We start from the raw sequence: 72,089 nt of genomic DNA, 5'->3' as shown, positions 1-72,089 counted from the left end.
TTGTCTCTGTCTCTCACACACACGCGATTTCTCTCTCACAGACACATGCATTCTGTCTCTCATATATGCATTCTCTCTCTCACATACACATATCCATGCTTTCTCTCTCTCACACACACAAATGGTTTCTCTCTCTCACACAGATGCATTATTTCTGTTTCACACACATGCATTGTCTCTCTCATACACACGCATTCTGTCTCACAAACACATGCATTCTATCTCACACACACATGCATTCTCTCTCACACACACGTGTTCTCTCTCACCCACATTAGCATTCTCTCTCTCACACACACATGCATTCACTCTCTCACACACACATGCATTCTCTCTCTCACACACACATGCATTCTCTCTCACACACACATGCATTGTCTCTCTGACACACATGCATTGTCTCTCTCTCTCACACAACCATTCTCTCTCTCACAGACACGCATTCTCTCTCACACACACATACATACTCACTCTCTCTCAAATGCATTCTCTCTAACATGCACATGCATGTTTTCTCTCTCACACACATGCATTCTGTCTTTCAGACACACATTCTCTCTCTCACAGATGCAATGTCTCTCTCTCACAGACGTATTTTCTCAGACTCACACATGCATTCTCTGTCTCTCTCACACATGCATTCTCACACACATACAGACATACATACATTCTCTCTCACACACACATTCATTCTCTCTCACACACGCATATACATACTTTCTCTGTCTCACACACACGTGTATTCTCTCACACACACACTCAAATGCATTCTCTCTGTCACACAGATGCATTATTTCTCTCTCACACGCATGCATTCTCTCTCCCTCACACACATGCATTCTCTCTTTCAGATACGCACATTCTCTCTCACACACAGATGCATTATTTCTCTCTCTAACACATGCATACACTCTCTTACACATACAAATGGTTTCTCTCTCACACACAGATGCATTCTTTCTCTCTCACACACATGCATTGTATCTCTCACACACACGTAATCTCTCTCTCTCTCACACACGCATTCTCTCTCTCACACACACATGCATTCTCTCTCTTACACACACACATGATTTCTCTCTCACACACAGATGCATTCTTTCTCACACACACGCCTTCTCTCTCACGCACATGCATTGTCTCTCTCTCACCCACGCATTCTCTCTCACATACACATGCATTCTCTCTCCACACACACATGGATTCACTGTTTCACACACATTCATTCTCTCTCACACACACGTAGTCGCTGTCCCACACACACACGCTTTCTCTCTCACACACATACGTGCATTCTCTCCCTTACACACAGAAATGATTTCTCTCTCACACACAGATGCATTCTTTCTCACGCACAAGCATTCTCTCACACACACACATGCATTCTCTCTCACACGCACATGCATTCTCACTCTCTCACACACGCCTTCTCTCTCACACACATGCATTGACTCTCTGTCACACTCACGCATTCCCTCTCACACACACATGCATTCTCTCTCTCACACACACATGCATTCACTCTCTCACACACATGCATTTTTCCTTGAGGCACACACATTCTCTCTCTCATAGATGCAATGTCTCTCTCACACAGACGTATTTTCTCTCACACACACATGTCTCTGTCTCCCCCACACATGCATTCTCATACACAAACAGACATACTTTATCTGTCTCACACACACATGTATTCTCTCACACACTCAAAAGCATTCTCTCTGTCACGCAGATACATTATTTCTCTCTCACACGTATGCATTCTCTCTGTCACACACACATGCTTTCTCACTTTCAGATACGCACATTCTCTCTCACACACAGATGCATTCTTTCTCTCTCACACACATGCATTGTATCTCTCACACACACGTAATCTCTCTCTCACACACACACGCATTCTCCCTCACACACACACATGCATTCAATCTCTCACACGCATGCATTCTCTCTCACACACACATGCAGTCTCTCTCTCACACACACATGCATTCTCTCTCTTACATACACACATGATTTCTCTCTCACACACAGATGCATCCTTTCTCACACACACGCCTTCTCTCTCACACTCATGCATTCTGTCTTTCAGGCACACACATTCTCTCTCTCATAGATGCAATGTCTGTCTCTCACAGACGTATTTTCTCACACACACACATGTCTCTGTCTCCCCCACACATGCATTCTCATACACAAACACATTCTTTCTCACACACACATGCATTCTCTCTCTCACACATGCATTCTCTCGCACACACACATATACATACATTCTCTCACACACAGATGCATTACTGCTCTGTCTAACACGTGCATTCTCTCTCTCACACATGTAATCCTTCTCTCACGCACACCCGTATTCTCTCTCTCACACGCATTCTCTCTTTCAGATACGCACATTCACTCTCACACATAGATGCATTATTTCTCTCTCTAACACATGCATACTCTCTCTTACACATACAAATGATTTCTCTCTCACACACAGATGCATTCTTTCTCTCTCACACACATGCATTGTATCTGTCACATACACGTAATCTCTCTCTCACACACACACATGCATTCTCTCTCACACGCACATGCATTCTCACTCTCTCACACACGCCTTCTCTCTCACACACATGCATTGTCTCTCTCTCACCCACGCATTCTCTCTCACATACACGTGCATTCTCTCTCCACACACACATGGATTCACTGTCTCACTCACATTCAATCTCTCTCACACACACGTAGTCGCTGTCTCATACACACACGCTTTCTCTCTCACACACATACGTGCATTCTCTCCATTACACAGAGAAATGATATCTCTCTCACACACAGATGCATTCTTTCTCACACACAAGCATTCTCTCTCACACACACATGCATTCTCGCTCACACGCACATGCATTCTCACTCTCTCACACACGCCTTCTCTCTCAAACACATGCATTGTCTCTCTCTCACACACACATTCTCTCTCACACACACATGCAGTCTCTCTCTCACACACACGCATTCTCTCTCACACACACCTGCATTCTCTCTCTTACACACACACATGATTTCTCTCTCACACAGATGCATTCTTTCTCACACACACGCCTTCTCTATCACACACATGCATTGTCTCTCTCTCACACACACACGCATTCTCTCTCTCACACACACATGCATTCTCTCTCTTACACACACACATGATTTCTCTCTCACACACAGATGCATTCTTTCTCACACACATTCATTCTCTCTCACACACACATATACATACTTTCTCTGTCTCACACACACGTGTATTCTCTCTCTGACACACACTCAAATCCATTCTCTCTGTCACACAGATGCATTATTTCTCTCTCACACGCATACATTCTCTCTCTCTCACACACGTGCATTCTCTCGTTCAGATACGCACATTCTCTCTCACACACAGATGCATTATTTCTCTCTCTAACACATGAATTGTATCTCTCACACACAGACAATCTCTCTCTCTCACACACACGCATTCTCTCTCACACACACACATGCATTCAATCTCTCACACGCATGCATTCTCTCTCTCACACACATGCAGTCTCTCTCTCACACACACACATGCATTATCTGTCTTACACACAAACATGATTTCTCTCTCACACACAGATGCATGCTTTCTCACACACACGCCTTCTCTCTCACACACATGCATTGTCTCTCTCTCACCCACGCATTCTCTCTCACACAGATACGTGCATTCCCTCCCTTACACACAGAAATGATTTCTCTCTCACACACAGATGCATTCTTTCTCACGCACAAGCATTCTCTCTCACACACACATGCAGTCTCTCTCACACGGACATGCATTCTCACTCTCTCACACACGCCTTCTCTCTCACACACATGCATTTTTTCTATCTCACACACGCATTCTCTCTCAGACACACATGCAGTCTCTCTCTCACACACACACGCATTCTCTCTCTCATACACACATGCATTCTCTCTCTTACACACACACATGATTTCTCTCTCACACACAGATGCATTCTTTCTCACACACACGCCTTCTCTCTCACACACATGCATTGTCTCTCTCTCTCACCCACGCATTCTCTCTCTCTCTCACCCACGCATTCTCTCTCACATACACATGCATTCTCTCTCCACACACACATGGATTCACTGTCTCACACACATTCATTCTCTCTCTCACACACGTAGTCTCTGTCTCACACAAACACGCTGTCTCTCTCACACACATACGTGCATTCTCTCCCTTACACACAGAAATGATTTCTCTCTCACACACAGATGCATTCTTTCTCACGCACAAGCATTCTCTCTCACACACACATGCATTCTCTCTCACACACAGATGCTTTACTTCTCTCTCTAACACATGAACTCTCTCTCACACTCACGCATTCTCTCTCACACACATGCATTCTTCCTCTCTTTGACACACACACATGCATTCTCTCTCTCTTTGACACACACACATGCATTCTCTCTCTCACACATGTAATCCCTCTTCACGCACATGCGTATTCTCTCTCTCACACATGCATTCTGTCTCACACGCACATGCATTCTCTCGCTCACACACGCATTCTCTCTCACAAACATGCATTGTCTCTGTGTCTCACACACACAATTTCTCTCTCACACACATGCATTCTCCCTCTCTTTCACACACGCACATGCATTCTCTCTCTCTTTGACACACACACATGCATTCTCTCTCCCACACATGTAATCCCTCTTCACACACACGCGTATTCTCTCTCTCAGACATGCATTCTCTCTCACACGCACATGCATTCTCTCACACACGCATTCTCTCTCACAAACATGCATTGTCTCTGTCTCTCACACACACGCAATTTCTCTCTCACAGACACATGCATTCTGTCTCTCATATATGCATTTTCTCTCTCACATACACATATCCATGCTTTCTCTCTCTCTCACACACAAATGGTTTCTCTCTCTCTCATAGATGCATTATTTCTGTTTCACACACATGCATTGTCTCTCTCATACACATGCATTCTGTCTCACAAACACATGCATTCTATCTCACACACACATGCATTCTCTCTCTCACACACGTGTTCTCTCTCACCCACATTAGCATTCTCTCTCTCACACACACATGCATTCTCTCTCTCACACACACATGCATTCTCTCTCACGCACACATGCATTGTCTCTCTGACACACACATATACATGCTTTCTCTCTCTCTCTCATATCACAAATGGTTTCTCTCTCACACACATGCATTTTCTATCTCTCACACACACATGCATTATCTCTTCCAGACACAGGCGTTCTCTCTCACACGCACATGCAGTCTCTCACTCAGACACACACATTCTCTCTCACACACACACATATACATGCATTCTCTCTCACACACAGACGCATTCTGTCTCTTACACACACAAATGATTTCTCTCTCTCACACAGATGCATTATTTCTCTCTCACACACATGCATTGTCTCTCTCACACACACAAATGCTTTCTCTCTCACACACATATGTATTCTTTCTCTCACACACACATGCATTGTATCTCTCACATGCACACGCATTCTCTCTCTCACACACACATGCAGTCTCTCTCTCACACACACACGCATTCTCTCTCACACACACATGCATTCTCTCTCTTACACACACACATGATTTCTCTCTCACACACAGATGCATTCTTTCTCTCTCACACACATGCATTGTATCTCTCACACACACGTAATCTCTCTCTCACACACACACGCATTAGATTAGATTACTTACAGTGTGGAAACAGGCCCTTCGGCCCAACAAGTCCACACCGAAGCGTAACCCACCCATACCCCTACATCTACATCTACCGCTTACCTAACACTATGGGCAATTTAGCATGGCCAATTCACCTGGCCTGCACATCTTTGGACTGTGGGAGGAAACCGGAGAACCCGGAGGAAACCCATGCAGACACGGGGAGAACGTGCAAACTCCACACAGTCAGTCGCCTGAGGCGGGAATTGAACCCGGGTCTCAGGCGCTGTGAGGCAGCAGTGCTAACCACTGTGCCACCGTGCCGCCCACATTCTCTCTCTCACACACAAATGCATTCAATCTCTAACACGCATGCATTCTCTCTCACACACACATGCAGTCTCTCTCTCACACACACACGCATTCTCTCTCTCACACACACATGCATTCTCTCTCTTACACACACACATGATTTCTCTCTCACACACAGATGCATTCTTTCTCACACACATTCATTCTCTCTCACACACATATACATACTTTCTCTGTCTCACACACACGTGTATTCTCTCTCTGACACACACTCAAATCCATTCTCTCTGTCACACAGATGCATTATTTCTCTCTCGCATACATTCTCTCTCTCTCACACACGTGCATTCTCTCTTTCAGATACGCACATTCTCTCTCACACACAGATGCATTATTTCTCTCTCTAACACATGCATACTCTCTCTTACACATACAAATGATTTCTCTCACATACACACATGCATTCTCTGTCTCTCTCACACATGCATTCTCACACACATACAGTCATGCATACATTCTCTCTCTCACACGCATGCATTCTCTCTGTCACACACACAGGCATTCTCTCTTTCAGATACGCGCATTCTCTCTCGCACACACACATATACATACATTCTCTCTCACACACACAAATGCATCCCCTCTCACAGACAGATGCATTACATCTCTCTCAAACACATGCATTCTCTCTCTCACACACACCTATTCTCTCTCTCACACACGCATTCTCTCTCTCTTTCACACACACACACATGCATTCTCTCTCTCTTTCACACACACACATGCATTCTCTCTCACACACATGTAATCCCTCTCACACACACGCGTATTCTCTCTCACACACATACATTCTCTCTCTAACACGTAATCCGTCTCTCACTCACACGCGTATTCTCTCTCACACATGCATTCTCTCTCTCACATACACATGCATTCTCTCTCCACACACACACATGGATTCACTGTCTCACACACATTCATTCTCTCTCACACACACGTAGTCGCTGTCTCACACACACACGCTTTCTCTCTCACACACACACGTGCATTCTCTCCCTTACACACAGAAATGATTTCTCTCTCACACACGGATGCATTCCTTCTCACGCACAAGCATTCTCTCTCACACACACATGCATTCTCTCTCACACGCACATGCATTCTCACTCTCTCACACACGCCTTCTCTCTCACACACATGCATTGTCTCTCTCTCACACACGCATTCTCTCTCACACACACATGCACTCTCTCTCTCACACACACATGCATTCACTCTCTCACACACATGCATTCTGTCTTTCAGGCACACACATTCTCTCTCTCATAGATGCAATGTCTCTCTCTCTCTCACAGACGTATTTTCTCACACACACACATGTCTCTGTCTCCCCCACACATGCATTCTCATACACAAACAGATATACATACATTCTTTCTCACACACATGCATTCTCTCTCACACACACATATACATACTTTCTCTGTCTGACACACACATGTATTCTCTCTCACACAACACTCAAATGCATTCTCTCTGTCACACAGATGCATTATTTCTCTCTCACACGTATGCATTCTCTCTGTCACACACACATGCTTTCTCACTTTCAGATATGCGCATTCTCTCTCGCACACACACAGATGCATTTCTTCTCTGTCTAACAGATGCATTCTCTCTCTCACACATGTAATCCCTCTCTCACGCGCACGCGTATTCTCTCTCTCACACATGCATTCTCTCTCACACGCACATGCATTCTCTCTCACACACACAGATGCAGTCTCTCTCTCTCATACACACATTCTCTCTCACACACATGCATTCTGTCTTTCAGACACACATTCTCTCTCTCACACATGCATTCTCTCTCACACACACATATACATACTTTCTCTGTCTCACACACACATGTATTCTCTCTCACACACACACTCAAATGCATTCTCTCTGTCACACAGATGCATTATTTCTCTCTCATACGCATGCATTCTCTCTCTCACACACATGCATTCTCTCTTTCAGATACGCACATTGTCTCTCACACACAGATGCATTATTTCTCTCTCTAACACATGCATACTCTCTCTTACACATACAAATGATTTCTCTCTCACACACAGATGCATTCTATCTCTCTCACACACATGCATTGTATCTCTCACACACACGTAATCTCTCTCTCACACACACAAATGCATTCAATCTCTCATACGCATGCATTCTCTCTCACACACACATGCAGTCTCTCTCTCACACACACACGCATTCTCTCTCTCACACACACATGCATTCTCTCTCTTACACACACACATGATTTCTCTCTCACACACAGATGCATTCTTTCTCACACACATTCATTCTCTCTCACACACACATATACATACTTTCTCTGTCTCACACACACGTGTATTCTCTCTCTGACACACACTCAAATCCATTCTCTCTGTCACACAGATGCATTATTTCTCTCTCACACGCATACATTCTCTCTCTCTCACACACGTGCATTCTCTCGTTCAGATACGCACATTCTCTCTCACACACAGATGCATTATTTCTCTCTCTAACACATGCATACTCTCTCTTACACATACAAATGATTTCTCTCTCACACACAGATGCATTCTCTCTCTCACACATGTAATCCCTCTTCACGCACACGCGTATTCTCTCTCTCAGACATGCATTCTCTCTCACACGCACATGCATTCTCTCACACACGCATTCTCTCTCACAAACATGCATTGTCTCTGTCTCTCACACACACACGCAATTTCTCTCTCACAGACACATGCATTCTGTCTCTCATTTATGCATTCTCTCTCTCACATACACATATCCATGCTTTCTCTCTCTCACACACACAAATGGTTTCTCTCTCTCACACAGATGCATTATTTCTGTTTCACACACATGCATTGTCTCTCTCATACACACGCATTCTGTCTCACAAACACATGCATTCTATCTCACACACACATGCATTCTCTCTCACACACACGTGTTCTCTCTCACCCACATTAGCATTCTCTCTCTCACACACACATGCATTCACTCTCTCACACACACATGCATTCTCTCTCTCACACACACATGCATTCTCTCTCACGCACACATGCATTGTCTCTCTGACACACACATATACATGCTTTCTCACATCACAAATGGTTTCTCTCTCTCACACACATGCATATTTCTCTCACACACATGCATTTTCTCTCTCTCACACACATGCATTATCTCTTCCAGACACAGGCGTTCTCTGTCACACGCACATGCAGTCTCTCATTCAGACACACACATTCTCTCTCACACACACACATATACATGCATTCTCTCTCACACACAGACGCATTCTGTCTCTTACACACACAAATGATTTCTCTCTCTCACACAGATGCATTATTTCTCTCTCACACACATGCATTGTCTCTCTCACACACACAAATGCTTTCTCTCTCACACACTGATGTATTCTTTCTCTCACACACACATGCATTGTATCTCTCACACACACACGCATTCTCTCTCTCACACACACATGCAATCACTCTCTCACACACATGCATTCTCTCTCTCACACACACATATACTTGCATTCTCTCTCACACACATGCATTCTCTCTCTTACACACACAAATAATTTCTCTCTCACACACAGATGCATTATTTCTCTCTCACACACATGCATTGTCTCTCTCATACACACGTATTGTGTCTCACAAACACATGCATTCTCTCTCACACATACATGCAGTCTCTCTCTCTCTCACACACACATGCATACTCACTCTCTCTCAATTGCATTCTCTCTCACATGCACATGCATGTTTTCTCTCTCACACACATTACTTCTGTCTTTCAGGCACACACATTCTCTCTCTCACAAATGAAATATCTCTCCCTAAGAGACGTATTTTCTCACACACACACATGCATTCTCTGTCTCTCTCACACATGCATTCTCACACACATACAGTCATGCATACATTCTCTCTCTCACACGCATGCATTCTCTCTGTCACACACACATGCATTCTCTCTTTCAGATACGCGCATTCCCTCTCGCACACACACATATACATACATTCTCTCTCACACACACAAATGCATCCCCTCTCACAGACAGATGCATTTCTTCTCTCTCAAACACACGCATTCTCTCTCTCTTTCACACACACACACATGCATTCTCTCTCTCTTTCACACACACACATGCATTCTCTCTCACACACATGTAATCCCTCTCACACACACGCGTATTCTCTCTCACACACATACATTCTCTCTCTAACACGTAATCCGTCTCTCACTCACACGCGTATTCTCTCTCACACATGCATTCTCTCTCACACATACACACGCATTCTCTCTCACAAACATGCATTGTCTCTGTGTCTCACACACACAATTTCTCTCTCACACACATGCATTCTCCCTCTCTTTCACACACACACATGCATTCTCTCTCTCTTTGACACACACACATGCATTCTCTCTCTCACACATGTAATCCCTCTTCACGCACACGCGTATTCTCTCTCTCAGACATGCATTCTCTCTCACACGCACATGCATTCTCTCACACACGCATTCTCTCTCACAAACATGCATTGTCTCTGTCTCTCACACACACACGCAATTTCTCTCTCACAGACACATGCATTCTGTCTCTCATATATGCATTCTCTCTCTCACATACACATATCCATGCTTTCTCTCTCTCACACATACAAATGGTTTCTCTCTCTCACACAGATGCATTATTTCTGTTTCACACACATGCATTGTCTCTCTCATACACACGCATTCTGTCTCACAAACACATGCATTCTATCTCACACACACATGCATTCTCTCTCTCACACACGTGTTCTCTCTCACCCACATTAGCATTCTCTCTCTCACACACACATGCATTCACTCTCTCACACACACATGCATTCTCTCTCTCACACACACATGCATTCTCTCTCACACACACATGCATTGTCTCTCTGACACACATGCATTGTCTCTCTCTCTCACACAACCATTCTCTCTCTCACACACACATACATACTCACTCTCTCTCAAATGCATTCTCTCTAACATGCACATGCATGTTTTCTCTCTCACACACATGCATTCTGTCTTTCAGACACACATTCTCTCTCTCACAGATGCAATGTCTCTCTCTCACAGACGTATTTTCTCAGACTCACACATGCATTCTCTGTCTCTCTCACACATGCATTCTCACACACATACAGACATACATACATTCTCTCTCACACACACATTCATTCTCTCTCACACACGCATATACATACTTTCTCTGTCTCACACACACGTGTATTCTCTCACACACACACTCAAATGCATTCTCTCTGTCACACAGATGCATTATTTCTCTCTCACACGCATGCATTCTCTCTCCCTCACACACATGCATTCTCTGTATTAGATACTCACATTCTCTCTCACACACAGATGCATTCTTTCTCTCTCACACACATGCATACACTCTCTTACACATACAAATGGTTTCACTCTCACACACAGATGCATTCTCTCTCACACACACACATGCATTCAATCTCTCACACGCATGCATTCTCTCTCACACACACATGCAGTCTTTCTCTCACACACACACGCATTCTCTCTCTCACACACACATGCATTCTCTCTCTGACACACACACATGATTTCTCTCTCACACACAGATGCATTCTTTCTCACACACACGCCTTCTCTCTCAATCACATGCATTGTCTCTCTCTCACCCACACATTCTCTCTCACATACACATGCATTCTCTCTCCACACACACATGGATTCACTGTTTCACACACATTCATTCTCTCTCACACACACGTAGTCGCTGTCCCACACACACACGCTTTCTCTCTCACACACATACGTGCATTCTCTCCCTTACACACAGAAATGATTTCTCTCTCACACACAGATGCATTCTTTCTCACGCACAAGCATTCTCTCACACACACACATGCATTCTCTCTCACACGCACATGCATTCTCACTCTCTCACACAGGCCTTCTCTCTCACACACATGCATTGACTCTCTCACACACATGCATTTTTCCTTGAGGCACACACATTCTCTCTCTCATAGATGCAATGTCTCTCTCTCACAGACGTATTTTCTCACACACACACATGTCTCTGTCTCCCGCACACATGCATTCTCATACACAAACAGACATACATACATTCGTTCTCACACACACATGCATTCTCTCTCTCACACATGCATTCTCTCTCACACACACATAGACATACTTTATCTGTCTCACACACACATGTATTCTCTCACACACACACTCAAATGCATTCTCTCTGTCACACAGATACATTGTTTCTCTCTCACACGTATGCATTCTCTCTGTCACACACACATGCTTTCTCACTTTCAAATACGCACATTCTCTCTCACACACATGCATTGTATCTCTCACACACACGTAATCTCTCTCTCACACACACACGCATTCTCTCTCACACACACACATGCATTCAATCTCTCACACGCATGCATTCTCTCTCACACACACATGCAGTCTCTCTCTCACACACACATGCATTCTCTCTCTTACACACACACATGATTTCTCTCTCACACACAGATGCATTCTTTCTCCCACACACGCCTTCTCTCTCACACTCATGCATTCTGTCTTTCAGGCACACACATTCTCTCTCTCATAGATGCAATGTCTCTCTCTCACAGACGTATTTTCTCACACACACACATGTCTCTGTCTCCCCCACACATGCATTCTCATACACAAACACATTCTTTCTCACACACACATGCATTCTCTCTCTCACACATGCATTCTCTCGCACACACACATATACATACATTCTCTCACACACAGATGCATTACTGCTCTGTCTAACACGTGCATTCTCTCTCTCACACATGTAATCCTTCTCTCACGCACACCCGTATTCTCTCTCTCACACGCATTCTCTCTTTCAGATACGCACATTCACTCTCTCACATAGATGCATTATTTCTCTCTCTAACACATGCATACTCTCTCTTACACATACAAATGATTTCTCTCTCACACACAGATGCATTCTTTCTCTCTCACACACATGCATTGTATCTCTCACATACACGTAATCTCTCTCTCACACACACACATGCATTCTCTCTCACACACACATGCTTTCTCACTTTCAGATATGCGCATTCTCTCTTGCAGACACACAGATGCATTTCTTCTCTGTCTAACAGATGCATTCTCTCTCTCACACATGTAATCCCTCTCTCACGCACACGCGTATTCTCTCTCTCACACATGCATTCTCTCTCACACGCACATGCATTCTCTCTCACACACACAGATGCAGTCTCTCACTCTCATACACACATTTTCTCTCACACACATGCATTCTGTCATTCAGACACACATTCTCTCTCTCACACATGCATTCTCTCTCACACACACATATACATACTTCCTCTGTCTCACACACACATGTATTCTCTCTCACACACACACTCAAATGCATTCTCTCCGTCACACAGATGCATTATATCTCTCTCATACGCATGCATTCTCTCTCTCACACACATGCATTCTCTCTTTCAGATACGCACATTCTCTCTCACACACAGATGCATTATTTCTCTCTCTAACACATGCATACTCTCTCTTACACATACAAATGATTTCTCTCTCACACACAGATGCATTCTATCTCTCTCACACACATGCATTGTATCTCTCACACACACGTAATCTCTCTCTCTCACACACAAATGCATTCAATCTCTCACACGCATGCATTCTCTCTCACACACACATGCAGTCTCTCTCTCACACACACACGCATTCTCTCTCTCACACACACATGCATTCTCTCTCTTACGCACACACATGATTTCTCTCTCACACACAGATGCATTCTTTCTCTCTCACACACATGCATTGTATCTCTCACACACACGCAATCTCTCTCTCGCACACACACGCATTCTCTCTCTCACACACACACACATGCATTCAATCTCTCACACGCATGCATTCTCTCTCACACACACACGTAATCTCTCTCTCACACACACACGCATTCTCTCTCACACACACAAATGCATTCAATCTCTAACACGCATGCATTCTCTCTCACACACACATGCAGTCTCTCTCTCACACACACACGCATTCTCTCTCTCACACACACATGCATTCTCTCTCTTACACACACACATGATTTCTCTCTCACACACAGATGCATTCTTTCTCACACACATTCATTCTCTCTCACACACACATATACATACTTTCTCTGTCTCACACACAGGTGTATTCTCTCTCTGACACACACTCAAATCCATTCTCTCTGTCACACAGATGCATTATTTCTCTCTCACATGCATACATTCTCTCTCTCTCACACACGTGCATTCTCTCTTTCAGATACGCACATTCTCTCTCACACACAGATGCATTATTTCTCTCTCTAACACATGCATACTCTCTCTTACACATACAAATGATTTCTCTCTCACACACAGATGCATTCTTTCTCTCTCACACACATGCATTGTATCTCTCACACACAGGCAATCTCTCTCTCTCACACACACGCATTCTCTCTCACACACACACATGCATTCTATCTCTGACACGCATGCATTCTCTCTCTCACACACATGAACTCTCTCTCACACTCACGCATTCTCTCTCACACACATGCATTCTTCCTCTCTTTGACACACACACATGCATTCTCTCTCTCTTTGACACACACACATGCATCTGTGTAATCCCTCTTCACGCACACGCGTATTCTCTCTCTCACACATGCATTCTCTCTCACACGCACATGCATTCTCTCGCTCACACACGAATTCTCTCTCACAAACATGCATTGTCTCTGTGTCTCACCCACACAATTTCTCTCTCACACACATGCATTCTCCCTCTCTTTCACACACACACATGCATTCTCTCTCTCTTGGACACACACACATGCATTCTCTCTCTCACACATGTAATCCCTCTTCACGCACACGCGTATTCTCTCTCTCAGACATGCATTCTCTCTCACACGCACATGCATTCTCTCACACACGCATTCTCTCTCACAAACATGCATTGTCTCTGTCTCTCACACACACGCGATTTCTCTCTCACAGACACATGCATTCTGTCTCTCATATATGCATTCTCTCTCTCACATACACATATCCATGCTTTCTCTCTCTCACACACACAAATGGTTTCTCTCTCTCACACAGATGCATTATTTCTGTTTCACACACATGCATTGTCTCTCTCATACACACGCATTCTGTCTCACAAACACATGCATTCTATCTCACACACACATGCATTCTCTCTCACACACACGTGTTCTCTCTCACCCACATTAGCATTCTCTCTCTCACACACACATGCATTCACTCTCTCACACACACATGCATTCTCTCTCTCACACACACATGCATTCTCTCTCACACACACATGCATTGTCTCTCTGACACACATGCATTGTCTCTCTCTCTCACACAACCATTCTCTCTCTCACAGACACGCATTCTCTCTCACACACACATACATACTCACTCTCTCTCAAATGCATTCTCTCTAACATGCACATGCATGTTTTCTCTCTCACACACATGCATTCTGTCTTTCAGACACACATTCTCTCTCTCACAGATGCAATGTCTCTCTCTCACAGACGTATTTTCTCAGACTCACACATGCATTCTCTGTCTCTCTCACACATGCATTCTCACACACATACAGACATACATACATTCTCTCTCACACACACATTCATTCTCTCTCACACACGCATATACATACTTTCTCTGTCTCACACACACGTGTATTCTCTCACACACACACTCAAATGCATTCTCTCTGTCACACAGATGCATTATTTCTCTCTCACACGCATGCATTCTCTCTCCCTCACACACATGCATTCTCTCTTTCAGATACGCACATTCTCTCTCACACACAGATGCATTATTTCTCTCTCTAACACATGCATACACTCTCTTACACATACAAATGGTTTCTCTCTCACACACAGATGCATTCTTTCTCTCTCACACACATGCATTGTATCTCTCACACACACGTAATCTCTCTCTCTCTCACACACGCATTCTCTCTCTCACACACACATGCATTCTCTCTCTTACACACACACATGATTTCTCTCTCACACACAGATGCATTCTTTCTCACACACACGCCTTCTCTCTCACGCACATGCATTGTCTCTCTCTCACCCACGCATTCTCTCTCACATACACATGCATTCTCTCTCCACACACACATGGATTCACTGTTTCACACACATTCATTCTCTCTCACACACACGTAGTCGCTGTCCCACACACACACGCTTTCTCTCTCACACACATACGTGCATTCTCTCCCTTACACACAGAAATGATTTCTCTCTCACACACAGATGCATTCTTTCTCACGCACAAGCATTCTCTCACACACACACATGCATTCTCTCTCACACGCACATGCATTCTCACTCTCTCACACACGCCTTCTCTCTCACACACATGCATTGACTCTCTGTCACACTCACGCATTCCCTCTCACACACACATGCATTCTCTCTCTCACACACACATGCATTCACTCTCTCACACACATGCATTTTTCCTTGAGGCACACACATTCTCTCTCTCATAGATGCAATGTCTCTCTCACACAGACGTATTTTCTCTCACACACACATGTCTCTGTCTCCCCCACACATGCATTCTCATACACAAACAGACATACTTTATCTGTCTCACACACACATGTATTCTCTCACACACTCAAAAGCATTCTCTCTGTCACGCAGATACATTATTTCTCTCTCACACGTATGCATTCTCTCTGTCACACACACATGCTTTCTCACTTTCAGATACGCACATTCTCTCTCACACACAGATGCATTCTTTCTCTCTCACACACATGCATTGTATCTCTCACACACACGTAATCTCTCTCTCACACACACACGCATTCTCCCTCACACACACACATGCATTCAATCTCTCACACGCATGCATTCTCTCTCACACACACATGCAGTCTCTCTCTCACACACACATGCATTCTCTCTCTTACATACACACATGATTTCTCTCTCACACACAGATGCATCCTTTCTCACACACACGCCTTCTCTCTCACACTCATGCATTCTGTCTTTCAGGCACACACATTCTCTCTCTCATAGATGCAATGTCTGTCTCTCACAGACGTATTTTCTCACACACACACATGTCTCTGTCTCCCCCACACATGCATTCTCATACACAAACACATTCTTTCTCACACACACATGCATTCTCTCTCTCACACATGCATTCTCTCGCACACACACATATACATACATTCTCTCACACACAGATGCATTACTGCTCTGTCTAACACGTGCATTCTCTCTCTCACACATGTAATCCTTCTCTCACGCACACCCGTATTCTCTCTCTCACACGCATTCTCTCTTTCAGATACGCACATTCACTCTCACACATAGATGCATTATTTCTCTCTCTAACACATGCATACTCTCTCTTACACATACAAATGATTTCTCTCTCACACACAGATGCATTCTTTCTCTCTCACACACATGCATTGTATCTGTCACATACACGTAATCTCTCTCTCACACACACACATGCATTCTCTCTCACACGCACATGCATTCTCACTCTCTCACACACGCCTTCTCTCTCACACACATGCATTGTCTCTCTCTCACCCACGCATTCTCTCTCACATACACGTGCATTCTCTCTCCACACACACATGGATTCACTGTCTCACTCACATTCAATCTCTCTCACACACACGTAGTCGCTGTCTCATACACACACGCTTTCTCTCTCACACACATACGTGCATTCTCTCCATTACACAGAGAAATGATATCTCTCTCACACACAGATGCATTCTTTCTCACACACAAGCATTCTCTCTCACACACACATGCATTCTCGCTCACACGCACATGCATTCTCACTCTCTCACACACGCCTTCTCTCTCAAACACATGCATTGTCTCTCTCTCACACACACATTCTCTCTCACACACACATGCAGTCTCTCTCTCACACACACGCATTCTCTCTCACACACACCTGCATTCTCTCTCTTACACACACACATGATTTCTCTCTCACACAGATGCATTCTTTCTCACACACACGCCTTCTCTATCACACACATGCATTGTCTCTCTCTCACCCACGCATTCTCTCTCACATACACATGCATTCTCTCTCCACACACACATGGATTCACTGTCTCACACACATTCATTCTCTCTCACACACACGTAGTCTCTGTCTCACACAAACACGCTTTCGCTTACACACACATACGTGCATTCTCTCCCTTACACACAGAAATGATTTCTCTCTCACACACAGATGCATTTTTCTCACGCACAAGCATTCTCTCTCACACACACATGCAATCTCTCTCATACGCACATGCATTCTCTCTTACACGCACATGCATTCTCACTCTCTCACACATGCCTTCTCTCTCACACACATGCATTGTCTCTCTCACACACGCATTCTCTCTCACACACACATGTATTCTCTCTATCACACACACATGCATTCACTCTCTCACACACACGCCTTCTCTCTCACACACATGCATTGTCTCTCTCTCACCCACGCATTCTCTCTCACATACACACGCATTCTCTCTCCACACACACATGGATTCACTGTCTCACACACATTCATTCTCTCTCACACACACGTAGTCTCTGTCTCACACAAACACGCTTTCTCTCACACACACACATAGGTGCATTCTCTCCCTTACACACAGAAATGATTTCTCTCTCACACACAGATGCATTCTTTCTCACACACGCATGCATTCTCTCTCACACACACATGCAGTCTCTCTCTCACACACACACGCATTCTCTCTCTCACACACACATGCATTCTCTCTCTTACACACACACATGATTTCTCTCTCACACACAGATGCATTCTTTCTCACACACATTCATTCTCTCTCACACACACATATACATACTTTCTCTGTCTCACACACAGGTGTATTCTCTCTCTGACACACACTCAAATCCATTCTCTCTGTCACACAGATGCATTATTTCTCTCTCACATGCATACATTCTCTCTCTCTCACACACGTGCATTCTCTCTTTCAGATACGCACATTCTCTCTCACACACAGATGCATTATTTCTCTCTCTAACACATGCATACTCTCTCTTACACATACAAATGATTTCTCTCTCACACACAGATGCATTCTTTCTCTCTCACACACATGCATTGTATCTCTCACACACAGGCAATCTCTCTCTCTCACACACACGCATTCTCTCTCACACACACACATGCATTCTATCTCTGACACGCATGCATTCTCTCTCTCACACACATGAACTCTCTCTCACACTCACGCATTCTCTCTCACACACATGCATTCTTCCTCTCTTTGACACACACACATGCATTCTCTCTCTCTTTGACACACACACATGCATCTGTGTAATCCCTCTTCACGCACACGCGTATTCTCTCTCTCACACATGCATTCTCTCTCACACGCACATGCATTCTCTCGCTCACACACGAATTCTCTCTCACAAACATGCATTGTCTCTGTGTCTCACCCACACAATTTCTCTCTCACACACATGCATTCTCCCTCTCTTTCACACACACACATGCATTCTCTCTCTCTTGGACACACACACATGCATTCTCTCTCTCACACATGTAATCCCTCTTCACGCACACGCGTATTCTCTCTCTCAGACATGCATTCTCTCTCACACGCACATGCATTCTCTCACACACGCATTCTCTCTCACAAACATGCATTGTCTCTGTCTCTCACACACACGCGATTTCTCTCTCACAGACACATGCATTCTGTCTCTCATATATGCATTCTCTCTCTCACATACACATATCCATGCTTTCTCTCTCTCACACACACAAATGGTTTCTCTCTCTCACACAGATGCATTATTTCTGTTTCACACACATGCATTGTCTCTCTCATACACACGCATTCTGTCTCACAAACACATGCATTCTATCTCACACACACATGCATTCTCTCTCACACACACGTGTTCTCTCTCACCCACATTAGCATTCTCTCTCTCACACACACATGCATTCACTCTCTCACACACACATGCATTCTCTCTCTCACACACACATGCATTCTCTCTCACACACACATGCATTGTCTCTCTGACACACATGCATTGTCTCTCTCTCTCACACAACCATTCTCTCTCTCACAGACACGCATTCTCTCTCACACACACATACATACTCACTCTCTCTCAAATGCATTCTCTCTAACATGCACATGCATGTTTTCTCTCTCACACACATGCATTCTGTCTTTCAGACACACATTCTCTCTCTCACAGATGCAATGTCTCTCTCTCACAGACGTATTTTCTCAGACTCACACATGCATTCTCTGTCTCTCTCACACATGCATTCTCACACACATACAGACATACATACATTCTCTCTCACACACACATTCATTCTCTCTCACACACGCATATACATACTTTCTCTGTCTCACACACACGTGTATTCTCTCACACACACACTCAAATGCATTCTCTCTGTCACACAGATGCATTATTTCTCTCTCACACGCATGCATTCTCTCTCCCTCACACACATGCATTCTCTCTTTCAGATACGCACATTCTCTCTCACACACAGATGCATTATTTCTCTCTCTAACACATGCATACACTCTCTTACACATACAAATGGTTTCTCTCTCACACACAGATGCATTCTTTCTCTCTCACACACATGCATTGTATCTCTCACACACACGTAATCTCTCTCTCTCTCACACACGCATTCTCTCTCTCACACACACATGCATTCTCTCTCTTACACACACACATGATTTCTCTCTCACACACAGATGCATTCTTTCTCACACACACGCCTTCTCTCTCACGCACATGCATTGTCTCTCTCTCACCCACGCATTCTCTCTCACATACACATGCATTCTCTCTCCACACACACATGGATTCACTGTTTCACACACATTCATTCTCTCTCACACACACGTAGTCGCTGTCCCACACACACACGCTTTCTCTCTCACACACATACGTGCATTCTCTCCCTTACACACAGAAATGATTTCTCTCTCACACACAGATGCATTCTTTCTCACGCACAAGCATTCTCTCACACACACACATGCATTCTCTCTCACACGCACATGCATTCTCACTCTCTCACACACGCCTTCTCTCTCACACACATGCATTGACTCTCTGTCACACTCACGCATTCCCTCTCACACACACATGCATTCTCTCTCTCACACACACATGCATTCACTCTCTCACACACATGCATTTTTCCTTGAGGCACACACATTCTCTCTCTCATAGATGCAATGTCTCTCTCACACAGACGTATTTTCTCTCACACACACATGTCTCTGTCTCCCCCACACATGCATTCTCATACACAAACAGACATACTTTATCTGTCTCACACACACATGTATTCTCTCACACACTCAAAAGCATTCTCTCTGTCACGCAGATACATTATTTCTCTCTCACACGTATGCATTCTCTCTGTCACACACACATGCTTTCTCACTTTCAGATACGCACATTCTCTCTCACACACAGATGCATTCTTTCTCTCTCACACACATGCATTGTATCTCTCACACACACGTAATCTCTCTCTCACACACACACGCATTCTCCCTCACACACACACATGCATTCAATCTCTCACACGCATGCATTCTCTCTCACACACACATGCAGTCTCTCTCTCACACACACATGCATTCTCTCTCTTACATACACACATGATTTCTCTCTCACACACAGATGCATCCTTTCTCACACACACGCCTTCTCTCTCACACTCATGCATTCTGTCTTTCAGGCACACACATTCTCTCTCTCATAGATGCAATGTCTGTCTCTCACAGACGTATTTTCTCACACACACACATGTCTCTGTCTCCCCCACACATGCATTCTCATACACAAACACATTCTTTCTCACACACACATGCATTCTCTCTCTCACACATGCATTCTCTCGCACACACACATATACATACATTCTCTCACACACAGATGCATTACTGCTCTGTCTAACACGTGCATTCTCTCTCTCACACATGTAATCCTTCTCTCACGCACACCCGTATTCTCTCTCTCACACGCATTCTCTCTTTCAGATACGCACATTCACTCTCACACATAGATGCATTATTTCTCTCTCTAACACATGCATACTCTCTCTTACACATACAAATGATTTCTCTCTCACACACAGATGCATTCTTTCTCTCTCACACACATGCATTGTATCTGTCACATACACGTAATCTCTCTCTCACACACACACATGCATTCTCTCTCACACGCACATGCATTCTCACTCTCTCACACACGCCTTCTCTCTCACACACATGCATTGTCTCTCTCTCACCCACGCATTCTCTCTCACATACACGTGCATTCTCTCTCCACACACACATGGATTCACTGTCTCACTCACATTCAATCTCTCTCACACACACGTAGTCGCTGTCTCATACACACACGCTTTCTCTCTCACACACATACGTGCATTCTCTCCATTACACAGAGAAATGATATCTCTCTCACACACAGATGCATTCTTTCTCACACACAAGCATTCTCTCTCACACACACATGCATTCTCGCTCACACGCACATGCATTCTCACTCTCTCACACACGCCTTCTCTCTCAAACACATGCATTGTCTCTCTCTCACACACACATTCTCTCTCACACACACATGCAGTCTCTCTCTCACACACACGCATTCTCTCTCACACACACCTGCATTCTCTCTCTTACACACACACATGATTTCTCTCTCACACAGATGCATTCTTTCTCACACACACGCCTTCTCTATCACACACATGCATTGTCTCTCTCTCACCCACGCATTCTCTCTCACATACACATGCATTCTCTCTCCACACACACATGGATTCACTGTCTCACACACATTCATTCTCTCTCACACACACGTAGTCTCTGTCTCACACAAACACGCTTTCGCTTACACACACATACGTGCATTCTCTCCCTTACACACAGAAATGATTTCTCTCTCACACACAGATGCATTTTTCTCACGCACAAGCATTCTCTCTCACACACACATGCAATCTCTCTCATACGCACATGCATTCTCTCTTACACGCACATGCATTCTCACTCTCTCACACATGCCTTCTCTCTCACACACATGCATTGTCTCTCTCACACACGCATTCTCTCTCACACACACATGTATTCTCTCTATCACACACACATGCATTCACTCTCTCACACACACGCCTTCTCTCTCACACACATGCATTGTTTCTCTCTCACCCACGCATTCTCTCTCACATACACACGCATTCTCTCTCCACACACACATGGATTCACTGTCTCACACACATTCATTCTCTCTCACACACACGTAGTCTCTGTCTCACACAAACACGCTTTCTCTCACACACACACATAGGTGCATTCTCTCCCTTACACACAGAAATGATTTCTCTCTCACACACAGATGCATTCTTTCTCACACACGCATGCATTCTCTCTCACACACACATGCAGTCTCTCTCTCACACACACACGCATTCTCTCTCTCACACACACATGCATTCTCTCTCTTACACACACACATGATTTCTCTCTCACACACAGATGCATTCTTTCTCACACACACGCCTTCTCTCTCACACACATGCATTGTCTCTCTCTCACCCACGCATTCTCTCTCACATACACATGCATTCTCTCTCCACACACACATGGATTCACTGTCTCACACACATTCATTCTCTCTCACACACACGTAGTCTCTGTCCCACACTCACACGCTTTCTCTCTCACACACATACGTGCATTCTCTCCCTTACACACAGAAATGATTTCTCTCTCACACACAGATGCATTCTTTCTCACGCACAAGCATTCTCTCTCACACACACATGCATTCTCTCTCACACGCACATGCATTCTCACTCTCTCACACACGCCTTCTCTCTCACACACATGCATTGACTCTCTCTCACATACGCATTCCCTCTCACACACACTTGCATTCACTCTCTCACACACATGCATTTTTCCTTGAGGCACACACATTCTCTCATAGATGCAATGTCTCTCTCTCACAGACGTATTTTCTCACACACACACACGTCTCTGTCTCCCCCACACATGCATTCTCATACACAAACAGACATACATACATTCGTTCTCACACACACATGCATTCTCTCTCTCACACATGCATTCTCTCTCACACACACATAGACATAATTTATCTGTCTCACACACACATGCATTCTCTCACACACACACTCAAATGCATTCTCTCTGTCACACAGATACATTATTTCTCTCTCACACGTATGCATTCTCTCTGTCACACACACATGCTTTCTCACTTTCAGATACGCACATTCTCTCTCACACACAGATGCATTATTTCTCTCTCTAACACATGCATACACTCTCTTACACATACAAATGGTTTCTCTCTCACACACACACGCATTCTCTCTCACACACACACATGCATTCAATCTCTCACACGCATGCATTCTCTCTCACACACACATGCATTGTCTCGCCCTCACACACACATGAATTCTCTCTCTTACACACACACACATGATTTCGCTCTCACACACAGATGCATTCTTTCTCACACACACGCTTTCTCTCTCACACACATGCATTGTCTCTATCTCACCCACGTATTCTCTCTCACATACACATGCATTCTCTCTCCACACACACATGGATTCACTGTCTCACACACATTCATTCTCTCTCACACACACGTAGTCGCTGTCTCACACACACACGCTTTCGCTCTCACACACATACGTGCATTCTCTCCCTTACACACAGAAAAGATTTCTCTCTCACACACAGATGCATTCTTTCTCACGCACAAGCATTCTCTCTCACACACACATGCATTCTCACTCACACGCACATGCATTCTCACTCTCTCACACAGGCCTTCTCTCTCACACACATGCATTGACTCTCTCTCACACACGCATTCCGTCTCACACACACATGCATTCTCTCTCTCACACACACATGCATTCACTCTCTCACACACATGCATTTTTCCTTGAGGCACACACATTCTCTCTCTCATAGATGCAATGTCTCTCTCACACAGACGTATTTTCTCTCACACACACATGTCTCTGTCTCCCCCACACATGCATTCTCATACACAAACAGACATACTTTATCTGTCTCACACACACATGTATTCTCTCACACACTCAAAAGCATTCTCTCTGTCACGCAGATACATTATTTCTCTCTCACACGTATGCATTCTCTCTGTCACACACACATGCTTTCTCACTTTCAGATACGCACATTCTCTCTCACACACAGATGCATTCTTTCTCTCTCACACACATGCATTGTATCTCTCACACACACGTAATCTCTCTCTCACACACACACGCATTCTCCCTCACACACACACATGCATTCAATCTCTCACACGCATGCATTCTCTCTCACACACACATGCAGTCTCTCTCTCACACACACATGCATTCTCTCTCTTACATACACACATGATTTCTCTCTCACACACAGATGCATCCTTTCTCACACACACGCCTTCTCTCTCACACTCATGCATTCTGTCTTTCAGGCACACACATTCTCTCTCTCATAGATGCAATGTCTGTCTCTCACAGACGTATTTTCTCACACACACACATGTCTCTGTCTCCCCCACACATGCATTCTCATACACAAACACATTCTTTCTCACACACACATGCATTCTCTCTCTCACACATGCATTCTCTCGCACACACACATATACATACATTCTCTCACACACAGATGCATTACTGCTCTGTCTAACACGTGCATTCTCTCTCTCACACATGTAATCCTTCTCTCACGCACACCCGTATTCTCTCTCTCACACGCATTCTCTCTTTCAGATACGCACATTCACTCTCACACATAGATGCATTATTTCTCTCTCTAACACATGCATACTCTCTCTTACACATACAAATGATTTCTCTCTCACACACAGATGCATTCTTTCTCTCTCACACACATGCATTGTATCTGTCACATACACGTAATCTCTCTCTCACACACACACATGCATTCTCTCTCACACGCACATGCATTCTCACTCTCTCACACACGCCTTCTCTCTCACACACATGCATTGTCTCTCTCTCACCCACGCATTCTCTCTCACATACACGTGCATTCTCTCTCCACACACACATGGATTCACTGTCTCACTCACATTCAATCTCTCTCACACACACGTAGTCGCTGTCTCATACACACACGCTTTCTCTCTCACACACATACGTGCATTCTCTCCATTACACAGAGAAATGATATCTCTCTCACACACAGATGCATTCTTTCTCACACACAAGCATTCTCTCTCACACACACATGCATTCTCGCTCACACGCACATGCATTCTCACTCTCTCACACACGCCTTCTCTCTCAAACACATGCATTGTCTCTCTCTCACACACACATTCTCTCTCACACACACATGCAGTCTCTCTCTCACACACACGCATTCTCTCTCACACACACCTGCATTCTCTCTCTTACACACACACATGATTTCTCTCTCACACAGATGCATTCTTTCTCACACACACGCCTTCTCTATCACACACATGCATTGTCTCTCTCTCACCCACGCATTCTCTCTCACATACACATGCATTCTCTCTCCACACACACATGGATTCACTGTCTCACACACATTCATTCTCTCTCACACACACGTAGTCTCTGTCTCACACAAACACGCTTTCGCTTACACACACATACGTGCATTCTCTCCCTTACACACAGAAATGATTTCTCTCTCACACACAGATGCATTTTTCTCACGCACAAGCATTCTCTCTCACACACACATGCAATCTCTCTCATACGCACATGCATTCTCTCTTACACGCACATGCATTCTCACTCACTCACACATGCCTTCTCTCTCACACACATGCATTGTCTCTCTCACACACGCATTCTCTCTCACACACACATGTATTCTCTCTATCACACACACATGCATTCACTCTCTCACACACACGCCTTCTCTCTCACACACATGCATTGTCTCTCTCTCACCCACGCATTCTCTCTCACATACACACGCATTCTCTCTCCACACACACATGGATTCACTGTCTCACACACATTCATTCTCTCTCACACACACGTAGTCTCTGTCTCACACAAACACGCTTTCTCTCACACACACACATAGGTGCATTCTCTCCCTTACACACAGAAATGATTTCTCTCTCACACACAGATGCATTCTTTCTCACACACGCATGCATTCTCTCTCACACACACATGCAGTCTCTCTCTCACACACACACACATTCTCTCTCTCACACACACATGCATTCTCTCTCTTACACACACACATGATTTCTCTCTCACACACAGATGCATTCTTTCTCACACACACGCCTTCTCTCTCACACACATGCATTGTCTCTCTCTCACCCACGCATTCTCTCTCACATACACATGCATTCTCTCTCCACACACACATGGATTCACTGTCTCACACACATTCATTCTCTCTCACACACACGTAGTCTCTGTCCCACACTCACACGCTTTCTCTCTCACACACATACGTGCATTCTCTCCCTTACACACAGAAATGATTTCTCTCTCACACACAGATGCATTCTTTCTCACGCACAAGCATTCTCTCTCACACACACATGCATTCTCTCTCACACGCACATGCATTCTCACTCTCTCACACACGCCTTCTCTCTCACACACATGCATTGACTCTCTCTCACACACACATTCCCTCTCACACACACATGCATTCACTCTCTCACACACATGCATTTTTCCTTGAGGCACACACATTCTCTCATAGATGCAATGTCTCTCTCTCACAGACGTATTTTCTCACACACACACACATGTCTCTGTCTCCCCCACACATGCATTCTCATACACAAACAGACATACATACATTCGTTCTCACACACACATGCATTCTCTCTCTCACACATGCATTCTCTCTCACACACACATAGACATACTTTATCTGTCTCACACACACATGCATTCTCTCACACACACACACACTCAAATGCATTCTCTCTGTCACACAGATACATTATTTCTCTCTCACACGTATGCATTCTCTCTGTCACACACACATGCTTTCTCACTTTCAGATACGCACATTCTCTCTCACACACAGATGCATTATTTCTCTCTCTAACACATGCATACACTCTCTTACACATACAAATGGTTTCTCTCTCACACACAGATGCATTCTTTCTCTCTCACACACATGCATTGTATCTCTCACACACACGTAATCTCTCTCTCACACACACACGCATTCTCTCTCACACACACACATGCATTCAATCTCTCACACGCATGCATTCTCTCTCACACACACATGCATTGTCTCGCCCTCACACACACATGAATTCTCTCTCTTACACACACACACATGATTTCGCTCTCACACACAGATGCATTCTTTCTCACACACACGCCTTCTCTCTCACACACATGCATTGTCTCTATCTCACCCACGTATTCTCTCTCACATACACATGCATTCTCTCTCCACGCACACATGGATTCACTGTCTCACACACATTCATTCTCTCTCACACACACGTAGTCGCTGTCTCACACACACACGCTTTCTCTCTCACACACATACGTGCATTCTCTCCCTTACACACAGAAATGATTTCTCTCTCACACACAGATGCATTCTTTCTCACGCACAAGCATTCTCTCTCACACACACATGCATTCTCACTCACACGCACATGCATTCGCACTCTCTCACACAGGCCTTCTCTCTCACACACATGCATTGACTCTCTCTCACACACGCATTCCCTCTCTCACACACATGCATTCTCTCTCTCACACACACATGCATTCACTCTCTCACACACATGCATTTTTCCTTGAGGCACACACATTCTCTCTCTCATAGATGCAATGTCTCTCTCTCACAGACGTATTTTCTCACACACACACATGTCTCTGTCTCCCCCACACATGCATTCTCATACACAAACAGACATACATACATTCGTTCTCACACACACATGCATTCTCTCTCACACACATGCATTCTCTCTCACACACACATAGACATACTTTATCTGTCTCACACACACATGCATTCTCTCACACACACACACTCAAATGCATTCTCTCTGTCACACAGATACATTATTTCTCTCTCACACGTATGCATTCTCTCTGTCACACACACATGCTTTCTCACTTTCAGATACGCACATTCTCTCTCACACACAGATGCATTATTTCTCTCTCTAACACATGCATATACTCTCTTACACATACAAATGGTTTCTCTCTCACACACAGATGCATTCTTTCTCTCTCACACACATGCATTGTATCTCTCACACACACGTAATCTCTCTCTCACACACACACGCATTCTCTCTCACACACACACATGCATTCAATCTCTCACACGCATGCATTCTCTCTCACACACACATGCATTGTCTCGCCCTCACACACACATGAATTCTCTCTCTTACACACACACACATGATTTCGCTCTCACACACAGATGCATTCTTTCTCACACACACGCCTTCTCTCTCACACACATGCATTGTCTCTATCTCACCCACGTATTCTCTCTCACATACACATGCATTCTCTCTCCACACACACATGGATTCACTGTCTCACACACATTCATTCTCTCTCACACACACGTAGTCGCTGTCTCAAACACACACGCTTTCTCTGTCTCACACACACATGTATTCTCTCTCACACACACACTCAAATGCATTCTCTCTGTCACACAGATGCATTATTTCTCTCTCATACGCATGCATTCTCTCTCTCACACACATGCATTCTCTCTTTCAGATACGCACATTCTCTCTCACACACAGATGCATTATTTCTCTCTCTAACACATGCATACTCTCTCTTACACATACAAATGATTTCTCTCTCACACACAGATGCATTCTATCTCTCTCACACACATGCATTGTATCTCACACACACGTAATCTCTCTCTCACACACACAAATGCATTCAATCTCTCATACGCATGCATTCTCTCTCACACACACATGCAGTCTCTCTCTCACACACACACGCATTCTCTCTCTCACACACACATGCATTCTCTCTCTTACACACACACATGATTTCTCTCTCACACACAGATGCATTCTTTCTCTCTCACACACATGCATTGTATCTCTCACACACACGTAATCTCTCTCACACACACACACGCATTCTCTCTCACACACACAAATGCATTCAATCTCTAACACGCATGCATTCTCTCTCACACACACATGCAGTCTCTCTCTCACACACACACGCATTCTCTCTCTCACACACACATGCATTCTCTCTCTTACACACACACATGATTTCTCTCTCACACACAGATGCATTCTTTCTCACACACATTCATTCTCTCTCACACACACATATACATACTTTCTCTGTATCACACACACGTGTATTCTCTCTCTGACACACACTCAAATCCATTCTCTCTGTTACACAGATGCATTATTTCTCTCTCACACGCATACATTCTCTCTCTCTCACACACGTGCATTCTCTCTTTCAGATACGCACATTCTCTCTCACACACAGATGCATTATTTCTCTCTCTAACACATGCATACTCTCTCTTACACATACAAATGATTTCTCTCTCACACACAGATGCATTCTTTCTCTCTCACACACATGCATTGTATCTCTCACACACAGGCAATCTCTCTCTCTCACACACACGCATTCTCTCTCACACACACACATGCATTCAATCTCTCACACGCATGCATTCTCTCTCTCACACACATGCAGTCTCTCTCTCTCACACACACATGCATTATCTGTCTTACACACAAACATGATTTCTCTCTCACACACAGATGCATGCTTTCTCACACACACCCCTTCTCTCTCACACACATGCATTGTCTCTCTCTCACCCACGCATTCTCTCTCACACAGATACGTGCATTCTCTCCCTTACACACAGAAATGATTTCTCTCTCACACACAGATGCATTCTTTCTCACGCACAAGCATTCTCTCTCACACACACATTCAGTCTCTCTCACACGAACATGCATTCTCATTCTCTCACACACGCCTTCTCTCTCACACACATGCATTTTTTCTATCTCACACACGCATTCTCTCTCAGACACACATGCAGTCTCTCTCTCACACACACACGCATTCTCTCTCTCATACACACATGCATTCTCTCTCTTACACACACACATGATTTCTCTCTCACACACAGATGCATTCTTTCTCACACACACGCCTTCTCTCTCACACACATGCATTGTCTCTCTCTCTCACCCACGCATTCTCTCTCACATACACATGCATTCTCTCTCCACACACACATGGATTCACTGTCTCACACACATTCATTCTCTCTCACACACACGTAGTCTCTGTCTCACACAAACACGCTGTCTCTCTCACACACATACGTGCATTCTCTCCCTTACACACAGAAATGATTTCTCTCTCACACACAGATGCATTCTTTCTCACGCACAAGCATTCTCTCTCACACACACATGCATTCTCTCTCACACACAGATGCTTTACTTCTCTCTCTAACACATGAACTCACTCTCACACTCACGCATTCTCTCTCACACACATGCATTCTTCCTCTCTTTGACACACACACATGCATTCTCTCTCTCTTTGACACACACACATGCATTCTCTCTCTCACACATGTAATCCCTCTTCACGCACACGCGTATTCTCTCTCTCACACATGCATTCTCTCTCACACACAGATGCTTTACTTCTCTCTCTAACACATGAACTCACTCTCACACTCACGCATTCTCTCTCACACACATGCATTCTTCCTCTCTTTGACACACACACATGCATTCTCTCTCTCTTTGACACACACACATGCATTCTCTCTCTCACACATGCATTCTCTCTCACACGCACATGCATTCTCCCGCTCACACACGCATTCTCTCTCACAAACATGCATTGTCCCTGTGTCTCACACACACAATTTCTCTCTCACACACATGCATTCTCCCTCTCTTTCACACACGCACATGCATTCTCTCTCTCTTTGACACACACACATGCATTCTCTCTCTCACACATGTAATCCCTCTTCACACACACGCGTATTCTCTCTCTCAGACATGCATTCTCTCTCACACGCACATGCATTCTCTCACACACGCATTCTCTCTCACAAACATGCATTGTCTCTGTCTCTCACACACACGCAATTTCTCCCTCACACACACATGCATTCTGTCTCTCATATATGCATTTTCTCTCTCACATACACATATCCATGCTTTCTCTCTCTCACACACACAAATGGTTTCTCTCTCTCTCATAGATGCATTATTTCTGTTTCACACACATGCATTGTCTCTCTCATACACATGCATTCTGTCTCACAAACACATGCATTCTATCTCACACACACATGCATTCTCTCTCTCACACACGTGTTCTCTCTCACCCACATTAGCATTCTCTCTCTCACACACACGCAATTTCTCCCTCACAGACACATGCATTCTGTCTCTCATATATGCATTTTCTCTCTCACATACACATATCCATGCTTTCTCTCTCTCTCACACACAAATGGTTTCTCTCTCTCTCATAGATGCATTATTTCTGTTTCACACACATGCATTGTCTCTCTCATACACATGCATTCTGTCTCACAAACACATGCATTCTATCTCACACACGTGTTCTCTCTCACCCACATTAGCATTCTCTCTCTCACACACACATGCATTCACTCTCTCACACACACATGCATTCTCTCTCACACACACATGCATTCTCTCTCACGCACACATGCATTGTCTCTCTGACACACACATATACATGCTTTCTCTCTCTCTCTCATATCACAAATGGTTTCTCTCTCACACACATGCATTTTCTATCTCTCACACACACATGCATTATCTCTTCCAGACACAGGCGTTCTCTCTCACATGCACATGCAGTCTCTCACTCAGACACACACATTCTCTCTCACACACACACATATACATGCATTCTCTCTCACACACAGACGCATTCTGTCTCTTACACACACAAATGATTTCTCTCTCTCACACAGATGCATTATTTCTCTCTCACACACATGCATTGTCTCTCTCACACACACAAATGCTTTCTCTCTCACACACATATGTATTCTTTCTCTCACACACACATGCATTGCATCTCTCACACACACACGCATTCTCTCTCTCACACACACATGCAATCACTCTCTCACACGCATGCATTCTCTCTCTTACACACACATATACTTGCATTCTCTCTCACACACATGCATTCTCTCTCTTACACACACAAATAATTTCTCTCTCACACACAGATGCATTATTTCTCTCTCACACACATGCATTGTCTCTCTCATACACACGTATTGTGTCTCACAAACACATGCATTCTCTCTCACACACACATGCAGTCTCTCTCTCTCTCACACACACATGCATACTCACTCTCTCTCAATTGCATTCTCTCTCACATGCACATGCATGTTTTCTCTCTCACACACATTACTTCTGTCTTTCAGGCACACACATTCTCTCTCTCACAAATGAAATATCTCTCCCTAAGAGACGTATTTTCTCACACACACACATGCATTCTCTGTCTCTCTCACACATGCATTCTCACACACATACAGTCATGCATACATTCTCTCTCTCACATGCATGCATTCTCTCTGTCACACACACATGCATTCTCTCTTTCAGATACGCGCATTCCCTCTCGCACACACACATATACATACATTCTCTCTCACACACACAAATGCATCCCCTCTCACAGACAGATGCATTTCTTCTCTCTCAAACACATGCATTCTCTCTCTCACACACACCTATTCTCTCTCTCACACACGCATTCTCTCTCTCTTTCACACACACACACATGCATTCTCTCTCTCTTTCACACACACACATGCATTCTCTCTCACACACATGTAATCCCTCTCACACACACGCGTATTCTCTCTCACACACATACATTCTCTCTCTAACACGTAATCCGTCTCTCACTCACACGCGTATTCTCTCTCACACATGCATTCTCTCTCTCACATACACACGCATTCTCTCTCACAAACATGCATTGTCTCTGTGTCTCACACACACAATTTCTCTCTCACACACATGCATTCTCCCTCTCTTTCACACACACACATGCATTCTCTCTCTCTTTGACACACACACATGCATTCTCTCTCTCACACATGTAATCCCTCTTCACGCACACGCGTATTCTCTCTCTCAGACATGCATTCTCTCTCACACGCACATGCATTCTCTCACACACGCATTCTCTCTCACAAACATGCATTGTCTCTGTCTCTCACACACACACGCAATTTCTCTTTCACAGACACATGCATTCTGTCTCTCATATATGCATTCTCTCTCTCACATACACATATCCATGCTTTCTCTCTCTCACACATACAAATGGTTTCTCTCTCTCACACAGATGCATTATTTCTGTTTCACACACATGCATTGTCTCTCTCATACACACGCATTCTGTCTCACAAACACATGCATTCTATCTCACACACACATGCATTCTCTCTCTCACACACGTGTTCTCTCTCACCCACATTAGCATTCTCTCTCTCACACACACATGCATTCACTCTCTCACACACACATGCATTCTCTCTCTCACACACACATGCATTCTCTCTCACACACACATGCATTGTCTCTCTGACACACATGCATTGTCTCTCTCTCTCACACAACCATTCTCTCTCTCACAGACACGCATTCTCTCTCACACACACATACATACTCACTCTCTCTCAAATGCATTCTCTCTAACATGCACATGCATGTTTTCTCTCTCACACACATGCATTCTGTCTTTCAGACACACATTCTCTCTCTCACAGATGCAACGTCTCTCTCTCACAGACGTATTTTCTCAGACTCACACATGCATTCTCTGTCTCTCTCACACATGCATTCTCACACACATACAGACATACATACATTCTCTCTCACACACACATTCATTCTATCTCACACACGCATATACATACTTTCTCTGTCTCACACACACGTGTATTCTCTCACACACACACTCAAATGCATTCTCTCTGTCACACAGATGCATTATTTCTCTCTCACACGCATGCATTCTCTCTCACACAGATACGTGCATTCTCTCCCTTACACACAGAAATGATTTCTCTCTCACACACAGATGCATTCTTTCTCACGCACAAGCATTCTCTCTCACACACACATGCAGTCTCTCTCACACGAACATGCATTCTCATTCTCTCACACACGCCTTCTCTCTCACACACATGCATTTTTTCTATCTCACACACGCATTCTCTCTCAGACACACATGCAGTCTCTCTCTCACACACACACGCATTCTCTCTCTCATACACACATGCATTCTCTCTCTTACACACACACATGATTTCTCTCTCACACACAGATGCATTCTTTCTCACACACACGCCTTCTCTCTCACACACATGCATTGTCTCTCTCTCTCACCCATGCATTCTCTCTCACATACACATGCATTCTCTCCCCACACACACATGGATTCACTGTCTCACACACATTCATTCTCTCTCACACACACGTAGTCTCTGTCTCACACAAACACGCTGTCTCTCTCACACACATACCTGCATTCTCTCCCTTACACACAGAAATGATTTCTCTCTCACACACAGATGCATTCTTTCTCACGCACAAGCATTCTCTCTCACACACACATGCATTCTCTCTCACACACAGATGCTTTACTTCTCTCTCTAACACATGAACTCACTCTCACACTCACGCATTCTCTCTCACACACATGCATTCTTCCTCTCTTTGACACACACACATGCATTCTCTCTCTCTTTGACACACACACATGCATTCTCTCTCTCACACATGTAATCCCTCTTCACGCACACGCGTATTCTCTCTCTCACACATGCATTCTCTCTCACACGCACATGCATTCTCTCGCTCACACACGCATTCTCTCTCACAAACATGCATTGTCCCTGTGTCTCACACACACAATTTCTCTCTCACACACATGCATTCTCCCTCTCTTTCACACACGCACATGCATTCTCTCTCTCTTTGACACACACACATGCATTCTCTCTCTCACACATGTAATCCCTCTTCACACACACGCGTATTCTCTCTCTCAGACATGCATTCTCTCTCACACGCACATGCATTCTCTCACACACGCATTCTCTCTCACAAACATGCATTGTCTCTGTCTCTCACACACACGCAATTTCTCCCTCACAGACACATGCATTCTGTCTCTCATATATGCATTTTCTCTCTCACATACACATATCCATGCTTTCTCTCTCTCTCACACACAAATGATTTCTCTCTCTCTCATAGATGCATTATTTCTGTTTCACACACATGCATTGTCTCTCTCATACACATGCATTCTGTCTCACAAACACATGCATTCTATCTCACACACACATGCATTCTCTCTCTCACACACGTGTTCTCTCTCACCCACATTAGCATTCTCTCTCTCACACACACATGCATTCACTCTCTCACACACACATGCATTCTCTCTCACACACACATGCATTCTCTCTCACGCACACATGCATTGTCTCTCTGACACACACATATACATGCTTTCTCTCTCTCTCTCATATCACAAATGGTTTCTCTCTCACACACATGCATTTTCTATCTCTCACACACACATGCATTATCTCTTCCAGACACAGGCGTTCTCTCTCACACGCACATGCAGTCTCTCACTCAGACACACACATTCTCTCTCACACACACACATATACATGCATTCTCTCTCACACACAGACGCATTCTGTCTCTTACACACACAAATGATTTCTCTCTCTCACACAGATGCATTATTTCTCTCTCACACACATGCATTGTCTCTCTCACACACACAAATGCTTTCTCTCTCACACACATATGTATTCTTTCTCTCACACACACATGCATTGTATCTCTCACACACACACGCATTCTCTCTCTCACACACACATGCAATCACTCTCTCACACGCATGCATTCTCTCTCTCACACACACATATACTTGCATTCTCTCTCACACACATGCATTCTCTCTCTTACACACACAAATAATTTCTCTCTCACACACAGATGCATTATTTCTCTCTCACACACATGCATTGTCTCTCTCATACACACGTATTGTGTCTCACAAACACATGCATTCTCTCTCACACATACATGCAGTCTCTCTCTCTCTCACACACACATGCATACTCACTCTCTCTCAATTGCATTCTCTCTCACATGCACATGCATGTTTTCTCTCTCACACACATTACTTCTGTCTTTCAGGCACACACATTCTCTCTCTCACAAATGAAATATCTCTCCCTAAGAGACGTATTTTCTCACACACACACATGCATTCTCTGTCTCTCTCACACATGCATTCTCACACACATACAGTCATGCATACATTCTCTCTCTCACACGCATGCATTCTCTCTGTCACACACACATGCATTCTCTCTTTCAGATACGCGCATTCCCTCTCGCACACACACATATACATACATTCTCTCTCACACACACAAATGCATCCCCTCTCACAGACAGGTGCATTTCTTCTCTCTCAAACACATGCATTCTCTCTCTCACACACACCTATTCTCTCTCTCACACACGCATTCTCTCTCTCTTTCACACACACACACATGCATTCTCTCTCTCTTTCACACACACACATGCATTCTCTCTCACACACATGTAATCCCTCTCACACACACGCGTATTCTCTCTCACACACATACATTCTCTCTCTAACACGTAATCCGTCTCTCACTCACACGCGTATTCTCTCTCACACATGCATTCTCTCTCTCACATACACACGCATTCTCTCTCACAAACATGCATTGTCTCTGTGTCTCACACACACAATTTCTCTCTCACACACATGCATTCTCCCTCTCTTTCACACACACACATGCATTCTCTCTCTCTTTGACACACACACATGCATTCTCTCTCTCACACATGTAATCCCTCTTCACGCACACGCGTATTCTCTCTCTCAGACATGCATTCTCTCTCACACGCACATGCATTCTCTCACACACGCATTCTCTCTCACAAACATGCATTGTCTCTGTCTCTCACACACACACGCAATTTCTCTCTCACAGACACATGCATTCTGTCTCTCATATATGCATTCTCTCTCTCACATACACATATCCATGCTTTCTCTCTCTCACACATACAAATGGTTTCTCTCTCTCACACAGATGCATTATTTCTGTTTCACACACATGCATTGTCTCTCTCATACACACGCATTCTGTCTCACAAACACATGCATTCTATCTCACACACACATGCATTCTCTCTCTCACACACGTGTTCTCTCTCACCCACATTAGCATTCTCTCTCTCACACACACATGCATTCACTCTCTCACACACACATGCATTCTCTCTCTCACACACACATGCATTCTCTCTCACACACACATGCATTGTCTCTCTGACACACATGCATTGTCTCTCTCTCTCACACAACCATTCTCTCTCTCACAGACACGCATTCTCTCTCACACACACATACATACTCACTCTCTCTCAAATGCATTCTCTCTAACATGCACATGCATGTTTTCTCTCTCACACACATGCATTCTGTCTTTCAGACTCACATTCTCTCTCTCACAGATGCAACGTCTCTCTCTCACAGACGTATTTTCTCAGACTCACACATGCATTCTCTGTCTCTCTCACACATGCATTCTCACACACATACAGACATACATACATTCTCTCTCACACACACATTCATTCTCTCTCACACACGCATATACATACTTTCTCTGTCTCACACACACGTGTATTCTCTCACACACACACTCAAATGCATTCTCTCTGTCACACAGATGCATTATTTCTCTCTCACACGCATGCATTCTCTCTCCCTCACACACATGCATTCTCTGTATTAGATACTCACATTCTCTCTCACACACAGATGCATTCTTTCTCTCTCACACACATGCATACACTCTCTTACACATACAAATGGTTTCACTCTCACACACAGATGAATTCTCTCTCACACACACACATGCATTCAATCTCTCACACGCATGCATTCTCTCTCACACACACATGCAGTCTTTCTCTCACACACACACGCATTCTCTCTCTCACACACACATGCATTCTCTCTCTGACACACACACATGATTTCTCTCTCACACACAGATGCATTCTTTCTCACACACACGCCTTCTCTCTCACACACATGCATTGTCTCTCTCTCACCCACGCAGTCTCTCTCACATACACATGCATTCTCTCTCCACACACACATGGATTCAGTGTTTCACACACATTCATTCTCTCTCACACACACGTAGTCGCTGTCCCACACACACACGCTTTCTCTCTCACACACATACGTGCATTCTCTCCCTTACACACAGAAATGATTTCTCTCTCACACACAGATGCATTCTTTCTCATGCACAAGCATTCTCTCTCACACACACATGCATTCTCTCTCACACGCACATGCATTCTCACTCTCTCACACACGCCTTCTCTCTCACACACATGCATTGACTCTCTCTCACACTCACGCATTCCCTCTCACACACACATGCATTCTCTCTCTCACACACACATGCATTCACTCTCTCACACACATGCATTTTTCCTTGAGGCACACACATTCTCTCTCTCATAGAGGAAATGTCTCTCTCTCACAGACGTATTTTCTCACACACACACATGTCTCTGTCTCCCCCACACATGCATTCTCATACACAAACAGACATACATACATTCGTTCTCACACACACATGCATTCTCTCTCACACACACATAGACATACTTTATCTGTCTCACACACACATGTATTCTCTCACACACACACTCAAATGCATTCTCTCTGTCACACAGATACATTGTTTCTCTCTCACACGTATGCATTCTCTCTGTCACACACACATGCTTTCTCACTTTCAAATACGCACATTCTCTCTCACACACAGATGCATTCTTTCTCTCTCACACACATGCATTGTATCTCTCACACACACGTAATCTCACTCTCACACACACACGCATTCTCTCTCACACACACACATGCATTCAATCTCTCACACGCATGCATTCTCTCTCACACACACATGCAGTCTCTCTCTCACACACACATGCATTCTCTCTCTTACACACACACATGATTTCTCTCTCACACACAGATGCATTCTTTCTCCCACACACGCCTTCTCTCTCACACTCATGCATTCTGTCTTTCAGGCACACACATTCTCTCTCTCATAGATGCAATGTCTCTCTCTCACAGACGTATTTTCTCACACACACACATGTCTCTGTCTCCCCCACACATGCATTCTCATACACAAACACATTCTTTCTCACACACACATGCATTCTCTCTCTCACACATGCATTCTCTCGCACACACACATATACATACATTCTCTCACACACAGATGCATTTCAGCTCTGTCTAACACGTGCATTCTCTCTCTCACACATGTAATCCTTCTCTCACGCACAGGCGTATTCTCTCTCTCACACGCATCCTCTCTTTCAGATACGCACATTCACTCTCTCACATAGATGCATTATTTCTCTCTCTACCACATGCATACTCTCTCTTACACATACAAATGATTTCTCTCTCACACACAGATGCATTCTTTCTCTCTCACACACATGCATTGTATCTCTCACATACACGTAATCTCTCTCTCACACACACACATGCATTCTCTCTCACACACACATGCTTTCTCACTTTCAGATATGCGCATTCTCTCTCGCACACACACAGATGCATTTTGTCTCTGTCTAACAGATGCATTCTCTCTCTCACACATGTAATCCCTCTCTCACGCACACGCGTATTCTCTCTCTCACACATGCATTCTCTCTCACACGCACATGCATTCTCTCTCACACACACAGATGCATTCTCTCTCTCTCATACACACATTCTCTCTCACACACATGCGTTCTGTCTTTCAGACACACATTCTCTCTCTCACACATGCATTCTCTCTCACACACACATATACATACTTTCTCTGTCTCACACACACATGTATTCTCTCTCACACACACACGTCAAATGCATTCTCTCTGTCACACAGATGCATTATTTCTCTCTCACACGCATGCATTCTCTCTCTCACACACATGCATTCTCTCTTTCAGATACGCACATTCTCTCTCACACACAGATGCATTATTTCTCTCTCTAACACATGCATACTCTCTCTTACACATACAAATGATTTCTCTCTCACACACAGATGCATTCTATCTCTCTCACACACATGCATTGTATCTCTCACACACACGTAATCTCTCTCTCACACACACAAATGCATTCAATCTCTCACACGCATGCATTCTCTCTCACACACACATGCAGTCTCTCTCTCACACACACACGCATTCTCTCTCACACACACATGCATTCTCTCTCTTACACACACACATGATTTCTCTCTCACACACAGATGCATTCTTTCTCTCTCACACACATGCATTGTATCTCTCACACACACGTAATCTCTCTCTCACACACAGATGCATTCTCTCTCACACACACAAATGCATTCAATCTCTAACACGCATGCATTCTCTCTCACACACACATGCATTCTCTCTCTTACACACACATGATTTCTCTCTCACACACAGATGCATTCTTTCTCACACACATTCATTCTCTCTCACACACACATATACATACTTTCTCTGTCTCACACACACGTGTATTCTCTCTCTGACACACACTCAAATCCATTCTCTCTGTTACACAGATGCATTATTTCTCTCTCACACGCATACATTCTCTCTCTCTCACACACGTGCATTCTCTCTTTCAGATACGCACATTCTCTCTCACACACAGATGCATTATTTCTCTCTCACACACATGCATTGTATCTCTCACACACAGGCAATCTCTCTCTCTCACACACACGCATTCTCTCTCACACACACACATGCATTCAATCTCTCACACGCATGCATTCTCTCTCTCACACACATGCAGTCTCTCTCACACACACATGCATTCTCTCTCTTACACACACAAATATTTTCTCTCTCTCACACAAATGCATTATTTCTCTCTCATGCACACGCATTCCCTCTCATACACATGCGAACTCTCTCACACACACGTGTTCTCTCTCACACACATATGCATTCTTTCTCTCACACACACATGCATTCACTCTCTCAAACACACGCATTCTCTATCTCACACACACATGCATTCTTTCTCTTACACACACAAATGATTTCTCTCTCACACACAGATGCATTCGTTTTCACACACATGCATTCTCTCTCACACCCACATGCATTCTCTCCCTTACATACACAAACGATTTCTCTCTCACACAGATGCATTATTTCTCTCTCACACACATGCATTGTCTCTCTCATGCACACGGGTTCTCTCTCACACACACGCATTCTCACTCTCATACAAATATGCATTCTCTACCTTACATACACAAACGATTTCTCTCTCACGCAGATGCATTATTTCTCTCTCACACACATGCATTACCTCTCTCACACACACGCATTCTCTCTCTCGCACATACATGCATTCTCTCTCACACACTCAGGCATTCTCTCACACACATGCATTGTCTTTCTCTCACACAACCATTCTCTCTCACACACACATGCATTCTCTCTCTCACACACACATGCATTGTCTCTCACACACACATGCATTCTCTCTCTCACAAACGCTTGCAATCACTCTCTCACACACATGCATTCTCTCACACACACACACATGCATTCTCTCTCTTACACACACAAATATTTTCTCTCTCTCACACAAATGCATTATTTCTCTCTCACACACACATGCATTCTCTCTCTCATGCACACGCATTCCCTCTCATACACACGTGAACTCTCTCACACACACGTGTTCTCTCTCACACACATATGCATTCTTTCTCTCACGCACACATGCATTCACTCTCTCACACACACGCATTCTCTATCTCACACACACATGCATTCTCTCTCTTACACACACAAATGATTTCTCTCTCACACACAGATGCATTCTTTTTCACACACATGCATTCTCTCTCACACACACATGCATTCTCTCTCTCACATACACGCCTTCTCTCTCACGCACATGAACTCTCTCTATCTCACACAACCATTCTCTCTCACACACACATGCATTCTATCTCACACGCACATGCATGTTCTCTCACACACACGTGTTCTGTCTCACACACATATGCATTGTCTCACACACACACATGCAGTCTCTCTATTACACACACAAATGCTTTCTCTCTCACACACAGGTGCATTTTTCTCTCACACACACATGCATTGTATCTCTCTCACACACACGCATTCTCTCTCCCACACACACATGCAATCACTCTCTCACACACACGCATTCTCTCTCCCACACACACATGCAATCACTCTCACACACACAGGCATTCTCTCACACACATGCATTGTCTTTCTCTCACACAACCATTCTCTCTAATACACACATGCATTCTCTCTCTCATGCACACATGCATTGTCTCTCACACACACATGCATTCTCTCTCTCACACACACATGAATTCTCTCTCTCACACACACATGCATTCTCTCTCTCACATCCACATGCATTCTCTCCCTTACATACACAAACGATTTCTCTCTCACACAGATGCATTATTTCTCTCTCACACACATGCATTGTCTCTCTCATGCACACGGATTCTCTCTCACACACACGCATTCTCACTCTCACACAAATATGCATTCTCTACCTTACATACACAAACGATTTCTCTCTCACGCAGATGCATTATTTCTCTCTCACACACATGGATTATCTCTCTCACACACATGCATTCTCTCTCTCGCACATACATGCATTCTATCTCACACGCACATGCATACTCTCTCACACACACGTGTTCTGTCTCACACACATATGCATTGTCTCACACACACACATGCATTCTCTCAGTCTCACACACATGCATTCTCTCTATTACACACACAAATGCTTTCTCTCTCACACACAGATGCATTTTTCTCTCACAAACACATGCATTGTATCTCTCTCACACACACGCATTCTCTCTCCCACACACACATGCAATCACTCTCTCACACACACGCATTCTCTCTCCCACACACACATGCAATCACTCTCACACACACAGGCATTCTCTCACACACATGCATTGTCTTTCTCTCACACAACCATTCTCTCTCACACACCCATGCATTCTCTCTCTCACGCACACATGCATTCTCTCTAACATACACATGCATTCTCTCTCTTACACACACAAATATTTACTCTCTCTCACACAAATGCATTATTTCTCTCTCATGCACACGCATTCCCTCTCACACACATGCGAACTGTCTCACACACACGTGTTCTCTCTCACACACATATGCATTCTTTCTCTCACACACACATGCATTCACTCTCTCACACACACGCATTCTCTCTCTCACACACACATGCATTCTCTCTCTAACACACACAAATGATTTCTGTCTCACACCCAGATGCATTCTTTTTCAAACACATGCATTCTCTCTCACTCACACATGCATTCTCTCTCTCACACACAAATGCATTCACTCACACACACATGCATTCACTCTCTCACACACAGGCATTCTCTCACACACATGCATTGTCTTTCTCTCACACAACCATTCTCTCTCACACACACATGCATATTCTCTCTCACACACTCATGCATTGTCTCTCACACACACATGCATTCTCTCTCTCACACACACATGCATTCTCTCTCACACACACATGCATTCTCTCTCTTACACACACAAATATTTTCTCTCTCTCACACAAATGCATTATTTCTCTCTCATGCACACGCATTCCCTCTCACACACATGCATTCTCTCTCACACACACGTGTTCTCTCTCACACACATATGCATTCTTTCTCTCACGCACACATGCATTCACTCTCTCACACACACGCATTCTCTATCTCACACACACATGCATTCTCTCTCTTACACACACAAATGATTTCTCTCTCACACACAGATGCATTCTTTTTCACACACATGCATTCTCTCTCACACACACATGCATTCTCTCTCTCACATACACGCCTTCTCTCTCACGCACATGAATTCTCTCTATCTCACACAACCATTCTCTCTCACACACACATGCATTCTATCTCACACGCACATGCATGTTCTCTCACACACACGTGTTCTGTCTCACACACATATGCATTGTCTCACACACACACATGCATTCTCTCTGTCTCACACACATGCATTCTCTCTATTACACACACAAATGCTTTCTCTCTCACACACAGGTGCATTTTTCTCTCACACACACATGCATTGTATCTCTCTCACACACACGCATTCTCTCTCCCACACACACATGCAATCACTCTCTCACACACACGCATTCTCTCTCCCACACACACATGCAATCACTCTCACACACACAGGCATTCTCTCACACACATGCATTGTCTTTCTCTCACACAACCATTCTCTCTCACACACACATGCATTCTCTCTCTCACGCACACATGCATTGTCTCTCACACACACATGCATTCTCTCTCTCACACACACATGAATTCTCTCTCTCGCACACACATGCATTCTCTCTCTCACATCCACATGCATTCTCTCCCTTACATACACAAACGATTTCTCTCTCACACAGATGCATTATTTCTCTCTCACACACATGCATTGTCTCTCTCATGCACACGGATTCTCTCTCACACACACGCATTCTCACTCTCATACAAATATGCATTCTCTACCTTACATACACAAACGATTTCTCTCTCACGCAGATGCATTATTTCTCTCTCACACACATGCATTATCTCTCTCACACACATGCATTCTCTCTCTCGCACATACATGCATTCTATCTCACACGCACATGCATACTCTCTGACACACACGTGTTCTGTCTCACACACATATGCATTGTCTCACACACACACATGCATTCTCTCAGTCTCACACACATGCATTCTCTCTATTACACACACAAATGCTTTCTCTCTCACACACAGATGCATTTTTCTCTCACACACACATGCATTGTATCTCTCTCACACACACGCATTCTCTCTCCCACACACACATGCAATCACTCTCTCACACACACGCATTCTCTCTCCCACACACACATGCAATCACTCTCACACACACAGGCATTCTCTCACACACATGCATTGTCTTTCTCTCACACAACCATTCTCTCTCACACACCCATGCATTCTCTCTCTCACGCACACATGCATTGTCTCTCACACACACATGCATTCTCTCTCTCACACACACATGCATTCTCTCTAACATACACATGCATTCTCTCTCTTACACACACAAATATTTTCTCTCTCTCACACAAATGCATTATTTCTCTCTCATGCACACGCATTCCCTCTCACACACATGCGAACTCTCTCACACACACGTGTTCTCTCTCACACACATATGCATTCTTTCTCTCACACACACATGCATTCACTCTCTCACACACACGCATTCTCTCTCTCACACACACATGCATTCTCTCTCTAACACACACAAATGATTTCTGTCTCACACCCAGATGCATTCTTTTTCAAACACATGCATTCTCTCTCACTCACACATGCATTCTCTCTCTCACACACAAATGCATTCACTCACACACACATGCATTCACTCTCTCACACACAGGCATTCTCTCACACACATGCATTGTCTTTCTCTCACACAACCATTCTCTCTCACACACACATGCATATTCTCTCTCACACACTCATGCATTGTCTCTCACACACACATGCATTCTCTCTCTCACACACACATGCATTCTCTCTCTCACACACATGCATTCTCTCTCTTAGACACACAAATATTTTCTCTCTCTCACACAAATGCATTATTTCTCTCTCATGCACACGCATTCCCTCTCACACACATGCATTCTCTCTCACACACACGTGTTCTCTCTCACACACATATGCATTCTTTCTCTCACACACACATGCATTCACTCTCTCACACACACGCATTCTGTCTCACACGCACATGCATTCTCTCTCACACACACATGGATTCACTGTCTCACACACATTCATTCTCTCTCACACACGCACATGCATTCTCTCTCACACACACATTCATTCTGTCTTTCACAAATGAAATCCCTCTCTCACGCACACGCGTATTCTCTCTCACACATGCATTCTCTCTCTCACACACACACATTCTCTGTCACAAACATGCATTGTCGCTGTCTCTCACACACACGCAATTTCTCTCTCATAGACACATGCATTCTGTCTCTCATACATGCATTCCCTATCTCTCACAAACTTTTACATGCTTTCTCTCTCACACACACACATATGCTTTCTCTCTCTCTCACACACACATGCAATCACTCTCTCACACACATGCATTCTCTCTAACATACACATGCATTCTCTTTCTTACACACACAATTATTATCTCACTCACACAAATGCATTATTTCTCTCTCAGGCACACGCATTCCCTCTCACACACATGCGAACTCTCTCACACACACGTGTTCTGTCTCACACACATATGCATTCTTTCTCTCACACACACATGCATTCACTCTCTCACACACACGCATTCTCTCTCTCACACACACATTCATTCTCTCTCACACACACATGGATTCACTGTCTCACACACATTCATTCTCTCTCACACACGCACATGCATTCTCTCTCACACACACATTCATTCTGTCTCTCACAAATGCAATCCCTCTCTCACGCACACGCGTATTCTCTCTCACACATGCATTCTCTCTCTCACACACACGCATTCTCTCTCACAAACATGCATTGTCGCTGTCTCTCACACACACGCAATTTCTCTCTCATAGACACATGCATTCTGTCTCTCATACATGCATTCTCTATCTCTCACAATCATATACATGCTTTCTCTCTCTCTCACACACATATGCTTTCTCTCTCTCTCACACACACATGCAATCACTCTCTCACACACATGCATTCTCTCTAACATACACATGCATTCTCTTTCTTACACACACAAATATTTTCTCTCTCACACAAATGCATTATTTCTCTCTCATGCACACGCATTCCCTCTCACACACATGCGAACTCTCTCACACACACGTGTTCTCTCTCACACACATATGCATTCTTTCTCTCACACACACATGCATTCACTCTCTCACACACACGCATTCTCTATCTCACACACACATGCATTCTCCCTCTTACACACACAAATGATTTCTCTCTCACACACAGATGCATTCTTTTTCACACACATGCATTCTCTCTCACACACACATGCATTCTCTCTCTCACATACACGCCTTCTCTCTCACGCACATGAATTCTCTCTATCTCACACAACCATTCTCTCTCACACACACATGCATTCTATCTCACACGCACATGCATGTTCTCTCACACACACGTGTTCTGTCTCACACACATATGCATTGTCTCACACACACACATGCAGTCTCTCTATTACACACACAAATGCTTTCTCTCTCACACACAGGTGCATTTTTCTCTCACACACACATGCATTGTATCTCTCTCACACACACGCATTCTCTCTCCCACACACACATGCAATCACTCTCTCACACACACGCATTCTCTCTCCCACACACACATGCAATCACTCTCACACACACAGGCATTCTCTCACACACATGCATTGTCTTTCTCTCACACAACCATTCTCTCTCACACACACATGCATTCTCTCTCTCATGCACACATGCATTGTCTCTCACACACACATGCATTCTCTCTCTCACACACACATGAATTCTCTCTCTCACACACACATGCATTCTCTCTCTCACATCCACATGCATTCTCTCCCTTACATACACAAACGATTTCTCTCTCACACAGATGCATTATTTCTCTCTCACACACATGCATTGTCTCTCTCATGCACACGGATTCTCTCTCACACACACGCATTCTCACTCTCACACAAATATGCATTCTCTACCTTACATACACAAACGATTTCTCTCTCACGCAGATGCATTATTTCTCTCTCACACACATGGATTATCTCTCTCACACACATGCATTCTCTCTCTCGCACATACATGCATTCTATCTCACACGCACATGCATACTCTCTCACACACACGTGTTCTGTCTCACACACATATGCATTGTCTCACACACACACATGCATTCTCTCAGTCTCACACACATGCATTCTCTCTATTACACACACAAATGCTTTCTCTCTCACACACAGATGCATTTTTCTCTCACACACACATGCATTGTATCTCTCTCACACACACGCATTCTCTCTCCCACACACACATGCAATCACTCTCTCACACACACGCATTCTGTCTCCCACACACACATGCAATCACTCTCACACACACAGGCATTCTCTCATACACATGCATTGTCTTTCTCTCACACAACCATTCTCTCTCACACACCCATGCATTCTCTCTCTCACGCACACATGCATTGTCTCTCACACACACATGCATTCTCTCTCTCACACACACATGCATTCTCTCTAACATACACATGCATTCTGTCTCTTACACACACAAATATTTACTCTCTCTCACACAAATGCATTATTTCTCTCTCATGCACACGCATTCCCTCTCACACACATGCGAACTCTCTCACACACACGTGTTCTCTCTCACACACATATGCATTCTTTCTCTCACACACACATGCATTCACTCTTTCACACACACGCATTCTCTCTCTCACACACACATGCATTCTCTCTCTAACACACACAAATGATTTCTGTCTCACACCCAGATGCATTCTTTTTCAAACACATGCATTCTCTCTCACTCACACATGCATTCTCTCTCTCACACACAAATGCATTCACTCACACACACATGCATTCACTCTCTCACACACAGGCATTCTCTCACACACATGCATTGTCTTTCTCTCACACAACCATTCTCTCTCACACACACATGCATATTCTCTCTCACACAATCATGCATTGTCTCTCACACACACATGCATTCTCTCTCTCACACACACATGCAGTCTCTCTCACACACACATGCATTCTCTCTCTTACACACACAAATATTTTCTCTCTCTCACACAAATGCATTATTTCTCTCTCATGCACACGCATTCCCTCTCACACACATGCATTCTCTCTCACACACACGTGTTCTCTCTCACACACATATGCATTCTTTCTCTCACGCACACATGCATTCACTCTCTCACACACACGCATTCTCTATCTCACACACACATGCATTCTCTCTCTTACACACACAAATGATTTCTCTCTCACACACAGATGCATTCTTTTTCACACACATGCATTCTCTCTCACACACACATGCATTCTCTCTCTCACATACACGCCTTCTCTCTCACGCACATGAATTCTCTCTATCTCACACAACCATTCTCTCTCACACACACATGCATTCTATCTCACACGCACATACATGTTCTCTCACACACACGTGTTCTGTCTCACACACATATGCATTGTCTCACACACACACATGCAGTCTCTCTATTACACACACAAATGCTTTCTCTCTCACACACAGGTGCATTTTTCTCTCACACACACATGCATTGTATCTCTCTCACACACACGCATTCTCTCTCCCACACACACATGCAATCACTCTCTCACACACACGCATTCTCTCTCCCACACACACATGCAATCACTCTCACACACACAGGCATTCTCTCACACACATGCATTGTCTTTCTCTCACACAACCATTCTCTCTCACACACACATGCATTCTCTCTCTCACGCACACATGCATTGTCTCTCACACACACATGCATTCTCTCTCTCACACACACATGAATTCTCTCTCTCACACACACATGCATTCTCTCTCTCACATCCACATGCATTCTCTCCCTTACATACACAAACGATTTCTCTCTCACACAGATGCATTATTTCTCTCTCACACACATGCATTGTCTCTCTCATGCACACGGATTCTCTCTCACACACACGCATTCTCACTCTCACACAAATATGCATTCTCTACCTTACATGCACAAACGATTTCTCTCTCACGCAGATGCATTATTTCTCTCTCACACACATGGATTATCTCTCTCACACACATGCATTCTCTCTCTCGCACATACATGCATTCTATCTCACACGCACATGCATACTCTCTCACACACACGTGTTCTGTCTCACACACATATGCATTGTCTCACACACACACATGCATTCTCTCAGTCTCACACACATGCATTCTCTCTATTACACACACAAATGCTTTCTCTCTCACACACAGATGCATTTTTCTCTCACACACACATGCATTGTATCTCTCTCACACACACGCATTCTCTCTCCCACACACACATGCAATCACTCTCTCACACACACGCATTCTGTCTCCCACACACACATGCAATCACTCTCACACACACAGGCATTCTCTCACACACATGCATTGTCTTTCTCTCACACAACCATTCTCTCTCACACACCCATGCATTCTCTCTCTCACGCACACATGCATTGTCTCTCACACACACATGCATTCTCTCTCACACACACATGCATTCTCTCTAACATACACATGCATTCTCTCTCTTTAACACACAAATATTTACTCCCTCTCACACAAATGCATTATTTCTCTCTCATGCACACGCATTCCCTCTCACACACATGCGAACTGTCTCACACACACGTGTTCTCTCTCACAAACATATGCATTCTTTCTCTCACACACACATGCATTCACTCTCTCACACACACGCATTCTCTCTCTCACACACACATGCATTCTCTCTCTAACACACACAAATGATTTCTGTCTCACACCCAGATGCATTCTTTTTCAAACACATGCATTCTCTCTCACTCACACATGCATTCTCTCTCTCACACACAAATGCATTCACTCACACACACATGCATTCACTCTCTCACACACAGGCATTCTCTCACACACATGCATTGTCTTTCTCTCACACAACCATTCTCTCTCACACACACATGCATATTCTCTCTCACACACTCATGCATTGTCTCTCACACACACATGCATTCTCTCTCTCACACACACATGCATTCTCTCTCACACACACATGCATTCTCTCTCTTACACACACAAATATTTTCTCTCTCTCACACAAATGCATTATTTCTCTCTCATGCACACGCATTCCCTCTCACACACATGCATTCTCTCTCACACACACGTGTTCTCTCTCACACACATATGCATTCTTTCTCTCACACACACATGCATTCACTCTCTCACACACACGCATTCTGTCTCACACGCACATGCATTCTCTCTCACACACACATGGATTCACTGTCTCACACACATTCATTCTCTCTCACACACGCACATGCATTCTCTCTCACACACACATTCATTCTGTCTTTCACAAATGAAATCCCTCTCTCACGCACACGCGTATTCTCTCTCACACATGCATTCTCTCTCTCACACACACACATTCTCTCTCACAAACATGCATTGTCGCTGTCTCTCACACACACGCAATTTCTCTCTCATAGACACATGCATTCTGTCTCTCATACATGCATTCCCTATCTCTCACAAACTTTTACATGCTTTCTCTCTCACACACACACATATGCTTTCTCTCTCTCTCACACACACATGCAATCACTCTCTCACACACATGCATTCTCTCTAACATACACATGCATTCTCTTTCTTACACACACAATTATTATCTCACTCACACAAATGCATTATTTCTCTCTCAGGCACAGGCATTCCCTCTCACACACATGCGAACTCTCTCACACACACGTGTTCTGTCTCACACACATATGCATTCTTTCTCTCACACACACATGCATTCACTCTCTCACACACACGCATTCTCTCTCTCACACACACATTCATTCTCTCTCACACACACATGGATTCACTGTCTCACACACATTCATTCTCTCTCACACACGCACATGCATTCTCTCTCACACACACATTCATTCTGTCTCTCACAAATGTAATCCCTCTCTCACGCACACGCGTATTCTCTCTCACACATGCATTCTCTCTCTCACACGCACGCATTCTCTCTCACAAACATGCATTGTCGCTGTCTCTCACACACACGCAATTTCTCTCTCATAGACACATGCATTCTGTCTCTCATACATGCATTCTCTATCTCTCACAAACATATACATGCTTTCTCTCTCTCTCACACACATATGCTTTCTCTCTCTCTCACACACACATGCAATCACTCTCTCACACACATGCATTCTCTCTAACATACACATGCATTCTCTTTCTTACACACACAAATATTTTCTCTCTCACACAAATGCATTATTTCTCTCTCATGCACACGCATTCCCTCTCACACACATGCGAACTCTCTCACACACACGTGTTCTCTCTCACACACATATGCATTCTTTCTCTCACACACACATGCATTCACTCTCTCACACACACGCATTCTCTATCTCACACACACATGCATTCTCTCTCTTACACACACAAATGATTTCTCTCTCACACCCAGATGCATTCTTTTTCACACACATGCATTCTCTCTCACACACACGTGCATTCTCTCTCACACACACAAATGCATTCACTCACACACACGTGCATGCACTCTCTCACACACATGCATGCTCTCACATACACACATGCATTCTCTCTCACACACTCAGGCATTCTCTCACACACATGCATTGTCTTTCTCTCACACAACCATTCTCTCTCAAACACACATGCATTCTCTCTCTCACACACACATGCATTGTCCCTCACACACACATGCATTCTCTCTCTCACAAACACATGCAATCACTCTCTCACACACACATGCATTCTCTCTCTCACACACACATGCATTCTCTCTCACACACACATGCATTCTCTCTCTCACACACACATGCATTCTCTCTCTCATGCACACGCATTCCCTCTCATACACATGCGAACTCTCTCACACACACGTGTTCTCTCTCACACACATATGCATTCTTTCTCTCACACACACATGCATTCACTCTCTCACACACACGCATTCTCTATCTCACTCACACATGCATTCTCTCTCTTACACACACAAATGATTTCTCTCTCACACCCAGATGCATTCTTTTTCACACACATGCATTCTCTCTCACTCACACATGCATTCTCTCTCTCACACAAAAATGCATTCACTCACACACACATGCATTCACTCTCTCACACACATGCATGCTCTCATATACACACATGCATTCTCTCTCACACACTCAGGCATTCTCTTACACACATGCATTGTCTTTCTCTCACACAACCATTCTCTCTCACACACAAATGCATTCTCTGTCTCACACACACATGCATTGTCTCTCACACACACATGCATTCTCTCTCTCACAAACACATGCAATCACTCTGTCACACACATGCATTCTCTCTCACACACTCATGCATTCTCTCTCTTACACACACAAATATTTTCTCTCTCTCACACAAATGCATTATTTCTCTCTCACACACACATGCATTCTCTCTTTCATGCACACGCATTCCCTCTCATACACATGCGAACTCTCTCACACACACGTGTTCTCTCTCACACACATATGCATTCTTTCTCTCACACACACATGCATTCACTCTCTCACACACACGCATTCTCTATCTCACACACACATGCATTCTCTTTCTTACACACACAAATGATTTCTCTCTAACACACAGATGCATTCTTTTTCACACACATGCATTCTCTCTCACACACACATGCATTCTCTCTCTCACATACACGCCTTCTCTCTCACGCACATGAATTCTCTCTATCTCACACAACCATTCTCTCTCACACACACATGCATTCTCTCTCACACACACATGCATTCACTCTCACACACACAGGCATTTTCTCTCACACACACATGCATTCTCTCTGTCTCACACACATGCATTCTCTGTCTTACACACACAAATGCTTTCTCTCTCACACACAGATGTATTCTTTATCTCTCACACACATGCATTTTATCTCTCACACTCACACGCATTCTCTCTCACACACACACATGCAATCACTCTCTCACACACATGCATTCTCTCTCTCACACACACATATACATGCATTCTCTCTTACACACACCTTCATTCTCTCTCTTACACGCACAAATAATTTCTCTCTCTCACAGATGCATTATTTCTTTCTCACACACATGCATTGTCTCTCTCATACACACGCATTCTCTCTCACACACGCACATGCATTCTCTCTCACACACACATTCATTCTTTCTCTCACAAATGTAATCCCTCTCTCACACACACGCATTCTCTCTCACAAACATGCATTGTCGCTGTCTCTCACACATACGCAATTTCTCTCTCATAGACACATGCATTCTGTCTCTCATACATGCATTCTCTATCTCTCACAAACATATACATGCTTTCTCTCTCACACACACACATGTGCTTTCTCTCTCTCGCTCACACAAATGATTTCTCTCTCTCACACAGATGCATTATTTCTCTCTCACACACATGTATTTTATCTCTCACACTCACACGCATTCTCTCTCTGACACACACATGCAATCACTCTCTCACACACATGCATTCTCTCTCTCACACACACATATACATGCATTCTCTCTTACACACACATGCATTCTCTCTCTTACACACACAAATGATTTCTCTCTCTCACAGATGCATTATTTCTCTCTCACACACATGCATTGTCTCTCTCATACACACGCATTCTGTCTCACACGCACATGCATTCTCTCTCACACACACATGGATTCACTGTCTCACACACATTCATTCTCTCTCACACACGCACATGCATTCTCTCTCACACACACATTCATTCTTTCTCTCACAAATGTAATCCCTCTCTCACACACACGCATTCTCTCTCACAAACATGCATTGTCGCTGTCTCTCACACACACGCAATTTCTCTCTCAGAGACACATGCATTCTGTCTCTCATACATGCATTCTCTATCTCTCACAAACATATACATGCTTTCTCTCTCACACACACACATGTGCTTTCTCTCTCTCGCTCACACAAATGCTTTCTCTCTCTCACACAGATGCATTATTTCTCTCTCACACACATGCATTCTCTCTTTCAGACACACGCATTCTCTCTCACACATGCACATCTACATACATTCTCTTTCTCTTCCAAACCTTCTCTCTCACACACACATGCTTACTCTCTCTCACACACACATTATCTCTCACGCACACATGCATCCTCTCTCACACGCGCATGCATTCTTTCATTCAGACACACACATTCTCTCTCACACACACATATACATGCCGTCTCTCTCACACACACATGCATTCTCTCCCTTTCATACACAAATGATTTCTCTCTCACACAGATGCAGTATTTCTCTCCCACACACGCGCATTCTCTCTCACACACACACATGCATTCTATCTGACATGCACATGCATGCTCTCTCACACATACGTGTTCTCTCTCACACACATATGCATTCTCTCTCTCACACACACATGCATTCACTCTCACACACACATGCATTCTCTCTCACACACACACAAATGCTTTCTCTCTCACACACAGATGCATTTTTCTCTCACTCACACATGCATTGTATCTCTCTCACACACACGCATTCTCTCTCACACACACACATGCATTCTCTCCCTTACATACACAAACGATTTCTCTCTCACACAGATGCATTATTTCTCTCTCACACATATGCATTGTCTCTCTCACACACACGCATTCTCTCTCTCGCACATACATGCATTCTATCTCACACGCACATGCATGCTCTCTCACACACACGTGTTCTGTCTCACACACATATGCATTGTCTCCCACACACACATGCAATCACTCTCTCACATACATGCATTCTCTCTCTCACACACACACATATACATGCATTCTCTCTCACACACACATGCATTCTCTCTCTTACACACACAAATATTTTCTCTCTCTTACACAAATGCATTATTTCTCTCTCATGCACACGCATTCCCTCTCACACACATGCATTCTCTCTCACACACACGTGTTCTCTCTCTCACACACATATGCATTCTTTCTCTCACACACACATGCATTCACTCTCTCACACACACGCATTCTCTCTCTCACACACACATTCATTCTCTCTCTCACACACATGGATTCACTGTCTCACACACATTCATTCTCTCTCACACACGCACATGCATTCTCTCTCACACACACATTCATTCTGTCTCTCACAAATGTAATCCCTCTCTCACGCACACGCGTATTCTCTCTCACACATGCATTCTCTCTCTCACACACACGCATTCTCTCTCACAAACATGCATTGTCGCTGTCTCTCACACACACGCAATTTCTCTCTCATAGACACATGCATTCTGTCTCTCATACATGCATTCTCTATCTCTCACAAACATATACATGCTTTCTCTCTCTCACACACACATATGCTTTCTCTCTCTCTCACACACACATGCAATCACTCTCTCACACACATGCATTCTCTCTAACATACACATGCATTCTCTTTCTTACACACACAAATATTTTCTCTCTCACACAAATGCATTATTTCTCTCTCATGCACACGCATTCCCTCTCACACACATGCGAACTCTCTCACACACGTGTTCTCTCTCACACACATATGAATTCTTTCTCTCACACACACATGCATTCACTCTCTCACACACATGCATTCTCTATCTCAAACACACATGCATTCTCTCTCTTACACACACAAATGCTTTCTCTCTCACACACAGATGCATTCTTTTTCACACACATGCATTCTCTCTCACACACACGTGCATTCTCTCTCACACACACAAATGCATTCACTCACACACACATGCATTCACTCTCTCACACACATGCATGCTCTCACATACACACATGCATTCTCTCTCACACACTCAGGCATTCTCTCACACACATGCATTGTCTTTCTCTCACACAACCATTCTCTTTCACGCACACATGCATTCTCTCTCTCACACACACATGCATTGTCTCTCACACACACATGCATTCTCTCTCTCACAAACACATGCAATCACTCTCTCACACACATATACATGCCTTCTCTCTCACACACACATGCATTCTCTCTCTTACACACACACATGTTTTCTCTCTCTCACACAAATGCATTATTTCTCTCTCATGCACACGCATTCCCTCTCATACACATGCGAACTCTCTCACACACACGTGTTCTCTCTCACACACATATGCATTCTTTCTCTCACACACACATGCATTCACTCTCTCAAACACACGCATTCTCTATCTCACACACACATGCGTTCTTTCTCTTACACACACAAATGATTTCTCTCTCACACACAGATGCATTCTTTTTCACACACATGCATTCTCTCTCTCACACACATGCATTCTCTCTCTTACACACACAAATATTTTCTCTCTCTCACACAAATGCATTATTTCTCTCTCATGCACACGCATTCCCTCTCATACACATGCGAACTCTCTCACACACACGTGTTCTCTCTCACACACATATGCATTCTTTCTCTCACACACACATGCATTCACTCTCTCAAACACACGCATTCTCTATCTCACACACAGATGCGTTCTTTCTCTTACACACACAAATGATTTCTCTCTCACACACAGATGCATTCTTTTTCACACACATGCATTCTCTCTCACACACACATGCATTCTCTCTCTCACATCCACATGCATTCTCTCCCTTACATACACAAACGATTTCTCTCTCACACAGATGCATTATTTCTCTCTCACACACATGAATTGTCTCTCTCATGCACACGGATTCTCTCTCTCACACACGCATTCTCACTCTCACACAAATATGCATTCTCTACCTTACATACACATACGATTTCTCTCTCACGCAGATGCATTATTTCTCTCTCACACACATGCATTATCTCTCTCACACACATGCATTCTCTCTCTCGCACATACATGCATTCTATCTCACACGCACATGCATATTCTCTCACACACACGTTTTCTGTCTCACACACATATGCATTGTCTCACACACACACATGCATTCTCTCTGTCTCACACACATGCATTCTCTCTATTACACACACAAATGCTTTCTCTCTCACACACAGATGCATTTTTCTCTCACACACACATGCATTGTATCTCTCTCACACACACGCATTCTCTCTCCCACACACACATGCAATCACTCTCTCTCACACACGCATTCTCTCTCCCACACACACATGCAATCACTCTCACACATACAACCATTCTCTCTCACACACCCATGCATTCTCTCTCTCACGCACACATGCATTGTCTCTCACACACACATGCATTCTCTCTCTCACACACACATGCATTCTCTCTAACATACACATGCATTCTCTCTCTTACACACACAAATATTTTCTCTCTCTCACACAAATGCATTATTTCTCTCTCATGCACACGCATTCCCTCTCACACACATGCGAACTCTCTCACACACACGTGTTCTCTCTCACACACATATGCATTCTTTCTCTCACACACACATGCATTCACTCTCTCACACACACGCATTCTCTCTCTCACACACACATGCATTCTCTCTCTAACACACACAAATGATTTCTGTCTCACACCCAGATGCATTCTTTTTCAAACACATGCATTCTCTCTCACTCACACATGCATTCTCTCTCTCACACACAAATGCATTCACTCACACACACATGCATTCACTCTCTCACACACAGGCATTCTCTCACACACATGCATTGTCTTTCTCTCACACAACCATTCTCTCTCACACACACATGCATATTCTCTCTCACACACTCATGCATTGTCTCTCACACACACATGCATTCTCTCTCTCACACACACATGCATTCTCTCTCACACACACATGCATTCTCTCTCTTAGACACACAAATATTTTCTCTCTCTCACACAAATGCATTATTTCTCTCTCATGCACACGCATTCCCTCTCACACACATGCATTCTCTCTCACACACACGTGTTCTCTCTCACACACATATGCATTCTTTCTCTCACACACACATGCATTCACTCTCTCACACACACGCATTCTGTCTCACACGCACATGCATTCTCTCTCACACACACATGGATTCACTGTCTCACACACATTCATTCTCTCTCACACACGCACATGCATTCTCTCTCACACACACATTCATTCTGTCTTTCACAAATGAAATCCCTCTCTCACGCACACGCGTATTCTCTCTCACACATGCATTCTCTCTCTCACACACACACATTCTCTGTCACAAACATGCATTGTCGCTGTCTCTCACACACACGCAATTTCTCTCTCATAGACACATGCATTCTGTCTCTCATACATGCATTCCCTATCTCTCACAAACTTTTACATGCTTTCTCTCTCACACACACACATATGCTTTCTCTCTCTCTCACACACACATGCAATCACTCTCTCACACACATGCATTCTCTCTAACATACACATGCATTCTCTTTCTTACACACACAATTATTATCTCACTCACACAAATGCATTATTTCTCCTCAGGCACACGCATTCCCTCTCACACACATGCGAACTCTCTCACACACACGTGTTCTGTCTCACACACATATGCATTCTTTCTCTCACACACACATGCATTCACTCTCTCACACACACGCATTCTCTCTCTCACACACACATTCATTCTCTCTCACACACACATGGATTCACTGTCTCACACACATTCATTCTCTCTCACACACGCACATGCATTCTCTCTCACACACACATTCATTCTGTCTCTCACAAATGTAATCCCTCTCTCACGCACACGCGTATTCTCTCTCACACATGCATTCTCTCTCTCACACACACACATTCTCTGTCACAAACATGCATTGTCGCTGTCTCTCACACACACGCAATTTCTCTCTCATAGACACATGCATTCTGTCTCTCATACATGCATTCCCTATCTCTCACAAACATATACATGCTTTCTCTCTCTCACACACACATATGCTTTCTCTCTCTCTCACACACACATGCAATCACTCTCTCACACACATGCATTCTCTCTAACATACACATGCATTCTCTTTCTTACACACACAAATATTTTCTCTCTCACACAAATGCATTATTTCTCTCTCATGCACACGCATTCCCTCTCACACACATGCGAACTCTCTCACACACACGTGTTCTCTCTCACAAACATATGCATTCTTTCTCTCACACACACATGCATTCACTCTCTCACACACATGAATTCTCTATCTCAAACACACATGCATTCTCTCTCTTACACACACAAATGATTTCTCTCTCACACCCAGATGCATTCTTTTTCACACACATGCATTCTCTCTCACACACACGTGCATTCTCTCTCTCACACACAAATGCATTCACTCACACACACATGCATGCACTCTCTCACACACATGCATGCTCTCACATACACACATGCATTCTCTCTCACACACTCAAGCATTCTCTCACACACATGCATTGTCTTTCTCTCACACAACCATTCTCTCTCAAACACACATGCATTCTCTCTCTCACACACACATGCATTGTCCCTCACACACACATGCATTCTCTCTCTCACAAACACATGCAATCACTCTCACACACACATGCATTGTCCCTCACACACACATGCATTCTCTCTCTCACACACACATGCATTCTCTCTCTCATGCACACGCATTCCCTCTCATACACATGCGAACTCTCTCACACACACGTGTTCTCTCTCACACACATATGCATTCTTTCTCTCACACACACATGCATTCACTCTCTCACACACACGCATTCTCTATCTCACTCACACATGCATTCTCTCTCTTACACACACAAATGATTTCTCTCTCACACCCAGAGGCATTCTTTTTCACACACATGCATTCTCTCTCACTCACACATGCATTCTCTCTCTCACACACAAATGCATTCACTCACACACACATGCATTCACTCTCTCACACACATGCATGCTCTCATATACACACATGCATTCTCTCTCACACACTCAGGCATTCTCTTACACACATGCATTGTCTTTCTCTCACACAACCATTCTCTCTCACACACAAATGCATTCTCTGTCTCACACACACATGCATTGTCTCTCACACACACATGCATTCTCTCTCTCACAAACACATGCAATCACTCTGTCACACACATGCATTCTCTCTCACACACTCATGCATTCTCTCTCTTACACACACAAATATTTTCTCTCTCTCACACAAATGCATTATTTCTCTCTCACACACTCATGCATTCTCTCTTTCATGCACACGCATTCCCTCTCATACACATGCGAACTCTCTCACACACACGTGTTCTCTCTCACACACATATGCATTCTTTCTCTCACACACACATGCATTCACTCTCTCACACACACGCATTCTCTATCTCACACACACATGCATTCTCTTTCTTACACACACAAATGATTTCTCTCTAACACACAGATGCATTCTTTTTCACACACATGCATTCTCTCTCACACACACATGCATTCTCTCTCTCACATACACGCCGTCTCTCTCACGCACATGAATTCTCTCTATCTCACGCAACCATTCTCTCTCACACACACATGCATTCTCTCTCACACACACATGCATTCACTCTCACACACACAGGCATTTTCTCTCACACACACATGCATTCTCTCTGTCTCACACACATGCATTCTCTGTCTTACACACACAAATGCTTTCTCTCTCACACACAGATGTATTCTTTATCTCTCACACACATGCATTTTATCTCTCACACTCACACGCATTGTCTCTCACACACACACATGCAATCACTCTCTCACACACACGCATTCTCTCTCACACACACACATGCATTCTCTCCCTTACATACACAAACGATTTCTCTCTCACACAGATGCATTATTTCTCTCTCACACATATGCATTGTCTCTCTCACACACACGCATTCTCTCTCTCGCACATACATGCATTCTATCTCACACGCACATGCATGCTCTCTCACACACACGTGTTCTGTCTCACACACATATGCATTGTCTCCCACACACACATGCAATCACTCTCTCACATACATGCATTCTCTCTCTCACACACACACATATACATGCATTCTCTCTCACACACACATGCATTCTCTCTCTTACACACACAAATATTTTCTCTCTCTTACACAAATGCATTATTTCTCTCTCATGCACACGCATTCCCTCTCACACACATGCATTCTCTCTCACACACACGTGTTCTCTCTCTCACACACATATGCATTCTTTCTCTCACACACACATGCATTCACTCTCTCACACACACGCATTCTGTCTCAAACGCACATGCATTCTCTCTCACACACACATGGATTCACTGTCTCACACACATTCATTCTCTCTCACACACGCACATGCATTCTCTCTCACACACACATTCATTCTGTCTCTCACAAATGTAATCCCTCTCTCACGCACACGCGTATTCTCTCTCACACATGCATTCTCTCTCTCACACACACGCATTCTCTCTCACAAACATGCATTGTCGCTGTCTCTCACACACACGCAATTTCTCTCTCATAGACACATGCATTCTGTCTCTCATACATGCATTCTCTATCTCTCACAAACATATACATGCTTTCTCTCTCTCACACACACATATGCTTTCTCTCTCTCTCACACACACATGCAATCACTCTCTCACACACATGCATTCTCTCTAACATACACATGCATTCTCTTTCTTACACACACAAATATTTTCTCTCTCACACAAATGCATTATTTCTCTCTCATGCACACGCATTCCCTCTCACACACATGCGAACTCTCTCACACACGTGTTCTCTCTCACACACATATGAATTCTTTCTCTCACACACACATGCATTCACTCTCTCACACACATGCATTCTCTATCTCAAACACACATGCATTCTCTCTCTTACACACACAAATGCTTTCTCTCTCACACACAGATGCATTCTTTTTCACACACATGCATTCTCTCTCACACACACATGCATTCTCTCTCTCACATCCACATGCATTCTCTCCCTTACATACACAAACGATTTCTCTCTCACACAGATGCATTATTTCTCTCTCACACACATGCATTGTCTCTCTCATGCACACGGATTCTCTCTCACACACACGCATTCTCACTCTCACACAAATATGCATTCTCTACCTTACATACACAAACGATTTCTCTCTCACGCAGATGCATTATTTCTCTCTCACACACATGCATTATCTCTCTCACACACATGCATTCTCTCTCTCGCACACACATGCATTCTCTCTCTCACATCCACATGCATTCTCTCCCTTACATACACAAACGATTTCTCTCTCACACAGATGCATTATTTCTCTCTCACACACATGCATTGTCTCTCTCATGCACACGGATTCTCTCTCACACACACGCATTCTCACTGTCACACAAATATGCATTCTCTACCTTACATACACAAACGATTTCTCTCTCACGCAGATGCATTATTTCTCTCTCACACACATGCATTATCTCTCTCACACACATGCATTCTCTCTCTCGCACATACATGCATTCTATCTCACACGCACATGCATACTCTCTCACACACACGTTTTCTGTCTCACACACATATGCATTGTCTCACACACACACATGCATTCTCTCTGTCTCACACACATGCATTCTCTCTATTACACACACAAATGCTTTCTCTCTCACACACAGATGCATTTTTCTCTCACACACACATGCATTGTATCTCTCTCACACACACGCATTCTCTCTCCCACACACACATGCAATCACTCTCTCACACACACGCATTCTCTCTCCCACACACACATGCAATCACTCTCACACACACAACCATTCTCTCTCACACACCCATGCATTCTCTCTCTCACGCACACATGCATTGTCTCTCACACACACATGCATTCTCTCTCTCACACACACATGCATTCTCTCTAACATACACATGCATTCTCTCTCTTACACACACAAATATTTTCTCTCTCTCACACAAATGCATTATTTCTCTCTCATGCACACGCATTCCCTCTCACACACATGCGAACTCTCTCACACACACGTGTTCTCTCTCACACACATATGCATTCTTTCTCTCACACACACATGCATTCACTCTCTCACACACACGCATTCTCTCTCTCACACACACATGCATTCTCTCTCTAACACACACAAATGATTTCTGTCTCACACCCAGATGCATTCTTTTTCACACACATGCATTCTCTCTCACTCACACATGCATTCTCTCTCACACACACAAATGCATTCACTCACACACACATGCATTCACTCTCTCACACACAGGCATTCTCTCACACACATGCATTGTCTTTCTCTCAAACAACCATTCTCTCTCACACACACATGCATTCTCTCTCTCACACACACATGCATTGTCTCTCACACACACATGCATTCTCTCTCTCACACACACATGCATTCTCTCTCACACACACATGCATTCTCTCTCTTACACACACAAATATTTTCTCTCTCTCACACAAATGCATTATTTCTCTCTCATGCACACGCATTCCCTCTCACACACATGCATTCTCTCTCACACACATATGCATTCTTTCTCTCACACACACATGCATTCACTCTCTCACACACACGCATTCTGTCTCACACTCACATGCATTCTCTCTCACACACACATGGATTCACTGTCTCACACACATTCATTCTCTCTCACACACGCACATGCATTCTCTCTCACACACACATTCATTCTGTCTCTCACAAATGTAATCCCTCTCTCACGCACACGCTTATTCTCTCTCACACATGCATTCTCTCTCTCACACACACGCATTCTCTCTCACAAACATGCATTGTCGCTGTCTCTCACACACACGCAATTTCTCTCTCATAGACACATGCATTCTGTCTCTCATACATGCATTCCCTATCTCTCACAAACATATACATGCTTTCTCTCTCTCACACACACATATGCTTTCTCTCTCTCTCACACACACATGCAATCACTCTCTCACACACATGCATTCTCTCTAACATACACATGCATTCTCTTTCTTACACACACAAATATTTTCTCTCTCACACAAATGCATTATTTCTCTCTCATGCACACGCATTCCCTCTCACACACATGCGAACTCTCTCACACACACGTGTTCTCTCTCACACACATATGCATTCTTTCTCTCACACACACATGCATTCACTCTCTCAAACACACGCATTCTCTAGCTCACACACACATGCATTCTCTCCCTTACATACACAAACGATTTCTCTCTCACACAGATGCATTATTTCTCTCTCACACACATGCATTGTCTCTCTCATGCACACGGGTTCTCTCTCACACACACGCATTCTCACTCTCATACAAATATGCATTCTCTACCTTACATACACAAACGATTTCTCTCTCACGCAGATGCATTATTTCTCTCTCACACACATGCATTATCTCTCTCACACACACGCATTCTCTCTCTCGCACATACATGCATTCTCTCTCACACACTCAGGCATTCTCTCACACACATGCATTGTCTTTCTCTCACACAACCATTCTCTCTCACACACACATGCATTCTCTCTCTCACACACACATGCATTGTCTCTCACACACACATGCATTCTCTCTCTCACAAACGCATGCAATCACTCTCTCACACTCATGCATTCTCTCTCACACATACATGCATTCTCTCTCTTACACACACTAATATTTTCTCTCTCTCACACAAATGCATTATTTCTCTCTCACACACACATGCATTCTCTCTCTCATGCACACGCATTCCCTCTCATACACACGTGAACTCTCTCACACACACGTGTTCTCTCTCACACACATATGCATTCTTTCTCTCACGCACACATGCATTCACTCTCTCACACACACGCATTCTCTATCTCACACACACATGCATTCTCTCTCTTACACACACAAATGATTTCTCTCTCACACACAGATGCATTCTTTTTCACACACATGCATTCTCTCTCACACACACATGCATTCTCTCTCTCACATACACGCCTTCTCTCTCACGCACATGAATTCTCTCTATCTCACACAACCATTCTCTCTCACACACACATGCATTCTATCTCACACGCACATGCATGTTCTCTCACACACACGTGTTCTGTCTCACACACATATGCATTGTCTCACACACACACATGCAGTCTCTCTGTCTCACACACATGCATTCTCTCTATTACACACACAAATGCTTTCCCTCTCACACACAGGTGCATTTTTCTCTCACACACACATGCATTGTATCTCTCTCACACACACGCATTCTCTCTCCCACACACACATGCAATCACTCTCACACACACAGGCATTCTCTCACACACATGCATTGTCTTTCTCTCACACAACCATTCTCTCTCACACACACATGCATTCTCTCTCTCACGCACACATGCATTGTCTCTAACATACACATGCATTCTCTCTCTTACACAGACAAATATTTTCTCTCTCTCACACAAATGCATTATTTCGCCTCATGCACACGCATTCCCTCTCACACACATGCGAACTCTCTCACACACACGTGTTCTCTCTCACACACATATGCATTCTTTCTCTCACACACACATGCATTCACTCTCTCACACACACGCATTCTCTCTGTCACACACACATGCATTCTCTCTCTCACATCCACATGCATTCTCTCCCTTACATACACAAACGATTTCTCTCTCACACAGATGCATTATTTCTCTCTCACACACATGCATTGTCTCTCTCATGCACACGGATTCTCTCTCACACACACGCATTCTCACTCTCACACAAATATGCATTCTCTACCTTACATGCACAAACGATTTCTCTCTCACGCAGATGCATTATTTCTCTCTCACACACATGGATTATCTCTCTCACACACATGCATTCTCTCTCTCGCACATACATGCATTCTATCTCACACGCACATGCATACTCTCTCACACACACGTGTTCTGTCTCACACACATATGCATTGTCTCACACACACACATGCATTCTCTCAGTCTCACACACATGCATTCTCTCTATTACACACACAAATGCTTTCTCTCTCACACACAGATGCATTTTTCTCTCACACACACATGCATTGTATCTCTCTCACACACACGCATTCTCTCTCCCACACACACACATGCAATCACTCTCTCACACACACGCATTCTCTCTCCCACACACACATGCAATCACTCTCACACACACAGGCATTCTCTCACATACATGCATTGTCTTTCTCTCACACAACCATTCTCTCTCACACACACATGCATTCTCTGTCTCACACACACATGCATTGTCTCTCACACACACATGCATTCTCTCTCTCACAAACACATGCAATCACTCTGTCACACACATGCATTCTCTCTCACACACTCATGCATTCTCTCTCTTACACACACAAATATTTTCTCTCTCTCACACAAATGCATTATTTCTCTCTCACACACACATGCATTCTCTCTTTCATGCACACGCATTCCCTCTCATACACATGCGAACTCTCTCACACACACGTGTTCTCTCTCACACACATATGCATTCTTTCTCTCACACACACATGCATTCACTCTCTCACACACACGCATTCTCTATCTCACACACACATGCATTCTCTTTCTTACACACACAAATGATTTCTCTCTAACACACAGATGCATTCTTTTTCACACACATGCATTCTCTCTCACACACACATGCATTCTCTCTCTCACATACACGCCTTCTCTCTCACGCACATGAATTCTCTCTATCTCACACAACCATTCTCTCTCACACACACATGCATTCTCTCTCTCACACACAAATGCATTCACTCACACACACATGCATTCACTCTCTCACACACAGGCATTCTCTCACACACATGCATTGTCTTTCTCTCACACAACCATTCTCTCTCACACACACATGCATATTCTCTCTCACACACTCATGCATTGTCTCTCACACACACATGCATTCTCTCTCTCACACACACATGCATTCTCTCTCACACACACATGCATTCTCTCTCTTACACACACAAATATTTTCTCTCTCTCACACAAATGCATTATTTCTCTCTCATGCACACGCATTCCCTCTCACACACATGCATTCTCTCTCACACACACGTGTTCTCTCTCACACACATATGCATTCTTTCTCTCACACACACATGCATTCACTCTCTCACACACACGCATTCTGTCTCACACGCACATGCATTCTCTCTCACACACACATGGATTCACTGTCTCACACACATTCATTCTCTCTCACACACGCACATGCATTCTCTCTCACACACACATTCATTCTGTCTTTCACAAATGAAATCCCTCTCTCACGCACACGCGTATTCTCTCTCACACATGCATTCTCTCTCTCACACACACACATTCTCTCTCACAAACATGCATTGTCGCTGTCTCTCACACACACGCAATTTCTCTCTCATAGACACATGCATTCTGTCTCTCATACATGCATTCCCTATCTCTCACAAACTTTTACATGCTTTCTCTCTCACACACACACATATGCTTTCTCTCTCTCTCACACACACATGCAATCACTCTCTCACACACATGCATTCTCTCTAACATACACATGCATTCTCTTTCTTACACACACAATTATTATCTCACTCACACAAATGCATTATTTCTCCTCAGGCACACGCATTCCCTCTCACACACATGCGAACTCTCTCACACACACGTGTTCTGTCTCACACACATATGCATTCTTTCTCTCACACACACATGCATTCACTCTCTCACACACACGCATTCTCTCTCTCACACACACATTCATTCTCTCTCACACACACATGGATTCACTGTCTCACACACATTCATTCTCTCTCACACACGCACATGCATTCTCTCTCACACACACATTCATTCTGTCTCTCACAAATGTAATCCCTCTCTCACGCACACGCGTATTCTCTCTCACACATGCATTCTCTCTCTCACACACACACATTCTCTGTCACAAACATGCATTGTCGCTGTCTCTCACACACACGCAATTTCTCTCTCATAGACACATGCATTCTGTCTCTCATACATGCATTCTCTATCTCTCAAAAACATATACATGCTTTCTCTCTCTCTCACACACATATGCTTTCTCTCTCTCTCACACACACATGCAATCACTCTCTCACACACATGCATTCTCTCTAACATACACATGCATTCTCTTTCTTACACACACAAATATTTTCTCTCTCACACAAATGCATTATTTCTCTCTCATGCACACGCATTCCCTCTCACACACATGCGAACTCTCTCACACACACGTGTTCTCTCTCACAAACATATGCATTCTTTCTCTCACACACACATGCATTCACTCTCTCACACACATGAATTCTCTATCTCAAACACACATGCATTCTCTCTCTTACACACACAAATGATTTCTCTCTCACACCCAGATGCATTCTTTTTCACACACATGCATTCTCTCTCACACACACGTGCATTCTCTCTCTCACACACAAATGCATTCACTCACACACACATGCATGCACTCTCTCACACACATGCATGCTCTCACATACACACATGCATTCTCTCTCACACACTCAAGCATTCTCTCACACACATGCATTGTCTTTCTCTCACACAACCATTCTCTCTCAAACACACATGCATTCTCTCTCTCACACACACATGCATTGTCCCTCACACACACATGCATTCTCTCTCTCACAAACACATGCAATCACTCTCTCACACACATGCATTCTCTCTCACACACACATGCATTCTCTCTCTCACACACACATGCATTCTCTCTCTCATGCACACGCATTCCCTCTCATACACATGCGAACTCTCTCACACACACGTGTTCTCTCTCACACACATATGCATTCTTTCTCTCACACACACATGCATTCACTCTCTCTCACACACGCATTCTCTATCTCACTCACACATGCATTCTCTCTCTTACACACACAAATGATTTCTCTCTCACACCCAGAGGCATTCTTTTTCACACACATGCATTCTCTCTCACTCACACATGCATTCTCTCTCTCACACACAAATGCATTCACTCACACACACATGCATTCACTCTCTCACACACATGCATGCTCTCATATACACACATGCATTCTCTCTCACACACTCAGGCATTCTCTTACACACATGCATTGTCTTTCTCTCACACAACCATTCTCTCTCACACACAAATGCATTCTCTGTCTCACACACACATGCATTGTCTCTCACACACACATGCATTCTCTCTCTCACAAACACATGCAATCACTCTGTCACACACATGCATTCTCTCTCACACACTCATGCATTCTCTCTCTTACACACACAAATATTTTCTCTCTCTCACACAAATGCATTATTTCTCTCTCACACACTCATGCATTCTCTCTTTCATGCACACGCATTCCCTCTCATACACATGCGAACTCTCTCACACACACGTGTTCTCTCTCACACACATATGCATTCTTTCTCTCACACACACATGCATTCACTCTCTCACACACACGCATTCTCTA

This window comes from Chiloscyllium punctatum, chromosome 32 (assembly GCF_047496795.1).
Source record: "Chiloscyllium punctatum isolate Juve2018m chromosome 32, sChiPun1.3, whole genome shotgun sequence".
Classification (NCBI taxonomy): Eukaryota; Metazoa; Chordata; class Chondrichthyes; order Orectolobiformes; family Hemiscylliidae; genus Chiloscyllium; species Chiloscyllium punctatum.
Note: the sequence above shows the minus strand (reverse complement) of the source record.